Raw genomic sequence first — 68,446 nt, 5'->3', positions numbered from 1 at the left:
GCGGATATCGATCCTGAGGGCGTGTACCGCAACGATGATGGAGTCCTCAGACACCCCGCAGATGCGGCTCAATGGAGGACTCTGGACGACAAATTCCCCGAGTTTGGCGCAGAGCCCAGGAACATCAGGTTCAGGACGAGTACGGACGGGATCAATCCGTTCGGAAACTTGAGCAGCAAACAAAGCACATGGCCGGTGATCCTGTTCATATACAACCTCCCCCCGTGGCTTGTCATGAAGAGGAAGTATATCCACCTATCAATGCTCATACAGGGCCCTAAGCAGCCTGGAGCTGATCTGAACGTGTATCTGGAACTGCTGAAGGATGAGCTTAAGGAGCTTTGGGAGAAGGGTCGCAAGGTTTGGGACGCTCATAAGAAGGAGGAGTTCACCCTTCGAGCAGCTCTCCTGACATGTGTGCATGACTACCCGGCGAACGGGAACTCATCATGCCAGTCAACACATGGGTACAAAGCGTGCACAAAGTGCGGGGACGAGATAAACGGGTTGTTCCTACCAGAATAAAAAAAGATTGTGTACATGGGACACCGTAAGTGGCTGCAGATGAAAGACCCGTGGAGGGATGATAAGAAAAACTCCATTTTATAGATGAATTTAGAACCCATCAATAACGGATTTAGCTATAAAACCCGACACTAATGCTGATCTGAGACCTTGGGCCCAACCAATTTCAGCCCAACTTATAACATTCATATATATATATATATATATATATATATATATATATATATATATATATATGGCCAAATCCTACCTAACTTCTTCCCCATTCTCCTCCTATTTCCCCAGCCGCCGCCCTCCTCTTCTGCCCCTCACGCGAGTCCCGCCCTCCTCCCTTCTCCCTCGTGCTGCCCTTCTTTCTCCGTCGCGCAACTCCCGCATCCCTTCCGTTCTCCATCCCTGCTCCCTCTCCCTCGCGCGCGGTGTCCCCGCTCCCTCTCCCTCGCACGTGCGGAGACCGGATCGCCAGGCAGCGGCCGCGCGGCAAGCTACCCTACAGTGCATTCGTTGACCAACAAAAAAAAAGTTGCTCGTCATGTCATGTAGCGTAGGCATGGCCGTTTAAAATACACCATACACTGCATTGACCCTTGGAGAAGAAGCAGTTGACCATTTCTCATTGTCTCTTCCATTCACCAAATTAAACCGCGTGTTACCATCAAGATGCTTCATGGCCACTACGCATGCATCAGCCAGCTACAGCTAGCACATTTTCTTTCTTGAACCCTTGTTCAAGAAATGCTAGCTAGCAGTAGCTCGTAATGGAAACAGGTTCGAAGTTCACACAGTATAAATGTCCATCCATGGCGCCGTTTCAAGCTCACCCCACTCCATTGGCTACTACTGTACTCCTGTACTCTATTTCCAAATCTCACCGACAGCTCTGAAAGAAGAGGTTGTTCCATGGGCTGCTTCAGGCTGTTCCCATTCCTGCTCGGCACGGCCGTCGGCGTGTACGCGGCACAGAACTACAAGGTTCCCGACCTCCGCCGCCTCGCCTGCCATGGCGCCGACACCGCCAGGCGCTACGAGGAGGAGCACCGCAGGAAGCCCGACGATGTCGGTGCCAGGAAGGCGAAGGAGGCGCAGGTGAAAATTACTGACGACGACGACCAGGAGTAGCTAATTTTTGGTCCATCCGTGTCCAGATCAAGATTCAGGAGTACTTTCAGTAGTAAAGCTGGTGCGGGTCGTGTGATTTGTACTGTGAGTGTGTTTACTGAACAGAAATAAATGGAAATGTATTCTCGAGTTGCAGTTATTTGTTTCAGAGCAAGGCATGAAGTTAATACACCAAAAAAGTGCAGCTTAACTGACCAGAACAAAACTTGCATGCATGACTGGACATGTTTACAAGTTGCAAAGACTAGAAATTTCATCTGTGCTTTGATAAAGTTGCACACTTCTAATGTTTAAGTTGTGCAATTTTTGGTCTCTGAGATCTACAGAAAATCGGACAGCAGAGAATGAGAAAAACTATACTAAAAAAACAAGCAACCCATTTAGTAGTTAGTACCATCATAGGCAGCAACACACTCAACTTCATTCTATCTTATTGCATCTCCTTTCCACTTCCGTAAGTAACCAAATAAAAAATATAAAAAATGACAACGGATCAGTTCTACGGCACACGAGCAGCATCATAGTGTGGAGAGGAGTGGGCTCTGACAAGATCAAGATCTGGCGAGGAATCTGCTGATCATGCTTTAGCGCTGTTGGCCAGGCCTCCGATTTTGTCAGCGTGAGGCAGGTTAATCAACCTGCCTGCCGGGAAGTAACCATGTCCAGTCTTTTTTTTTTAAGTAGTCACCATGTCCAGTCATACAGGCATGCAACCAAACAGACCCTCCCTACATGCAAGTGCAATATGGCTTTGCTCGCTGCATGTTGATCCATGAGGGCTATGGGCTTAGTCCTAATACTGGGCTTAAGTGTTTCTTTAGTTTGTTGGCTCTATTTTTTTTACTTCGGTTAGGGAGCGATATCTGATAAACCTATATGTGCCGAATATTATAATTATTCTAAAAAATGCCGACTATAAATTCGTTTTTACATACGCCAACCAAATTCATCGCCACACGAACAACTAAGGCCAACGATTTGGAACATTTTTTACGGTCAACAAAAGTTATGCGCCCTTAGCACCAAATAGACCAAAAAATAAAAAACTAAGGAGCCAGAAGAAAAGAGAGAGGGAAAACTGGGTCTACGTTCATCTGAAAAAAACATCAAGAGCAAGTTGCTTTCTTGACTATCTTTCGAAATCTCCAAACACGATATGCGTTGTACGCGTTACCATAAGAAGTGGATGAAATATTATCACCAGGTTGACCAAAGCGGGTACGTACGTAATTACTAGTACAGTAATAAACTAAAGTGGTCATGTGCCATAACCTTGACCCTTGGAGAAGAAGTTGATATATATGCGAGCTCTTCTTCAGTACCGCAAAATTAATATGGACCGTCCATTTTTCTAATCTAAGGGATCAGATTAGCCGTTAGTCCTTAATACAATTGTGATGTATGGAGTATTGAGACGGAGTATCTCACCCGGCCAAATTCGAAGCCGCGCGTCTTTCTTTTCATCTCCGGCGAGTTGTGCCGCTGCCTCTCCGCTGTTCATGGCGACTGCCCCTCGGCCGTTCTTCCATTCCCCGTGCCTGGAGATATCCTGAAACTCTTCTCTGCTGCATCTCCAGAACTCTCACCGAGTTTGCGCCCTGCAGCTCGCCATAGACTTTGCCGTCGGTGGCCTATTAAAGCCATCCCCTCACATGGCTGAGCCCGCTGCAACACTGGTAATCCACAAAATCTGCTGCTAATCCACAAAATCGCCAAGCGAGTTGTTCTTCCCCGTCTCCGGGGAGGTGCGCCACCTCGGCCGCACCATCGATGCTGACGAACTCCTTCTTTGTCTTTTCAATTCCTTTGAGATAAAGCATCACCAACACCTAACTCTACTTTCCCCTCTGTCTATTTTAGGATTCGAGCCCTCTGGCAAACTCACGACGAGCGCCGCCGCCGGTCGCTGCCGTCCCCCGTCACCAACCTCCTTTTGGCGTCTCCCTTGACCAAGAGCCTCACCAGGAGGACTGAGATGACACCCTGAAGCCTTCTGCTGACCAGTGCTGACCAATCTTCGCAGATGAGCCCATCCGCCACTTCACCTGTCCTATCTGACCGACAGCGGCGAGGAGGCCGCAGCGGTGCGCTAGAGGAGGGAGTCAGCGGAGCCCTGTGAGGAGAACTGCGGCGCTCTGGAGGACGATTAAGGGCGGAGCGTGACGCGGAGGCCGGCGGCGCGAGGAGCCCCCCACCCCCCCGGCGCGAACGACAAGATCGTAAAAACTGAGTATTTTGTTTTAATTTTTTAACTAAAATGTGAAAAGTCCATTATGTCATTTCCTAATACTCCGTTTAATCTGTCTGGAATATTAGGTACGGTAGAAAACACCATATATGCGGCCACAAGCCCACAACTTGCAGACCAACAACTGATGGATGGAGCTAAGAAAAGAAGAGATTCCTGTCCCAATATTCCAAGCTAAGCCAAGCTAGTGCTGAGATGCGATGGCTGCACGATCGATCGGGCGCGCACTAGCTAGCAATTTTATTTCTTTCTGGCTTTCGTGAACCCTCCTGCAAGAAACTTTTCATTTGACATGTATAAATTCGACGATGGCGCTCTGCTTCTCATTCTCAAGCTCACTCACTCAGTCCATCGTGAGCTAATCCATATATCTAGCTCTAATTTCCCATTCCTAATTAAGCAACCAATTAAGTACTTCGTATCTCTGCCATGGTTTGCTTGGGCCGGCTGTTCCCGTTCCTGGTGGGCACGGCCGTGGGCGTCTACGCCGCGCAGAACTACAAGGTCCCCAACCTCCGCAGCCTCGCCAGGCGCTACGAGGAGGAGTACCGCAAGAAGAAGCCCGACGCCGACGCCGGAGCCGGCGAGAGGAAGAAGACGACGAAGAAGAAGGTGAATGTGGATTTCGACGGCGACGAGGAGTAGTACGTACTAGACCGTACGTACTCTTGGATCGAAAAAGTACAGGTATAATTCGCACTATATATGGAGGAATAATTAGTTAATGTATGTGATGTCGTTGTATATTTGTGTGGGGTGATAAATCAAGGTCCCGAGAGATAGCACACTGTGTGCTGCGATGAACCGATGATCGATCGATTGATCGGTCAGTGTATGTCATGAGTCGTCGTTGTGTATATATATAATTAACAATAAGGAAAATACTTGAATTTCGATTCCAGTCATAAGAAACGGGTTTTTTTAGATTCAAAAAAGAAGAAGGTTGAATGCTGAGCGGGTGAAATTGTGTTTGCTGTTTTGTTATTTGACACTTCTCTCTCTCTCTAACTGGCTGGGCCGAATTGTGGTCTTGCTTGAGATCGGCGGAAAGGCCGGCCGCGACGTACGGGCGCCAATGAAGCCCGCTGGCCAGGAGGCCCAGTCACGGCTGGGCCGTAGTTTCTCAGAGCAAGAGATAGGGAATAGAAGCTGCACTGTTGTTGCCCCTCGCACGTCGTCTCCCAAGCTCATCCCAGCCCATTAGCCCAGTCTTGGAAACAGCCCAAACCGGAGCTTAACGGAAACGGCCGGCGACATGCAGACGTAATTAGACTGCAGCCCGTCCAGGTCCAACAGCAGCTGCTCTAAAAAAAAAAAGTTCCAACAGCAGCATACATGGTGTCGACCAACGGAAACCGATCCCCAACCATTGCTGACACGAGAGCCACCGGCCGCCGCTTCTTTCGGTTTCCATCGGTGTCTGACACTGACAGAGGCAGCCAAATTCAGCTGGCCGGCAATTAAGCAGTGCCAGTACGTGCAGTAGCGTACCAGATCGTTTCTCAAAAAAAAAAAGTAGCGTACCAGATCGACCGCAACGTGGGTACGTACGCACAAATTAAAAGCGGCCGGCTGCAGGCGGCGACTGGTGTAGGTGACGAGCCACATCATCGACAGTCTTTTTCTACCTTGTCCGTCCGGCTAGAATAACTTCCTGCGCTGGCTGGCACGTCGATCGCAGGTACTTTTTCCGGCCGGAATTATTTTTCCTTAATTTAGTACAAAATGTTTTCTCAACAGCCGTTTCTGCCTTTCTTTTATTTTGTCAGTTCGATCTCCAGCCAGGCCATACCAGTACACTAGCTATAGCTTTACAAGAAGCTGCGTAGCGCAGCAAACGCGGCAAAACGCAGCCAAATCAAGCTGGTCGGCAAGCAGCGCAATTGAGTACCGGCGATCGGTCAGTAGCAGCGCGCCTAGCAGGTGCCGGCTGCCGAGAGCCACAAGCGAATGCATGTAAATTATGCGGCGCAAGTCTAATTGTGTAAATCTCCACCCAGAAAAGAAAAAGGCAGGCAGCGTCACATCGACAACCTTTTTCCTTGGCCGTCGGCTGCCCGGATAGCGTATCCACAGCCCACTTGGGTTGGCTGGCTCGCAGGTTTCAGTGGCCGTTTCGATCTCTTTTCCGGCCCTTTTCTGGTGCTTCCGGCAGCCGGCCGGAATAGTGCGTGTGCACTAATCAACGGGTATATATATATGCATGTATGCACATATAGCGCAGCAAACGGCCGAGACGTACGGACGATGTGTTAGAGACCAAAGCGTATATGTGCGTGGGCAGGCGGCAAACCAGCCAAGGAAACGGCAGCCACTCATCGCGAAACCACCGGCCGCTTTGCTCTGCTCTGCTCGTGTCCAAGAACCAAAAGGGGATCGCTATATATATCGGCTTTTCGGGTCATTATCAGTCGCGCACCAAATCCAACATATCCGTCGCTCGTCGTCACCGGTCACCGCTGCAACACATGCGCCGCACACTACCATATAGGAGTATTTATTTATTTACTTGTGTATGCGAAAGATCAGTGCCAGAAGCAAGCTGTATATATATGTGTTTCCTGTTTCTGCACTCCAGAGTGGACTCTTGCGATTGTCTCCTTCACACGTAAACCGTCCAAGATAAGCTAAGCTAAGTGTTTCTTGCAAGCGGCAACAACAACCGTGCACGTGCGCATGAACATGCATGCCACGTAAAGAAGTTAAAAGAATGAGGGAAAAGGAAGTTTGGAACATTGTCATATATGGCGGCTATCCACAAAAAAACGATCGACCTCTATGATGAAGCTCCATGGAATAAAAAGTTCATAGAATATAGAAAATACATATATTAGAAAAGTGGTGTTTGTATATGTATAAAATGCACATCCGAACGTAAAAATAGATTCAAAATGAATAGTGGTTCTTCACTATATTGCACTATTTATTTGTATATTTGTCTTTTAAATTTCTTTTGAACACAATTAAGTTTTAACTTGATTTTCTACATGTTTTCAGAGGATCACACACGAAGTGCAAGTAAGGATGATTCCCACGTGACATAGCAGTACATGATACGGGAAGACTTTTTTGTTTGCGTGGTCGAACGCGCGGTGCTCCGTGATTTAGGCTCCCCCAGTTATTAACTCTTTTTTTTTTAGAGGACCCCAGTTATTAACTGTACGTGCCATTTCGCATCAGACATGACTGATCTTGGGCCGGGCCTGTGTCTGTGTGTGTATTCCTTCGAGGAAGCTTCGTCCTGGGCCCGCAGGACAGTAATCTTTTTGCAGGGAGAGCCGTCGCCCCGTCGGCAGCATATTTGACGATAGTCATGAGCGCCATCGTGCGTGCGTGTAAGAAGGGCTCTCGGTCGAGCAACTTGACGACAGCTTAGCCATATGAGCCATAATGGCCGTATGTACACCATGCAGCGTGACTGGATAACCCAACGAACCAAATTACCCAACGGAAATTTGCTCCATAAAACAGGAGGGCGAAGGTGACGTGACGGGGGCGGGCAGCCACTGGTACTGGCCTGGTCGCTGTGCAAAAAAAGCCAAAAGCAAAACCAGCGGCTGCCCAAGAACGAAAAGCTCAGTCTGGGCTGGATGATATGGTGCATACATGGATTGATCGTATCCAAGAACCAAAAGCCAGCAGCGGTTCGTTCCGAGCCCTTTGGCCGACCGCACGTACGTACGCGTTCCAACTGCACCTGTCGGCTGTCGTATCGATGGTACGCCGTTGCCATATATACTTGTTGGTCTGAGCCTTCTGTTTTACCAGTACACACGGCTTCTCTTCTTGTGTACGTATAGACTGATGCTTACGAACTTTCGTATACGCACATCCTACTCCGAGAAACTGAACCGATAAATCTTTTAAGTTGACCGAGTCCCCGAAACAGCCTCGGTGCATTCCTGTATCGATCGTCTGCGTTTTGCACGCTAATGAGCTACACCCTCTCCGGCGCTGACTTTTTAAAAAAAAATCCGTAAATTTGCCAAATAAACATGCAGTCCACGTTCTATGAATTTTTGCGAAAATCCATGTAAATTTTTGAAATTAACGTGCAGTTCAAATTTAATTTAAGTTGTGAACTGCAGGTTTGTTTCGGAAATTTACAGACGTTTTTTGCAAAAAGACTGGCACCAATTAATTAGGGACAGAGGAATACATATAGCTCCATTGTATGTACATACATGTATCTATCAGATGAGGCGATAATATTGTTAAAGTAAATTGTCTACCTCCTTACATCCGCTCGGATTTTTGTTCAGATGGCGCACATGCCATTCAATAAATATCTCGATCGATCGGCCGATGGACATGTTAGATCGACAACGACCTTACTATTATCGGCGTGCCGACGTGTCCAGAGATCACCATGCGATTTTGGCAGGCCCCAAACAGATGTGTACGTTCCGCGTACGATTTTCAAGCCCTCGACGTATTACATGTGTCGACGTGTCCAGTTAAGTCAAGTTGCCCGGCCGGCCGGTCACTTAAACTCGGCCGGGCCCACGTGCATACCATCCCAATTAAGCAACCATCGCTGTTTGATTTAATCTACTCGTCGTTGCTTCTAGCTAGTAGTAGTAGCAGCAATACGTGTACAATGCATTCGTGCCCTGATTCCAGCGACCTCTGCTTAATTAAGGTATGGCCTTGCCCAGTTGCGACCTACTGTATGATTAAAGTCTTAAAGACATGTAGTACTCCGTTTTTTTTCTTCAAGTTTTATAAATTAGATTAAAGCTTTGCTACATCGATCGGTCGCTTCTGGTGATCAATCACACTTCGCTTTCGATCGGCCCTGTTGATTATCACGAAATCCGACTGCGCCATGTATATATCTCATGTACAGTAGTATAACGACGCGTGTGCAAAATAAAAATAGAAATTTTTTAAAGTATATTGTGAGCATCATGATTTAAACTCTGATGATTAGAGTCATGCATTCACAATTCCACCACCACAACTGGAGATTTTTCTCCGTGCAATATTGATGATAAAACGCCGGGCCCCCTCGGACGAGGAATTAATTTCTCCAGTTGAGGTAATTAATTAACCAAGGCCTGAGCTCGATCGATACTCCGGATAATTTCTTTCAAGATGGTACTCAGCTCACGGCGCATCCATGCATGCCCATCCGTGACAGACACACTTGGCCCACATGGTTTGTTTCAGCCTGGCAGTACTATATGCTAATATGCGCGGTACACGATCCGGGACAGGGCACTGGGCCCACACATGCTGTGATGCACTGTTAGGAGCGGAGCGGTGAAGTGGGGCTTAATTCACTGGCCGACGTGTAACCGGGCTGGTTAATTTCAATTAGGTGCACTCTGCGAGCTCACTGAACAAGTGTAGCATACGCAAGTAATTTTGATTTTAGTCCACAAAAGTTACATAGTACTACAAATTATTGATCAAAAGTTCAGTCAAAAGAAACGAAATACGTTTTACACTTTAGTTGGAGTATAGAAGAGAAATAGTCGCTTTTTATGCCTGATCATACAAGTATAATAATTGTACACAAGGAAACAATTATACAAAACAGAGAGTGCAATTGTGACAAATGCAACACTAAATAAAGTTCAATTGCACCCACATAGGTAAACAATGAAAATAAAATAAGAATGACTAAAACTTCGCAAAAGTGGCTACAACACCATTGAACAAAAAAGTGACTAGAATTCCAAACAAGATATATACCAAGGCGTTGAGTACAAAAGGTACTTGGAACATTTTATAACTACCAGGAGCTGAGTATTTCAGATGCCTTGTGTATATAATATTGTTTTTGAAAACCATCATTTAGCTATTCTAAGCACATCCTATTATTTACCATATCTAGTTCGTATCAGTCGACGCATTGACCGTTATCCAAAACTATTTTCAATTCAATTTGATCAGGATTTCGACGATCCACAAAGCATGCTTTTGAGAGCCTAGATGATTATTTCCCACCTATACCGGACACCTGAACTGAAATAGTTCGAGGATCTTTCATCGCATTTACTTTTTTTTTAAAACACTACGACTCTCACTGTCCCTATATTGGGAAGGAAAGCCATGTTTGGACAATCGCCGGTTCACAAGAGAGGAAACAAAATAGGTACGCATTTATCTTATCTTGGCTAAAAATAATAATAATATTTTATTATTATTTTCCATTCCTCGGATTTCACTTTGGTTTCACGAACTCACTAGTTATAATTTTACTCTGGCCCCACTAATTTTCTGCAATGTAGGGCACCACAGAATATACTGCTCCAGCTTTTTTTTTCCTGGACGAGGCCGGCTGCGTCCCCGTGTGCGGCCGAAACGGGCCGTTGGGCATGCGTGACGCGGCGCAAATGCAAGGGAGGATTCCTCTCAAGAAAAAAAAAAGCAAGGGAGGATCTGCACGGCACGCGTGGAATAATTCCCTTGGCGGGAATGGAATATTCCGAAAGCTACAACCCCCTCTCGCCGCTTGCCTACAGAGAGGTAGGACTCGCTGTTACACCATTATTCCGATTCTGCCCCTCCGGCCCTGCCGCATATAATTGGCGCTCTCTCCCTTTTTTTTTTATACAAAAAATCGAACGGAGCCTACGATTTCTTTTCTCGCCTAATATTATTTCCCCTTTCCCAGCCATGGACGCGCCAGTGAGTGGTGCTATAAAAATTCGGCAAAGACTTGCACATGTTCTTTCTCATGACACGATTACATTGATTACAGAACGCGTGTGCCACATGCATGCATATACCCCCGTACCTTATAATTATGTACACGGGAACGTGCCTAGCTTCCGGATTCATTATTCCTTTCAAATGAACTTTTCTTTTTCTAATGGTACCAAGTCAGAAGTGGGCTTACATTTATTTGCAAGCGCCTTTGTGTGCATCTGAAAGAGAAAAAATAAAAACGACACATGAGATATTTGCAACAATCCCAGCTTCCTCGATCGGGTGTGTACATTGGAAGCAAAGTTTTATATTGGAAGCATGTAGTCCAAGCAAAGTTTGGCACTAAACAAGAGTGCCGGAGTTTGGGGGAAACGAGGACAAGCTTTTCCCATCCTTCCTCCTAACATATTTCCTTCCATTCGGAAATAGGTGACTTGGATGTGTATAGGAATTTCCGATCGGAGAGAGAGTAGTAAATTACAATATAGTCGGAATTTCACATTAACGAGATTCACATGTGTACGTAATGGCACAAAATTTCAATTTCGAAGTTGACCCACAATTACTGAAAAATAATACTAAAAGACTATGAAGCTATTTTCTCTAGTTTATCCCCCCGGTTTTAAGATCCTGTGTCTGTGTTAGGGTCAACGGTCGGGTCCATTTCCTCTTGGAGCCTTCTGGTTTCAAATTGCTCAACACAGTCGTACAAAATACCAATCATACCACGGTAAGTAGGAACTAATCCCATCGGTACAGTTGAATGAACGTGCGCTAATTATTTGTCGGGGGGATGACCCAGGTAGGGTCATGACGACACAACTTTAGCCGAGATAACGGATGCAAAGCCAGCATGGTTATGTATGCCGGCATCGTAAAGTCAAACTAACACTAAGCCGGCATCCTGGACGTATGCCGGCATGACCATATTGTCTTATGAGTTTGCAGGATAAGGACGAGCACCTTAATCTCGGCCCACGCCGAGATCTCTCAACGGTCTTATCCTGACCACGCGGCAGAGGGTAAAGCAGCGTCACCATTATTATGAAAAATGCAGTCGCCACTTAGGTACCGGTGCCAGACGACTGCACAAGAGAAGCACCGAAAGAGAATCTTTGACGGAAGCCGGCAAAGGATAGCGGTATTTTCTACAGTGTGCCGGGAAAAAATAAAATTGTCTTGTCCCCTATGGTGCCACCGGGAGGGAACCAAGCCGCGTGCCCGGTGAGGTCCAAGGAAGGTGACGTTAGGACTCGACCCACATGTCAGTGTGACATGGGCGGCCTATAAATAGAACATCGCCCCTCTATAGGAAGGGACGGAGCACTTAGGCATCTAGGGTTTCCCTTCTTCTTCTTCCTCCTCAAGAATACAGTTCAAGGAGCGCCATTGTAAAGCTTGTCTATCTCGGCTAATACAACAAAGCAGGAGTAAGAGTCTTACCTCGACAAGAGGGCTCCGAATCTGAGTAAATCTGTGCGTGTTTGTGTAACTTGTGCGTGTTTTCCTTCACGTCCTCCCTCCTCCGGTTCCTCCATCGTTCATCGGCACCAAGTTAAGCCATCCTATGGCATCTGTCGTGACACCACCACGACATTATTCCAAACGAGACTTATAGCATATTGGGTTGGTGATTCAGATCTACTCTGCATTTTAGAATTGTAGGAAATCTAGTACGAGAAGAGATGCATCGTACGAAGGAAGATGGATCATATCGTCACGTTGGGTGTAGCCCATTACAAATCCGGATCTCAACAGATTGTAATCACCTTGTTGGCTCGAAAAGCAAGGATATCTTCTTTCCTCAAAATAAGAAAGGGGAAAAGAAAAAGAAAAAGGAAAGAAAATGCAAAGGGCATTACGGTCCAAGGACACCATCGTAAATAGCCCGGAAAACTTTGGCGTGCCATCTGAATAAAATGCGGGTGAGCTTTGCTCGAAGTCCTCGAACCACCCGCTCAAGGGAAAACAGCCACCAAGAAACGCATCCTTCCTTCCTTCCTTCCATATCCCTGCCTGCGCGTGCGCATTTGTTCATACTAAACCCCAATCCAACCCGCGCCGCGCTAACCCCTCTCTCGGATCGGCGGAGGACTCTCGCCAACCCCCAACGGAGGTGCGTGCTTGTCCCGAATCCCGGCCCCTCTTGGCTTCATCGTTCTTGCTGGTACTTTTAGGCCAATCCGTAGCTTGTTTCTTTTTCCTTCATTTTGTGTGTGGGTTCTTGGTTTGGCGGTGGGAGATGATGGATTTCTTTTTTTCTTTTTTGCGGATTGGGAGATGATGGATTTCTAGGGGAGCTAGGTTTGGATTGGGCGCAGGACGGAGGGAGTTGGGAAGGATTTTGTCTGAGGATTCATGGGAAGACACGCTAGTCTCTCATGTTGCTTCCCTGAATCATCAGGGCCCTTGTTCTGCTCCGTAGCCGTGGATTTAGCATTCGAACAGCAATTGCTGGGTTGGGAATTGAATAGTTTATAGTGTACCTTGATGCAGACTGGGAATTTTGGAAAGAAGCTGATGTCAGATCAGCTTTTTACCTGCATCCACTAAGGGTAATACTATTTTATTTTAACCTGCCCAGGTTAATAATGAGTACTTAAGAAGTCAAGTCTAAGTTGATTGGCTGGTAGGAATTGCGTTAGCACTGATGGCTGGATTTATTGGTGGTGTTGGAGATAGAAAGAGTGTACTCTGTTCATGATCATTCACCGTCATAGTTGGCATGGTCTTGGTTATTGTGGGGAACAAGAGCATGAAAGATTTATGCTTTTAGTGCTCTGATCTAGTCAATGGGTTGCACTTTTGATCATTGGACTGGACCAGTGAACAGAAGGATTAATTTGCTTCCTGAAATGCTTGGGATCATAGGATGCATCAATTTCCCCCCATGTTTGTGTGGCAAAAATTGTACAGTAGACAAAGTTGCATTTTGATCAGTGTCTTCGAGTTAAAAGAAAACCATGATCTCTTATGGATGTTTCTAAATTATTATGTATATATAGCTTCAGCTACCAATCACATCACAGAATTGATTAAGTCCGTTTGTCCATTTTCTTACTTGCATCCTCCCTTACTGCTTTCAGGTGGTGATCATTCTTGTATCAAGAAGCGTGTGTCTGCTCTGTCCTCTGGGTTTTGAACTTAATAAGCAGCCGTGTGTACTATCATGGCTCAGTCTCATGAGACAACGAGTAGGAAACCTCCTGGCCTTTGGTTATTTAAAGGTGCCAAAGCACTAAGAAATTACCAGACACTTGTCTTGGTCCTTACATTCTTGGCATACACTTGCTTCCATATGACTCGGAAGATAACAAGCATCGTCAAGAGTGAGCTTGATCCCCAGACAAAGATGGGGTTCTCTCGATGGGGACGATTGCACACAAACAACGGTCTCAATGTTGGTTGGTATCCATTTAACACCACTGATGGTTCTGCTTTGCTTGGTGAGATAGACGTCGCATTCCTTGCAATGTATTCCCTTGGGATGTTCTTCGCTGGGCATCTTGGTGACCGCCTTGACCTAAGGGTCTTTTTGGCAATTGGCATGATTGGAACTGCAGTATTCACTGCCCTCTTCGGTGCTGGATACTGGCTAAATATTCACAACTTTTACTACTACCTGACCTTTCAGATGATTGCTGGCTTATTTCAATCATCCGGGTGGCCTTCAGTTGTTGCAGTTGTCGGAAACTGGTTTGGGAAGAGCAAGAGGGGATTGATTATGGGTATATGGAATGCACATACTTCTATCGGAAACATATCCGGTTCACTGCTTGCGGCATTTCTACTGAAGTTCGGATGGGGTTGGTCATTTGCCATCCCCAGCCTTATCATGGCTCTTGTTGGGTTGGTGGTGCTTTTCTTCTTGCCTGTTAGTCCTCAAGTGATGGAGATAGACATTGATGATGGGGAGAGGAACTCGGACAAGGATACTGAAAAGGAGCCCCTTTTGGAACCAGGCCAAGAAGTGATACATAAGCCAATAGGATTCCTAGAGGCATGGAGGATTCCTGGAGTTGCACCGTTTGCTCTCTGCCTTTTCTTCTCCAAATTGGTTGCATACACCTTCCTGTATTGGCTACCATTCTACATCAGCCATACACGTAAGTTTTGTTATTCATCCTTCAAATCTGTGTGCCATTATTGATCCATATCTTTGATGATTTGGTAGCAATTGAAATCCCTCTCTTTTTCTGTTATAACTGGAACCATGCTCCAAATTATGCATTACTGATAGACCTTCTCTTGTTCCAGCTATTGGCAATGAGTACCTCTCTGACACGATGGCTGGCAGCTTATCAACAATCTTTGATGTTGGAGGTGTGTTGGGAGGAGTCCTTGCTGGTCACATCTCCGATCGCTTAAATGCGCGAGCAATCACGGCTGCCAGCTTCATGTACTGTGCGATACCTGCCCTCTTCTTGTATCGTACATACGGAAGTATGTCGATGATGTGGAACATTTGCCTCATGTTCATCACTGGCATGTTTGTAAATGGCCCTTATGCCCTGATTACAACCGCCGTGTCAGCTGACCTTGGCACTCACAGCTCATTGAACGGCAACTCCCGGGCACTGGCCACTGTGACAGCGATCATTGACGGGACAGGGTCGGTTGGTGCCGCCATTGGGCCATTGCTGACAGGATACATCTCAACGGAGAGCTGGAGCGCCGTGTTCACAATGTTAATGGCAGCGGCTCTCTTAGCTGGGCTCCTCTTGACGCATCTTGTCTGTGCTGAGCTAAGAGGAAAGCTGTCCTCCAATGTGAGCAAGGAGTCTGCCAATGCGGAAGGTACCTGCTCAGATCTAGTGTAAGATTGTAAGCATGATCTGCTCGTTCTCGAGATACGTATGTGCATTGGATTCAGATTTTTGTAGTCCCATCACCTTCTTCATCACTCCGGCACGGGTCTGAAGGCTAAGGGATGTATGTATGTGGTTGCTGAGTGACTTACCCAGTACAACCCCAGGAATGAGTAGCAGAGGGTAGAAAATGTATGTTCAGATTATTTTTTCAGGTTTACAAGATAGAGATGAAAACAGCTCAAGATTTCTCAGCCCAAATATAGGAGCAATTTAGGTGCCTTGTAAATATATTGGGCAATAAGATTGGGGCTGTATTTGCATGTATAATGTATTACTGCACATTTAAGTTTGTACTGTGATTATTGTTTAGGGTAGACAAAAGGGAACATCCCTTAATGAGACCTGCATATCTGCTAGTTGAGAATATGGATAAATTTTTGAATTGAGGTTTCAGGAAATGGTGTACATTTATCTGTTCATCAGATTTTCAGGAAATGGTGTACACACCATATTTGTGGAGTAATTTGATGATTTGTCAAATACCATCACATTCAATTACTTCACCCATGAAGTGCACCCTCTTGTCCTATGTTTTTCTACTAGGAAAAGGACTACAGCCTGCTTAGTCATGGATTGTAATTGTATGTATTCTTGAATCCTGTGGGATTGGTAAACCACAAGAATCTACTTCAAGGAGTCTTTACATCACAGGATATGTTTGGGTGAATCAAAATTTATGGTTTGTTAAACAGTTAATCAAATAACACGTTAGTTATATTATATGATCTTGATACCGTTGGATTCATATTCAGAAGTGTTCCCTTGTGACTCTTAATTTGTACCTGCCAATGAAATAAAGTACAAGAAACTTACAATCAAAGCTTAAAATTCATAGGCAAAATACACTATATGTGTTTTTCAAGGAGTGGCAAAATACGCTACATTTTGCGACAAAGGGAGTAGTGCTATTGTTTCTAGATATAGTTTAGTCAAGTGAGAAAGGCAGTAACGTTTGTCATAAAAAAAACTGCGAGATACAATGTTAGTAATATCATCATAAGAATAACGGAATAATAATGGTCAAAGTTGAGTTGCATGTCGTAGACTACAAATATAAGAAACCTCATCTAATTAGAAACAAAGGAAAGAACACAAGTTCTTCCTAGATAAGAGAAAAAGCAATTGTCTACGACAAATCAATTGATCTTTCCAAATTAGACACACATTCAAACTGACAAATTCACAGGCATCAGGTGAAAAACTGTTAACAAAAGCAACTAATGCATTTTCCAATTTACGGCGTCAGCAAAGAGCATAACACACCCAATAAAATTAACAACAAAAGAAGCTTAAAAGGCAAAACACTTCTCATACATGACTTCCTATATTGACAAAACAGAAATGAGAACTTGAAGACATTTGATTTCGAATGGTCTTTTCAAGTTCCCAAACACGACTAGCATGAATCAAATCCAGTTCTCTTCGGTATAGCCAAGGTGATAAGGACTGAAAGAATTATGACTTCATCATATAGCCCAGGAAGATCCCGATCAAAGCTACAATTAAGACAATTACAAAGGAAAACCCTCCACCGCGCCTCTTGCTGACTTCCCGTCTCATCATATCCTGCCACATGAAACAAATGATAAAACTGAAATCACAGATTCTTTTAAAGAAAAGTAAGGTTCTTAGATAAGAATTGTTTCGTGGTGATTTGGTGAAGATATGTATTCTTTTATAAGCCTGAACACAAAGGCACAGCATATGCAGTCTATATTTTAGGGGGACACAAAACATCACTACAATAAACAATTTGCTCATTGGACGAAGCAATTTCTTACCACCAAGAGATTACAGACACCACAAGATCACGAATTCATTTTCACTTTTTAAGAGGACCATCAAAACCCATGCATCTCTCAGCCTCCTTAGGCAGTGCTTAAATTCAATTCCATTAGTTCAGTTACCTTTTTCTAGCAAGTGTTTTAGCAAAGAGAACATTACAACAATGTATGGGGAGTGCTCTAGATTTGTTTCTAAAAGATGTTATGTTTTTTGGTTAGTATAGAAGGTAAACACCATATTACCAGCTTTAACCTAGCAGTGATTTTTTTTAGAAGAAGAATAGGGTTGTCCCCCACCCCATTTTATGAATGAGACCAAACATCAGTCACAAGGTTCCCTAGCAGTGATTTGTTTGTTTACAGTTTAAACTTTAGAACTTTTGTTCAGCATTTTGAATATAAACCCATTACTGCAGGTGGTTTTTAATGTTGGAAGCACAACAGTTCTGTGCCTTTTGAGATTCATGACAGTGCCATAATACTGCTTTCTTAACTCTGTTAGTTTGGTCATCAAGTAAAAATGCCTAATAAGTAATAAAAAAAAGCAAAAAAGGGAGAAGTTCCAACTACTGAAAATAACAAGAAAGAAGAAAATAAAAAAAGATTTCACTTTTTATATTTCTCATAGCACCAATTCAAATTAGATATATATATTTCATGCATAGATATTTCCTTTTTAGTGTGTGGATTTGATGCAGAAAAATTGTAGAGTTTAGTAGGTACACCCTCTGTGCCTTAAAAGTGCTCATATAGATTTGTGCACTTAGACCAAGACAGCTCTAGTTTATAGTGCCTGGTTTAAGAGTAAATGGGTTTGAGCAGTTATTGGCCGGGTGCGGGAGCCAAGAGAAAAAAATGAGCTATATTTGGGAATAAATGAGAGAAAAATATGAGCTCTTTTACGGAGCAAAGGGAGTAGTAGTTACTTGTAGATAATATATTTTAAAACTTTAAAACCTACTGCGTCCACTATGGCACAATAGAGTAGACAAGAAAGAAACAGGTAATACTGCACTCACAAGTTCCTGTCTAATCTTTTGGTTCTGTTGAATTGCAGAATTTTTTTCTTCGGTCAACTTGGAGATCAAAGCTCCAGCCTGCAAGACAGCAAATGAGAACATAAGAAAATTTATAAAAGGTACTAAATGACAGAGTTAGCATATCCATTATTCAATAAATAAAGGAATCCAAGTTAAAACACACGAAAAAACAATTAAGTAGCATGTCACTGTGATATGATACAAGTTATGGAAAACAACAACAAAATTATGACTCAACAGAATCACCAGTGAACTAATAATAAAAGTCACGTCCTAAGGAGAATACTAACAACTGACCTCTAAAGATTTTTCTTGAGGCTCAATGCGTTCTCGCAGTGCCTGCAGTGATTTAAGAACCAATTAAATTTCCCTCAGTGAGGATAAAATGTTAACTGGCGGATGTAAATTTGAACATGGCAACTCACTCTGGTGAATCCCCCAGCAGGACCATCTCCATTTTCTGATTCACCCCTAGATGGGGAACCTTCTTCTGATTCTTCAGGAACTGGAGATGGTGGCTGTGGAGGAGCAACATAGGTGACTCGCAATTTCACCTCTTCAATCTTATTTCCGGACTCCTTGGCAAACTGCCAAACCATCAAACAACACAATCGATTCAATAAAGGTGCACCTTGAAAGTCAACTGAGAAATGCTACTGAAATAGTTAATTTCCAGCTCCAGAAATAATCCATTGGCTGATGCCTCGATAATCATACAATGTGTCATACTCTTATGTCATTCTTCAAAAAATATAAGGAGAAAAACATTACCATTTCTCCCGTGACATCCTTCACATTTATACCAGATGGTGCAACAACACTCTGGACTAGGAACTTATCTTTGCACTGCATGTCAGGTGGAGCCTCTCGCTGTGTTTGCATTGTCACTGTAACAATACATATACACAAAATTCAGCAAAACAGAGGATGGGTTAATCTCATAGAGAACAATGGAGAAGGGGGTGGGTCGAATATGACAAACCAACAACATCGCAAGTAGATCGTGGCAAGACAACCCCGGTGTTAGGCCGCACAGAGTACTTCTTTGGGCTCGTAGTTTTCACCTGAAATAACAAAGTGAACATGAAATATATAAAAACACAGTAAAGCGTCCTCCATTGTAACTTGTTCTAACGATTCTGCTATCTTTAGGCAGTTATACACCGGAAGGTTTCAGCTCTCTGACCATTGAATACCAAGGAAACAATGAAATAATCTAGTTCAAAAAATGCAATCAAGTGAGAAAACTTATCCCACTGGATTGCACCAAAGGCCATACTTTTACGCAGAAGGTTTCGCCTCTCGAACCACTGAATGCCAGGGCAACAAATAATCTAGTTCCAAAAAAGCAATCAAGTGAGAAAATCTATCCAACTTGGTTGCACCACTGGTCATATTTTACGCACCAGAAGGTTTCACCTCTCTAACCATCAACTGTCAAGGAAACAATGATATAACCTAGTTTATAAAATGCAATCAAGAGAAAAGCTAACCCACTGGGCTGCACCAATGACCATATTTTTACAAACAAGAATGTCTCAACTCTCTAACCATTAAATGTTGAGGAAACAATGAAGTGACCTAGTTAAAAAATACAATCAAGAGAAAACCTGTCCCACCGAGTTGAACTGATGGCCATATTATTACACCGATTATAAAATATGATGATTAGCATGTATTGGTCTGCAGCACATGCCAACAGCACAACAAACCCAAGAGTTATGCAGGAAACCATGAGAAACGCAGCCGGATTTGTTTCGAGAGGAACAGCTCTAGGCTGTTCAGCATACACAATGAGCGAACAAAAAAATGAGTTTCTTATCCCCAAAGCGCACCCAAACATCCGGCTCCTCGCATCATACAGCTATCCGTACGAATAGTAGATCATACCCATCGACCACTAATCAGGTCAAACCTACCCGACGATATGATCCATGGGAAACAAAAATCCCCAAGGATACCGCGTCGAATCGTACAACAAGGCAACCCCCAGAATTCCTCCCGGACGATCCGTACGGAATAAGGAAAAAAATCAGGCAGAGATTCCTGGAGAGGATGGACCAAACGGACCTTGAAGGCGACGTAGTCGTCGCTGAGATTCGACAGCTGCATGGAGCACGAGATCTGCTTCTTCAACTCAACTGCGCACCCAGAAAAAAAAGCATCAGACGAGAATCGCGGACCAATCGATCCACGCCGGTCGAAGAGAAAGAGAAATAGAGAGAGAGAGAAAAACGTTTGTTGCATGAGGGGAAAGGATAGGGGGCGTACAGGGGAAGCGGAGCTCGATGGGGTCGATGCGGAGGAGTTCGCCGGCGGGGGCTGGTCCGGGAGAGGCCATTGCCGGAGGCGGGCGGGGGGGGAGATCTCGGGCGGTGGGTGCGAAGGAGAGGAAGAGGGGCGAGGAGGAAATAAAAGAAGAAGACAAGTGCCGATTTGATTTGGCTCTTGTTTTCCCCCAAACGCTTGGTGTTTTGCAGGCTGCCCTGCCCTGCCGCCGACTGGCCAGAAATTCCTCCTCTCCTCTCCTATGGATGAAAATGATATACTCTCACAAGAAATGTGACATCGGTTTTATGCCTTGAACTTGCTCCAGGTTAAAAACAAGAAGCTTATTTTATTCAGAGAATATTCATGCGATTTTCTCCAGGGTTAGTGGGTTAAGAAAAAAGGGAACGCCTACCACTGAGTCGACGGCCACTTGCAGCCTGTGATTAGCGTGATTAGCAAAACACCCACCTATCTCCGTCCCCTTGCATCCCTCCGTCTGTGTGTGTGTGGGTGTATTTTGTGTTTTTTTTTCTTTGACCAGGGCCTTGGATAGATTCCACAAAAAATAGTCTCAACTCTATTCACAAAAAAAGTGAAATTAATGACAGCAGGTATCAGAGTACACAATTATGAACATTGCACCTGAAACTATATGGCGATTTTAAAAATTTCATGCGTTATTCTAAAAATTGCACGTGAAATTTTATGCGCGATTCTAATTGCACGTTAAATTTTGTGCACAGTTCTAAAAATTGCACGCGAAATTTTATACGCGATTCTAATTACCAGTGAAATTTTGTACCTGATTCTAAAAATTGCAGTGAAATTTTGTGCACCATTCTAACTAAGTGAAGAAAGAAGAAAGAAAAAAGAAAAAACTGAAGAATTAGAAACTTCATTAAATCTGACGAGATGAGGATTCGAATCTAGAGAACCCGAGCACAAGACCACCAGAACAAGATGATTATACTGTCCGTAAATGGATGTTGCCTTATTTATTCGTACAACTATGCGATTTCTTCTTGCTCCACGAATCTTGATGTTTGATCCAACGTCTCACAAGCGTCGACCGAGAAAAATTGATTCTCAGGCGACTGCTCCCTAGCCAATTCGGAAAAAAAATGTGGATCCAGGATTTTTAGCAAATATCCTTCTTTTAGACCTCGTTTGGTTTCGATCATTGAAACTTTAAATCGTAGGACTCATTTTGGATTTTATGAACTGTGGTGATCCAGACCCGTAATGGTCCGAATCTCTGTGTAAGCTGTAATAGTTCCTGGATCAATAGCTAGTACACACAGCTCCAAGATGAATATCATAACTCACATCTTTCTTACAACATTTGAAACAAATAATAATCCAGAGAACATCTTTATTACAAGCGGAAGTTTCAATTAACAAATAAAATGAAGAGTCCACCAATGCTACAGGCTTATTGTGTGTAGACTCGCGACCCCGCGTCTAACTCATCTTCAAGCTTCGTCCTCTGCACATGATAGGGACAGATAATTAAGTACATTGAATGTACTCGCAAGTCACGCCCAAAATGGTTTAACAGAGTGCAAGTACATGCTTAAGGATAGCTCCTAAATTGGCTTCTAAGGTTTCTTTTGCAAAACAGTTGGTTTTGGCTTTTGAAATACTCATACTACATTTTCCTTTGAAAACTCTATTTCTACCTTTTATAGAAAATAGTTTGGAAATGTAATTATGGTCATGCTGCTGACCTAGCTATGCACTTTGGGTCATGCTGTTGACACTCACATAGCATCCCTTCCCATAGACCCATTCTGTGGATATTGCTCCATCAGGTCAAAACATTTTTGGGGTTTTTGAAAACAAAACTAGAAGATCTCATCTTAACCAGACTTAGTAGCTCAAAGTTAGCCCATAACCAGGTGCATGGCTAATCGATTAGATTGACACTATGCAGATGATATGGACATGATGACAATGGATACGACCTTCGGCACCCTCAATTCTATAGTATTCGATAACATTTATAATCAGGTGTAGTCAAGTACTATTTGTTTTCAATGTCATATGCATGAAGAGGCAGAGCTACTATCTTGTATCATTTTATTACGTAGGTATTTGGTCGAGCTTTTCAAGTCCAAGGTCAAGATGAGATACAATGGAGGCCAGCGGAAGGTGCAACAAGAATCAAACATCCATGCAGCTGAAGAGAAGGATTTCAAGTCTACTTTCCAACAAATCAAACGGCACATGATTCGGAACTTGCTAGAGAAAGATATCACGAATTAAAGTTGAATCCGATTCGGATCCGAGCTGTCAGGAGACCCGAATTTGTTTTATCACCCAGGCCGCGTACGGAGTCCAAATCAAGCAAACAAGTACTTGTTGGAAAGGTAATTTTAATAACTTTCCAACAGATCCAGCCCCACCGGAATATTTGGCGCGTGCTGACCGTGACGGACAAAACAAGCTGACGACTCTATTTTTATCTTTCCAAAAGAGTTGTAGTTTGTTACGAAAGTTAGAGATAGACATGGATTTCAGCCTCCTCCTCAAGGTGGACGAAAATACCTCTCCCTACTCCTTTATATACTCCATGAGTTCCCCTATGGAGCCTTGGGTTTTTGTTTAGTTAAAAGTTAGCCATTGCTACTACTGCGTGTAATCGCGTGTGTCGGTTAGACCACCTGTTTTACCGCTTTTGGAACCCCAACTTATCGTCTCGTTGAGACATTGGTTTGATATAGTATATTCGCAATTTTAGATTGCATCTGCTATTTATCTTGTTGTTGTTTGTTCTTCAATTGCTTGCAGGAATAAAGACCTTCGTGGTCAGGTTGATCGTGCCCCCGCGTGATCAATAACCCTCTGGAGTTGGTGTATCGATTACTAAGACGTTGTCTCCTAGGCCGTAGTCGGATCGTCAACGTCACCTCCTACCCAAATCGAGAGTTATCAATCTCATCGAAAGATCGGGCCACCCCCGACCCATATCAGCAGAGGCTTTTACACTTTACCCACTCGACACAACCAGTCCTATGTGTTGCCTAACGACAAGCATGCGCAACAGGTAAAGGTGTGACGAAGTTTTTCACTCCGACCACCGCCCAAGAGCACATTGGCTCCTTTCCGAATGACAATAACAAAGCAAGGGTTTTCCGCTAGTTACTCAACTAAGCGAGAGCCCATATTAGCAAGTGGTTATACATGTAAGCTTTTGGATTCCATAGGAAAAGACTTGAGCTTTTTGCTGCTGGGCGGCAATCCCCATCAAATTCCTGAGTCTGCACCCATTACGGGGATACAACCCTTGTCGACGACCACGTGTGGTCATAGTCATACCACTCCGCTCAGTTGAAAACATTTTTTGTTTTATTTCGAAAAACTTTTTCCAACCGGCACTTTGATCACTGGCACTAATATTTGGGTCAATGTAGTTATCCAGTCCATACTTTGATCACCGGCACTAATGTTTTTTCACAACCTAATCATCCAGGCGACAAGAAAAGAAGTGACAACTAGCCTGGTGGAAAAAAAATGCTATGAACATATCGACCCCATTCCAAAATTTAAGACGTATTTCATTTTTTTTTACCAAGGGTTGAACAAGAATTACTCCATTGACATGTGACATATGTTATAAAAGAACATAGCCATATATACTTTGAGTACGAATATAGGATGCCATTTTTCCAATCCATAACAGTTACATATTAATAGACTGACTATTGTTCAAAGGAAAGGAAATTCACATCATATTTTAAAACAGAGTGAGTACCACTGAAGCACATTCACAACAAATTAGAATTTACGTTTTCCACTATTAACAAATATATTCATTGGCTACATTGCTACTAACAAAGAGATATTTAATTCGTACAAAATTAATATCCACATTACTGGAGTTATATTTTGCCATCCTATTGTCCAATTGACGGGCACAACGACATCATGATCTTGCTGCTACTCCTTCAGTTCCAAATTAACTGAGATAGATTTGTATAATTTAAATTAAGTGAGGTGAATTTGTATAAATTATAAAATCCACCTCAGTTAATTAACGGATGGAAGCACTTATATATTGTCAGAACCTAAATTAATCCGAGACAGCGAACTCCAACCGTCGGAACGGATCAATCGATAAATCGTTTTTCCACCGTCAGATCTAGGTTACCTGACCAACGACGCACCTATAAATTCTCTCCCCTCTCCCCATCCCTCAGTTCCATTCTCCGCCGCCTCGCCACAGAAAGAGGGAGAAGACCAGAGAGCGAGCTCTCGCAGCGGGAGTACTCCGGGAGATCCAGGGCGGCGAGATGGTGCAGCGGCTGACCTACCGGAAACGGCACAGCTACGCCACCAAGTCCAACCAGACCCGCGTCGTCAAGACCCCAGGTGAGCCAGATCGGTGGGCGGTGGCTACAGCTTCTGCTCTCAATCTCGCAATTGCCTGGGTGGGATGGCCGCTGCTCGTGCTTGGCTTACACTTAGTTGGGTTTAACACGCATGATTCTTACATCCGATTGATGGTCACCGCACTTCGGCAGTTTAATTTCGAGTAGGAATTTTTTTCTGGGGATTCCCCTCCGGATGTTGACTAAATAGTTCTTCGTTCGTGTTGTTGATTACTAGGTGGGAAGCTTGTGTACCAGTACACCAAGAAGCGGGCGAGTGGGCCGAAATGCCCTGTCACCGGGAAGAAGATCCAAGGAGTGCGTGTTTCGATTCTACTATATTTATCTGCTATTCCGTTAGATTTTAATCAAACCGTTATTGATGGAAATATACACAAATTATCGATAAAAATAACAATGCTTGGATTATGTCCTCTGAACCTGGCATTTTAGTATCCTGCATAATTATTTTCGTTTATGTTGGCATGAACTCTGATTGCAAATGGTGGAGACCTGATGCTGACTCTTGCTGAATCATGCATTGTGCGATGGGTTATGCTTAATTTGTCTGCTCGGTTCATATCATTTGGGTATATTTATCTGTTTATGTTAGTATAATGGTCTGATCTTAGTAAGGAGACTGCAATTGTTAGTAACTCACTTACTGTTGGGCTGTAGTAAGAAGCTTTTGTTTGCTGTATTTGAGCCCATATATCACGTGCAATATGTTAATAGGTGGCATGAAGTTATGTTTTCTGTTCACACTTAGAATTGCTGCTGAATAACCTCCTTATACTTTTCCATAACTGTAGTATATATATACAGTGCGTGCCGATTGGGGGGAAACACTATATACAGCTGGTTAAAATGACTTGTTTACGTCGACCAGAAGTCTTATGTCTTGTTTACTAGGTATATAAGCTCTTGGTAACACTACAATGTGCTTGTATACTCATGGAAATTTCCTATGCTAAACTGCAGATTCCTCACCTGAGACCTACTGAGTACAAGAGGTCCAGGTTGTCACGGAACCGGAGGACCGTGAACCGTCCGTATGGTGGTGTTCTGTCTGGTCCTGCAGTCCGGGAGAGGTAACCATCATTCATAAAACATACCGGAATAACTCACAACACACTTCTTACTTACCTGATGTGCCTTTCAGCTAAGGTATTATATTTGTGGCTTGCAGGATCATCAGGGCATTTTTGGTGGAGGAGCAGAAGATCGTTAAGAAGGTGCTGAAGATCCAGAAGACCAAGGATAAGACCAAGAGCTAAACAATATGGCGAGATAGGCAGCGCCGTGTTGTGTTTCTTCTGTATTTGTTTAAGCAATCTTGAAATTTTCTCTTTGGAGTTGGGAGAGATCCTGGAGTAACTTGTGAGACTAATGTGGTTCTTTATATTTTGCGCGCTAGTTATGGATATGCAAAATCTTTTGGACTAACAATTGGTGACAGTGCTGTTTAGTCGAAATGTGTTTATCTTGTTGCTATGCCTCATTATAGTGTTTTGGTTCCAGTACGGCCACATTTTGTTGTGACTTCTGAAGCGAATCCGGGAATGACGTTTTTGGCCCTTCACAGTGTTGCACATTGTAATCTTCAAGGTTCTAGGTCACTTATTTTGCTGAAAGTTCTTATACGGTTAGCCTCATAAAAAAAGGTTCAAATAAGCATAAATAAGTATTGCATCGCAAACTCTCTAGAGTTGGAATTCATTGGTCAGTCGCTTGAATTGGTCTAGTGGCCTACAGTGAAACAGTACTGAGTGAACCTCTTCTTTCTTCGTGATCCATATTGTCATTTGGAGAAAAAAGAAAATCATATTTCTTTTAAAAACATGATTCTTCAGTGTAACCATACATGACAGCTATACACTTCGTGAAGAAATACATTAATCTGTGATTTGTACGAAAATCACAAATTTGCATGCTGCAATTAGTTCTACATTTTCCTATGAAGCAAGAATCAAGGTATCTCTTAACGACATTTACATGTAAGGGTGGCACGAGGCCGTATTTTACAAACTACAGTATTTTGTACTTTGGCTGTGGAGACACTTCCTCACTTTGTTTGTGGCTCACTCTTTGTGTATGATCACTCTCTCCCTGCCTTTTCTTTTTAAGTCGTCAAGATAAATCTCCTCGGGTGTCATAGACAGCCATGTATACTTTTCTCTTCCATGAATAAAGCACAAACGATTTGCACGCCCACTGATTTGCACATCACGGTCATGCAACCAAGGGCGTCCCAGCAGCAAGTGACAATCATGCATTGGAACCACATCGCATTCCACTTCATCTACATATGCTCCTACTGAAAATGGTATGCGCACGCTGCTGCACGCTTTTATGGATCCACAATCATTCAACCATTGCATCCGGTACGGGTGTGGGTGACTCTTGGTTGCAATTGTAATTTTTCTACCATCTCCGTACTTGCAATATTGTTGCAGCTGCCTATCTACAATTACTCGACATAGCTTGGAATTGACAAGGCGACGGGTATGAAAGAGATTATGCCGCTGCCCCTTTTCTTCCTCCACAACTTGGGCATTAAGCGAACGACATACAACCAACGCTTCTCCCTCAAGTTTTTCATGTGACAAAATATTTCCTTCAACCTCCCACTCATGTCCATCCTCTACTTCATGGTTACCATTTTCAGTATCACTTTCGGATTCCCATTCACCTCGGGCATTGATGATCATGGTTCTTCGACTTGGACATTCAGAGGAAATGTGGCCTCTCCCTTTGCACTTGTGGCATTGTATACTGCTGCTGTGCGTGAAACTCTTTGCTGGTGATGGTGTGGAGGATGCTCTAGCTGAAACAACGGGTCTTTTATCTTGATTTCGAACAGCGGGTGAAGAGGCCGTTGAGGCTGAAGGTTGCCTCAGTGGTGCACCCTCGGTTTGAGAGTTGTAGGGCTGATGTGGTCGCTGCCATGATGATGAAGTGGAGGGGTGTTGGGAGACACGAGACTTCCCATTTCGCATGTTCTTCTTGTCCACTCGAATAGCTTGATGCACAACATCTTGCAGCGTATCATAGGGAAACATCTCCACAAAATCTGATATCTCATCATTCAGCCCATGTAAAAACCATGCCGTCTTTGCTTCGTTACTCTCTCATGTTCTAGTTCGGATCAGCAATACCTCCATCTCCTTATAGTACTCCTCCACAGTGCGGGAACCTTGTGTAAGCCCCTGCAATCTCTTATGTAACTGTCTCTCATAATAGGATGGAACAAAACGGTGCCTCATGATTCTTTTCATCATAGTCCAGCTACGAACATATTCATTACCCGATGCAAATCTATCTTCTTGCAACTGATTCCACCAAGTAAGTGCATAGCCGGAGAACTCCATGAAAAGCAAGATCAACTCTCTTTGCCTCAGAAAATCTATGAACGCGGAAGATGTGATCACACCTCTCTTCCCACTCGATATAAGCATCCGGATCCTCCTTCCCCGTGAATGATGGTATGTTTAACTTCACCTTTGCTAGGCTGTCACGTTCTTCTCTCTCACGATGGTCATAATGTCGACCATTGTGACCAAGATCAGCACCACGATAAGCTGGTGAGTGTGGTTCATAATCTCCCACACCTTCAAACTCTTCACCAAAATCTGAGAGCTCATCATTGAACATGTCATCACCATCATGTGCAGCTCGCCGACGGTGACCAGCGGCAAACCCACGGGGCCCATGGCCTCGCCCGTGAGCTCCTCCTCCATGCTGTACACCCACATGAGGTGCAGCAACGTCACCATGCTTTCTATCAGCACCAACACCAGGGGTGCCGTTGATACGGACAAAGGCAGCTCATTCACGGCCACCATAGCGGCCGTCGTTGTCGGGGTTTCTTCCATTGTCGGCGACCAGCGAGGCAGCGGGGCAAGGTTGGTGTTGAGCCCCATTACCCGCTGTAGGTAGACGTTCACCGAGCAACCTTTCAAGGGATGCAAAGCGTGTGTCCATCTCTGCGTTGAGAACTTCTCGAATCTTAGCATCAAGCACCGCAAGAGTCACCGGAACGTCGCCTTCCACGTTATTTTCACCATGCACACTCGAATTGGAACCTGCCATATTAAATCTCACAAGAAGTGGGCAAGTGATATATACGTGGAAAACACTCAACTCACCTCTTGCTTACCCAAATTCTAATGATCCTCGGCGGTGTGTGGCAGCAGCAAACGGACAGTGGACAAGCGATTGAAAAGGAAGAAACTAACGGGTTTTTTTTTGGAGTTTGGTGGGATGTAAAACAAGGATAGGTTAGTGCTGAAATCCAACCGATGCAAACCAAGGTAAAACAAAACAAATCTGAACCTTTGCACCAAGTTTGGGCTGCAACACTTTCATCTAAAACTTCTGGAATTTTTCTTTTTCACCAATCTGAAACTGAATGCAAACTTTTCAGCACTTCTCTTCCTTTTTTTTTCTTTTCTTTTTCTTTTTTTCTTCTTCTAAACAACAGATCTAACATACAAACTCAAAAACACAGCAGCAACTGAGGATTTACTTGGTGCAAACACAAAAGACAAGAACACAAAGGAATGCAAAAGGCTAGATCTCAGCACAACAAAGGCTAGGATGTGGTTTTTGTTGGGATTTGGATCATGGACAGGGAAGAACTAACTACAAGTGGCAGCTTTAAACTGCTAGGGTTCAGATCTGAAGATTTGATGAATAAACACGAGGGGAAAACAAATCCTACCATGTCAACAAAAACTCTGATACCACATGATATGCATCCGCTTCGGGAAAGAGGTGCTTAGGGGGGATTGGCCCGATCTTCACGGCATAGGATCAAAGGTACTAGGGAAAAACTTGCTGCAAGGAACCAAAACGAAAATAAGAGATTATGACCGGGCGAAGAGGATGCAAACCGCAGCCTGCAATCCGAATCAATCGCCTATCCACAATTCGCGAACTAGCCCACACAGCCACGCTCGAGTCGTGGAGCACGAACTAGGTGCAATCCGCGGGGGAATCACAAACTCTAACCCGCAGAACCACACTCAAGTCGTGGAGCACAAATTAGGTGCAAATCCGCGAGGAATCACGAGAATAAGGGTAGCAAGGACTCTCTCCAATCTCAGGATGAGCCTATGAGTTTCTCAAGATGTCAAATGGCCAAAAGTCCCTCAATGGTTGCAGGTCCTAGCTACTTATACTACGGAAAAACCCCATACATAGGTGTAAACACACACACAAAACATGCCAGCAGCTTCTGGGGCGTTGGGGAGGTGGTGGTTCAGCCAACCAACTCATTAATTAGGAACCTTCTCGAATTCTTGCGCAGGGGGTTGACAGACTGGACACCCTTGACTAAAACGGTGATATCTTTTGTTACACACGTCCAAATGATTCACGGTTTGTTGCGTTGGAAAGAATACTCGATTATCTTTCCAACGGTGTGTCGCATGACCATATATTTTACTCGTGGCAGAAATGAGAGAGTAAAAGATTGGTGTCAGATGTGGATGCCATGTGAAAGAGGCCGATACTTGGCTTGCTCCACTCTCCATTCCTGTTCTGTTTGGTGCTTTTTGTCCCTAATGACCAGATTATTTGATCCTAAATGCCATGTGTTTTACCACTATTTAATTGTCATATTTCTTGTCCCTAGTGACCACGTTATTTGATTCTAGTTGCCATATTGTTTAGCACTACTTAGTTGCACACTTTTAACCCCTAGCGATCAGGTTATTTGATCAGAATTGCCATGGTATTTATACCACTACTTAATTGCCATATTTTATTTCCCTAGTAAACATGTTGTTTGATCCTAATTGCGGTATTATTTAACGACCCTTTACCCAAACGTTAGTTAACATGTAAAGGTGAGATCAGGCTAAAGCTGGTTGATATGAAAAACAATCAAGGCAAAAAGAGAAAAAAACAAAAGGAAAACTAGATATTCATTTTCATCAAAGGACAGCCAACGGGCACGTGCAGCTGTGAGGGGGGCAGCGAAACTGATTGCTCACTCCCGGCCTGGAGCGGACTTGCGCTGCTTGGTCCTTGTCTGGCCCAGTTTTTTCCCGCATTTTTTCCGCATTTGGCTGTGGCCGGGGGCATCGGCGCATCACATGAGAGTAGACCTGTGGGCGCACGCGGGACCAGGCAAGCGGCAGGTGTACCTGTGCTGGACGCTGGCGCCGCTGCGGACGGTTAGGTGGGAGACGCCGTTGGGTAGTTCGGTCCAACAAAAAAAAACAGGGTTAATCTAACCTAGCTTAGGTTAGCAGGGTTGAGGTTAGTACTCCCTCAGTCCGTTAATTCAGAACGGAAAAAAAAAACCTGATTGATAACCAAAAGGCAAATGAGGCGAATGAGTTATGGTTGAATCAGCCATGGATGTTTGAAAAGTCGATGACATTGACTGAATCTCCCTAGCATCTTACAATTTAGTAACCATTACTCCCTCCGGTCCATAATAAATATGTACGGAGTACTTATACTTATTATGGACCGGAGGGAGCAACATAATCAGGACATCTATTTATTTTCTTAACCCTGCGTGAAGCAGCTATCCATTTTCTTTGAAAATGACGAATGAGGTGTCAAACGAGCTGCCATTCAACCCCAGCAACAGCAAGGCACGAAAGCACACATCTTCACACATAGAAATAAACTCGAAAAAATACTGGCTATCACTTGGTATCTAATTAAACCATGTTTTTGTGTCAAGCTCTAGAGCCTGAGTATCCAGCACAAGAATTTCAAAACTTAACCTGGAGGGAACGTTCAGTGTTTTGATGGGGATTAACTTCTCTATATAACTTCAGAGCCAACTCCATGATCTCAGTTTCGGATAAAAGCTGTGATCTTTTCTTATTCGAAGGATGAGTACAGAGGAATCCTCTATTACTATCTCCTAGCTTCTCAATGGCCAGTGGTGCTATGCGAGGATCAAAACCAGCTGAACCAAGTAGCATCATTCCAATGAGATCTGCCTCCATCTCCGCCCTACAGAGTAAACATCATCAGAAGAGCTTATAACACACTGTCAAAAAAGAGCACTTATCAAAAGGCTTAGATAGATTTGTAATGTAAAACAACCAAGAGAACCACAGAAAACACGTATTAGTTGAGGGACCACTTTCATGGAGGGGGTACTTCGCCATTCTACAATAATAACTTCACCGTTTGACTTTTTTGGGGGGGGGGGGGGGGACAAACCAGCCAATTTCATCTGGAGAACAATACTGGATTATATTCTTGTTTTAAGGCAGAAAAGGGCACAAGCTCTTTTATTCAATTATAGACAAATAAAAGTTTATGGACAAATAGAGAGGCCAAAAAGGTCATGTTACTACGATTTTCCTTTCTTCTTGTTGGGGTTGGCGGTGGGGGCTGCAATCGGGACTGGCGTATGATCTAAACGGTAGTGATTTGCCAAGAAGATATATCACGGGCGGAGGACCCAGTAGGGCAAGGTAGGGCGCCCGCCCTACCTTGATTTTGCCTCAGTTACGAATTGGGGAAGATTATGAAACGGGGATCTAAAGGGCGGAATACGTTCGTGGTGTGATGGAGGAGACAACGGTCGGGAGCGAGAGAATCGAAGGGGAGATCAACCTGCGGTGGAGGCGCTCGAGCGAGGAGGAAGACGAAGGGGGCTCGGGCGCTCGGCAGCGGGATGAGTGGCGGCGCTCGCGCGAGGAGGAAGAAGATGCTTGGAGCGAGGGGGCTCTGGGGCTCGGCAAGGAGATGGGGAGAGGGGCTGTGGATGAATTGGAACAATCACAGAGAGGAGATTCTCAGATTTTTTAAGAGTAATACTGGTGCTTCGAGTTCGGTAAACCTAAATAATTGATGAGCATAAATAGTCTGGCAGCATTATGCATTGAGAAGAAATTGTTGGATGAGATCGACATCGGCCCCATCATAACTAACTTTGCATCAAGAAATGTTGAAAAAAAAGGTAGTATGCATAAATTATTTAATACGTATACTACTTTAGATGCATTCGAGTGTTAGTGATAACATATCTTCTATGCGTATATTCATTATTATTGTTATGATGTCTACGTAAAAGGCCCCGCGTATAAGTTTCATCCCGGGCCCCCAAAATCTCAGGGCCGGCCCTGCATGTCTAGATACATCCAAATTTTGACAAACTTGAGACATCTTTTGTTGGACGAAGTGAGTAATTTAATATAGGGCCGGCCGTTGCGAGTGGTGCCCCGTCCCCGAATGCCCGAACAAATACCTCTATCAACCCTCTCGCTACACAGCCACCCGCGCTCTGCCTCGCCGTTGCTCTGTCCCCCAACGGCGACACCTGCCTGGCCTGGCAGGTGGGCGAAGAGCACGCCCGGTCATGCGCCCAGAGGTCCAGCGCCGTAGGATCAGCGGCCCGGACTTCCGGAAGAGGAGTCAAGGCGGAGGAGAAGCTCGGTGGCGCGGCCCGCCTACAGGAGTGTATCAATGGTTGCGGCGGCAAGGATTGGTGGCGTTGTCCCTCCTCCCTGTGGTGCGGCCTCTCCACGAGCTTTCTCCAGCCGCGGACCACCGTTCCCCAAGATGCAGCGTCCGGCTGCCGCTCCCCCATACAGTTTGACTCATCGGACAGTGCCACCGTTCCCCGCGGTCCCGCCGCTCCCCGAGATTTTGTATGGTTGTTTCTTGTTGTTCTTCTTGGTGGCCGCTTTTTGGTTGTGGTTAGTAACGGCATCCAATCTCCAAAAAGTCCAATTGTTTCTATTTTTGGAATGTCATATTTACGGAATCCTCATGAATAGGATCAAACCTTATTCCATTTCCATAAGATTCTTCTTTCTTATTCTTAAGCAAGCCCTCCAGAGGGCTTGGTTGGTCATGATTTTTGTTTTCTCTTTCTTTTCCTTTTTGTTTGTTTCGAGAAAGATATCGCCCGTTTCTCCTGGGGTACCGGGCGCTCGCTCTCGTTGTTGTGGAAGGATCTCGGTGCTCTTGGTGGCTGCGCATTTTTATTCTTGTGCCTATCTTGCAATTTCTCTTGTTGCGGTTGCTAATCTTGCAATTTCTCTTGTCCCTTTGTATTTGGCGCCCAGACTATTCGTCCCTGTCCGGTGAGATGCGACTGGCGATCACCACGCAGCGACTCCGGCTGGAAGCTTGGGTGGAGCAACAATTCCTGTGACACCTCCATGGGCCACACGGTGCGGCTCCAATACCACATGCGCGCTGACTCCAGGGCCACGTGCGCGGTGACCAGTATTCTTTTATCCATCTCATCTTGACTTCGGATACATTTGTTTCACGGGCGAGCTAAGATGGATAGGGTATCCATGGATGGCATGGATAGGGATATCCATTTTCGTTGTTTGTTTGCCTAAGTTGGATCAGTCGGGTTTCCGTTTGTTTGAATGGACAAGAAATGAGTGGATATGGTATTGTTATTGCAATTTTCAGCTTAATTTAACATCAATCGACATATTATGATAGCTTCATGCAATTAACATCAATTTTCAGCTTAAATGCAATCCATTCGTGTCCCCGCGCATGGCGGCGGCGCTCATCCGCCCCCAGCGCCTCTCCACTCCGGCGTCGGAGCACTCACGCACAAGGACATGGCCCTCGACCTCCGGCAGGAGGAGGAGGCGCAGGCCGGCAATAGGGGCAGAGCCGCCGGTGAGGCGCAGGGCGGAGAGGGGTTGGGCCGAAAGCCAGAGCCATGGCGGGCGAGGCGGACGGAAACCGCAGGGCGGCCATGGCCGGCGGGCCGGACGACAGGCGCTGGAGCAGAGGAGGAGGCGCAGGGTGCTGGACTTGCGACGAGAGGAGAACCGGAGGGCGGCACCGGCAGGAGGAGAGAGCAGCGGCGGCGGGGAGAGATTAGCAGGCGGCACGGAGGAGCAGCGGGCGGCGGGGAGAGATTAGTGGCGACCGTGCAGAGGAGAGTGCAGCAGCGGCGGGGAGAGATTAGCGGGCGGCGGCAGCGCGGAGGAGCAGCGGGCGGCGGGGAGATATCAGTGGCGGCCGCGCAGAGGAGAGATTAGCGGGCGGCGGCGGCACGGAGGAGCAGCGGGCGGCGGCGGGACAGCAGAGCAGCACGGGGAGAGAGTAGTGGGGCAGCGCGGGGGAGCAGGGGGCAGCGGAGGATCAGTGGGGGCGACATGGAGGAGGAGCCGCGGCGGTCGACAATGGCGGGAGGAGAACCGGAGGAGCAATGGGGCGAAGAGATTAGCGAGAGAAAGAGAGAGGGGCGTTGCGGGAGAGGAGGGTGGATGGCCGTATCCGGCCAAATTTTCCGGATGGGCTGAGCCAGCATATTGGTGGTATATTCTCTTTTGCTGGCTATCTCATCCACCCCTGTCCACCCAACCAAACGCACCCCTCTCGGTTTGTGTCTGCTCGCCTTAACCCTGCAGGATTTCCTTCGTTCCTCTGCAGGATTAGCAATGTTGGACGGTAGTAAAAAGGGGACAACTAACTATTTGTGAGTCCTCAGAACTATATGCATTTGCTGGTATCTATACCAATATATTAAATTGGAGTTGGTGGTGATGGTACGGTCGCAGCCGTACGTCACTTCACCAAAATTACGAATTTACCACCGCTGTCATCACTTTTAATCCCGAAGCGTTTTTTTATCCGATTGATTCTAACCACCGCCGTAGGTCCTCGATACTTTCCGCACGACCCTCTCACGCGGGCACGCGGCCCGACCCCTGTCCCCTCTCCCTCTCGCACATATCCCCTCGATCCATCCTCCTCGAACTCTTCTTCCTCGCACCGCTCGATCCGCCTCCTCCACGAAGTCCAACTCCTCCCTTCATCGCCATCCTCGCTCGTTCTCCATGCCGCCGCCGCCACTGCTCTCCCCCGTCGCGCCGCCCTCTCTCCAGTCCTTCTCCGGTCTCTCTACTACCGATCTGGCTCGCGCGACCACTCCCGTCTCCTCATCCCCTGCCTCGTCTCCTCCTCCCGAGTACCGAGGAGACTCGATCTGGGCATCTGGCGGCCCAGCGCCCCCTGCCGTCTTCGCTCCTTCGGTGCTCCCAATCTGGACCAAGGACGCCAAGCCCCTGCCCCCTTCTCTCTTCATCTATCTGGACGGCTGGCTGTAGTCTGTGGAGGAGATCGACGGTGTGTTTTGGCAAAGGCGGGGCTAGCCGCGAGCAAGGTAGGTGGAGCTCGGCGGCGGCGCTGCAGTCTGAAGACGGAGGCGCGACGGCAGTGCTGCAGAAGATCGGGAGAGGCCGTGTGGCGTTCGACGACTAGGTGGATGCGTAGGACGACACGCTGCCAGTGACGAGGATCCGCATGTGGAAGACAACAGAGCCGCTCCTTCGTCCGGCCTCCGTCCGGCCTGCGTCGTCAAGATCCTCAGCGGCGCCCGCTACTCGGTTGGTCGGTCAGGCGCCTCCTTAGCTGGTCGTCGGCATCCGATGCACAGTGGCGGAGATGGGCATGGCGGTAGCGCGGGCGCCTTCCTCCAGCGACGTCGCAGCAGCAGCTGCTCCCGAGCGGGCGTTCTGGCGCTACAACTACCGACGTTTTTTTCTATTTTTTCTTTATTTTTGCTGAAATCTTGGCCTAATTGATGGTACATGTAGACCATGCTTTCTAAATTTAATTAGGACATGGATCTGCTCTGAAAATTCCATTGATTTAATTTCCCTCCGTATATGATTTTAGTTTTACCATTTTCCTGGATCTATTTTTTGACCCGATTGGACTTAATCATATGACTAATCGATGATGTGCTGGATCCTTGATTTTCCTTAAAGATCATGGTTGAAACTGGTCCAATATATGTGCCATGGCATCGCAGAGATGCGTGATGGAGCGAAGGGAGAGCAGCATCTCGTCGGGGCTAACAGAATTTTCATATGGGCTAAAAATTATAAAATATGAAATTATATCGGAAAAGGCGTTTTCGGTAGACTGAATTAACGTTTTTTCGATCAGAAATTTCGGTAACGGCTAAAGTTCTCTCAATACGTGGCTATGTGCAAAAGGCACCATTTTTGAAAACTTAAGCCAACATGTTTTTCAATTTTTTTTCTTTGGTAGCAACGCATGACTTTTTGCTAGTATATATACAATTAGTGCTTGATATATATGCTCACAGCATATATGCAGTTCATGGTTGATTTTGACATCACACATATGCACCTCGTGATTGATTTTGACAGCACATATGCACGTCATCTCTGTTTTTGACATCACAATATGCATTTCATCTCTGATTTTGACAGCACATATCGACCTCGTCTCTGATTTTGACGGCATATGTACACCTCATCTATATACACTTCATATAATTTGAAGGATGCTGGATTCAGATGACATAAAATAGGATTCAGAGATTACGTAGGTGATTTTCAGTCCATATCTCCAAAATAAAATGGATGATTCTGAGTTCATATCTCAGAAGTTATCACAAGGCATCACACAAAAAATAGGATTCAGCCTACACTTCTTGTTAATTTCTGTAATGGTAGCTGGCAGTACCCTTGAAGCTTTTCCCCGGCCCTTCTCCTCCTATCATCAAACATCATGATTTTTTTTGCGAGGAACAAACATCATGATTTTATCCCTTACTAGCCGAAATACCCGTGCGCTGCCACGGTCCGCTCCAAATATTTGAAAAAGATTTTGAATTTAGCTATGAGAATACTTTATTGGCTCAAAATATTCAGTCTTTGTCATTTTTTTGTTTATTTTCTGGGTGCATTTGATTTTGAATTTGCTTTATTTTTTTAATTAGAAGGAAAACAATTTCATTGCTTTGGGCCAACACCCATCCAGTCCAGCTTCTATCCCCCTCCTCTAGTTCCAGCCCATCCCAGCCACCACGCATCGTCTTCTTCGGTCGAGAGACACAGAAGAACACGCGGACGCGCCTGCAGTTCAAGTGCACGCCACCGCCTCGAATTGTCCTTCGATTCTCTCGCTCCTGACCATTTCTTTCAAAATCGAAACCGCCAAATTCATTCTCATCACCTCATGGATCGATTCAGGTTTTCAATCGTAACTTTCGTACCTTTAATCTCTCCGTGCCGCACCCTTGCTCTACTCTCCTCCTCATTCTCTCTCTGCATCGTGTTAACCCCATGATGGGTTCGTTGCATGGAAAACAAAAAATTTCCTACGAGATGTGCGTAAGAAACCCAATAACATATCTACTAGATGTAAGTAACGAGAGGGATTATGATCATCATATCCTCGTAGACCACAAAGCGTTACAATCACGGGATCATTGTTGGCATACTGGAACTTTCGATGAGATCAATCTCAGTGCAGAACCGACGGCACCTCCTTGGTATCCACACGTTTAGCTTCACGTTGTCTCCTCCTTCTTGATCCAGCAAGCGAGGGGAAGAGGTCGATGAGATTCCAGAAGCACGACGGCGTGGTGCTGGCTATGGTGGAGAGCTCCGCGGGCAGGGCTTTACTGCGCACGAGAGAGGAGGAGGAGAGGGGCTCAGGGGAAAGAGATCCAGCTGAGGGCTTGGTGTGTCCTCTCCCCCTGCCCCTCACCTCTATTTATATAGGAGGTGGTGACCAGGGTTTGCCCCTCCCTCAAGAAAGAGCTAGCGCTGGCCAGGGGAGGGAAAGGAGTCCCGGGAGGACTGCCTCCCCATGAACTCCCCCACGTACGGTTCTCCACCGTACGGTGGAGTTGTTCCTTCCCTTTGCCCCCTAGGCCCATTAGGGGATAAGTAATTAGATTGCTCCAATTAATTACTATAAAGCCCAATTAAATTCTCAGGAATATTCTGGAACATTCCAGAACCTTTTAGAACATTTCCGGTCGATACCGGAAAATATCCCAAACTTTTCCGAAACCCTGAAACAGCTTTCCCATATATAATTCTTTATCTCCGGACCATTCCGAAGCTCCTCGTGATGTCTTGGATCCCATCCGAGACTCCGAATCAATATTCGATTTCACCATCTATTATCTCATCGAACCCTAGCGACATTAACTGTGTGACCCTACGGGTTCGATAACATGTGGACATGACCAAGACACCTATCCGATCAATAACCAATAGCGGGACCTGGATGTCCATAATGGTTCCCACATATTCCACGAAAATCTCATCGGTTGAACCACGATGTCGAGGATTCAATTAATCCGGTATTCAATTCCCTTTGTCTCGCGATATATTACTTGCCCGAGATTTGATCGTCGGTATCACCATACCTAGTTCAATCTCGTTACTGGCAAGTTCTCTTTACTCGTACTGCAATATAATATCCTGTGACTAAACACATTAGTCATATGCTTGCAAGCTCATTAGGATGTTATATTACCGAGAGGGCCCAGAGATATCTCTCCGTCACATGGAGTGACAAATCCCAGTCTTGATCCATACAACCCCACAAGCACCTTCCGAGATATCTGAAGAATACCTTTATGATCACCCAGTTACGAGATGACGGTTGATGTCCACAAAGTATTCTTCTGGTACTAGGGAGTGACATGATCTCATGGTCTAAGGAAATGATACTTGACATAATAAAAGCATAAGCAATTCAAACTTAAGTGACATGATCAAAAGTTATGGTTAGGTTTGGGTCTGTGCATCACATCATTCTCCTAATGATATGACCTCGTTATTAAATGACAACACATATCTATGGTTATGAAACCTTAACCATCTTTTAATCAACGAGCTAATCTAGTAGAGGCGTATTAGGGACACGGTATTTGTTTATTTATCCACACATGTATTTAGTTTCCTGTTAATACAATAGTATGGATAATCAACATTTATCAAGAACAAGGAAATATGATAATAACATATTTATTATTGCCTCTAGGGCATATTTCCAACACCCCAAGCTCTGAGATCCCAATCGCGGCCCTAAGCCCAGCGCCTCCAGCCCAAGTCCAACCACAAACCATATCTGAGGAGGAGTCATGGTGGTAGCGGTGAATGAGGAGCCGGCGGTGGCACGGGAGGGACGGGGATGCGGCGGCGTGGGAGGTACGGTGCCTCCGCCACGGTCCGTATCTCGCCGCCGCGGCACCTGGAAGAGGTTTTAGGTGCGTGTTAGAAGGGCGAGAGGCGCGCCACGGTGTGTTGGATCGGGATTGCCCGCGGTTTGATGAACGACGAAACCGCGTGGTGAAAGGAACGGTTCGTATTTTTTTGACAGGTATAGATTGTGTCGGATAGATCATCTGCACGGAGGTTCTTCATTTCTCTGATTAAAGTGTTGAAGCCCCCGGGTAGAGGTTGTTGAAGCTATTGCAACTTTTCTGAAGCTCCCGAATCTGGTTATGGTTTCTGCAGCTCGAAAAACAGCCAATAAGGACCGAATAGGGGGTAAGAGAGGAATTGGTTATCCGGTGGCCGGAATTGCTGCCCATGGTGTCCGGAGAAGAGGCACCGACCGGCCGCCGCGTTGCTCCCACCCCTCCTCTGCTCCAGGATGAAACACTGCTCCCTCCTGGACGAACAGGCGAGCCAATCGATTTGATTGAGGCTTGGTTGGATCAAGCCAGGTTGAAAGAAGAGGCAAGAGAAATTGCAAGATTGCCACAAGGGCATACGTGTCCTTTCACGTAGCTTTTTTGGGTTCAGAAAATAAAAAATATAGTTAGAAGTAGAAAAGGGCAAATCACCGAGATGTTCAAGTACCGTCTGCACTTACCTTCTCCTTGAGAGCAGCAAAATACGACTTTTTCCGCTACACTCTGCACTTACCTTCTCCTTGAGCTGTCTGTAGCTTTAGTTTGTACCTTCCACTATTTATTTCTGTTCCAAGCAAAGAAGGAAACTTGCACTCTGCTGTAGCATTAAAACAGAGCTTTGAGACACAATTTTTCAAGTTACCCTTGAGAAGTTGATGTACTGTTATAACCATGGGTTATAGTTGCTTTGAACCTGCGACCTCTTGTGTGATATTTGAATGTCATTTCTTCTAATAATTTGTAGGTGTAACTACACTTAGTATTATTTTTTTCTATGCATGTATTCTTCCTTCAGACGATGTATGGGGATGGTTTGTTCGTCGCTATTGTTGGGTGCTTAGCTTCGAGGTATGGTTGGCTTCATTTTCTTTTTGTCGCTATATTGGCTTGCGCGCAGAAAGAATTATCGTCTAATGGCTTCATTGTTTTTAACGGCACGGCGAAGCGCGCATACCTAGCTAGTTAACATTAGATGTGACTATAAATTATATTAGATGTAACTATGTATCTACTGGATGTAGTATTGTATTGGAATAGAGGTAACTGTAATGTTTTGTAATATTGGTCACCATCACTATTGGACTATATACATAAAAAAAATTGGATGTAACTTTTTATCATTTTAAATTATTTGCCTATGCTTATTTTTTCTGATGCACGTCTTTTTATCAAATCTCGACAGCATACATGTTTCTCAGTCAAAATAACTTAGCAGGGATAATTTATTAGATTTTACACTCTCAATCGGACTTCATTAATTTGGCACTCCAGTTTTTTTTTCTTCTGTCCAGCGTGGCCTAGTTGATCCAAAAATGATATGCGGAGAAATTCAAAAGACAAAGAACCCAGTGGAATTGCTTTCTTTATAGATTATGGCTCTTATACTTTTGCCATTGAAGTATGTTACCGCTTTTGCCATTGAAATATGTTATCCGTGCTCTTAATATTTTTCTAGTAATTGCTGAATCCCTAACGTACATTTCCTCCCAAAACCTGTTCCTTTATAGATTATGCATTTTTAGATCTGATGATGAATTACGCCATATGTGTCAGAGATGGTTATCACTACTTGTGAAATTAACTTATTTCCTCTTGGGTGTCTGATCCGGGTCTTTGGGCGCCAGATCCGGTGCGCAACCGCCCTAGCCGGTGGCTATTTGGGCCGTGTGGCGCCGACGGTCCTACGTCGGTGCGCACGGTGGCTCGGTGGCCCCTATTCAGTCCTCAGGTTCGCTGCAAAGCTGCTGCTCTTGTCCGTGCTGGGTGCGTGGGGATGCGGGTGAAAACCCTGTACCATCTTTGGTGCCGGCGATGACGGCGTCCTTGGACGTTGCTTCCTTCTTGAAGGCGTCGTCGTGCAGTCCTACTACATCCCACCATTTGCGGACGACGTGCCTCAGAGCGAAAGCTCAAATGCGTTGGGTAACGGCGGCGTCTTCGGACGTCGTGCCCTTCTTGGAGGAGTTGCCTTTGGAGCCCTTGTCTGGTGGCGAAGTTTTGCTTGTTGCGGTGAGCCTGGCTGGGGATTTGGCCAGGGATGGCGACTCTGTGCTACGTGGGCTTGCCGATGCACGAGCCGTTCCTGTCGGGGCAACCTTCTTGGCTCCGGTCGTCGAAGAAACCCAATTCTGCCTACCTTCTCCTGGCGATAGGAGCTGTTCTCTGTTCGGCGTCGTTGGTTCCGGGTGGGGTTCGTCTTCGCGGTAGCGGCTTGTTTATTCAATTTTGTCATGTGTATGCACTTTGTTAGGCGTTTTCACATGACTTTTTTTGAATAATCCGTGCATTGTATCGATTTTTCGGCCCGGTTTTTCTTATAAACGGTCAAACTTTTTTTTCTAATCGAACCATGTGAAACTACGGTTGCGTCCTAAATTTTAGAAAAGAAGGAGTTACTAGTTGATCTGGCACCTGTGTACACGACGACACGATTGCGAGCTATTGCGATTCTAGGCTGTCACAGCCTAACATACCGAGTTCACGAATGCGAACTCGAGCCGTCAGATCAATCGATTAAAGCCGTCGGATCTAGGTTACTCGAATCCCCACCTACCATATATAAAAGCTCTCCCCTCTCCCGAACCCTCGCTTCCCTTTGCCGCCGCCTCGCCACAGTAAGAGAGAGAGAGAGATCGCACGGGGCGAGAGGACTCCCGGAGCACGACGTCGGCGAGATGGTGCAGCGGCTGACCTACCGGAAGCGGCACAGCTACGCCACCAAGTCCAACCAGACCCGCGTCGTCAAGACCCCGGGTTAGTGACGAGATCGGTGGCTCCCCCTCCTGCTCCCAATCTCGTTTTTTTCTTCTTCTTATCGATCCGCTGTTGCTGTTAGTCTTAGACGGATTTAGTACTCGTGATTTTTACACATAAGTTTTGTTCCCGGTATACCAGACTTTGGTACTCCCTCCGTCCAACAAAGGATGACTCAACTTTGACTAAATTTGAATGCATCTATACACCAAGTCATGTCTAGATACATCCAAATTTTGACAAACTTGAGACATCTTTTGTTGGACGGAGGAATAGTTTAATCTCGAGTAGAAATAATTTTGGGGCTTTCTTGCCGGATGTTGACTAAATAGTGTTTTTTTTCTTCATCTGTGTTGTTGATTGCTAGGTGGGAAGCTTGTGTACCAGTACACCAAGAAGCGGGCGAGTGGGCCGAAATGCCCGGTCACCGGCAAGAAGATCCAAGGAGTATGTGCTCCCATTCTACCATTTTGACCTGTCATCCCATTAGTTTGTTATATATTACACGATTACCACCTGCCCATTTTAACCAAGCAGCTACCGTTGGAAATTTACAGAATTATAGATAAAACCTTTGGATTCTGTCCTATGGTTTTGGCATTACAACCATGCATAAATTTTTCGATTATGTTGATATGAAGTGGTGACTGGAAATGTTGGAGACTTTTGTTAATTCATATTCTCGCTTGAAGTGCTGTTTGGTTCATATAATCCTGGTATATTTACCATTCCTAATCCGGCTTGGTTAGTTGTTTTGGGATTTTGGCTGTGTCACTGTGTGATTTCTCCTTGTACTACTCATGTCTTCCAGCTGGCCTTTACCACTGGCACCTGGGTTCTCCTACACCTTTTTTTTTGTCGAACATGTTGCCTGGCCAATGATTAATAAGATAAATGACAAGCATATGTCTGAATTTTTCATGTCGATTAAATCTAATCTTCTCTATGAGGCCTTGTGCAGCACCTCTCACTTTCATCTTGTTGTTAATTGAGATTGAGTAGTTGGCTCATTTTTCTGTCTAGTATCTTGGTCTGATGTTATGAATTATAATCCTAGTTCTCACCTTACGGTTGTGGTGAATTTTTTTGAAAATGCCATTTTACAGGGTTTGTTGCACTAATGGTTTCTGAGTAGAGGTGCAACATGGTGACCCACAGGGGGTACCCTTTGAACTAGTTCAAATAAATGAACTAGTTTTTCAAAAAGTTGTGTCATTTTAAAACTTTAGTTCATTTGGTTGAACTAAGGAGGGTCAATGGGTACCCTGAGGGTCACAAATTTGCAGCTCTATTTCTGAGTCATACCATGGTATGCTTGATTGGTCTTCTATCTGGTTCATTTATCTATTTATTGTGGCACACACTTTATACTCCCTCCGTCCCATAATTCTTGCTTGCTTGCCTGATCTTAATTATGGGACGGAGGGAGTAACATTTTTATCTTTGTTTGCTTGCCTGATCTTAACCTATATCTTTTGAGTCTGTTTCTGGTAACGCATTGTCGCTGTGGTGGTATTTATGTGGTAATTTTGGCTGTTGGCCTTGCAGTCCAAAGGGTTCATTAATATTTTACCTTACTTATCTTTGGAATGAACTGTGTGTTATGTTCATAGAAAGAATAATTGTTCTCTATATTTGAGCCAATACAGCAGCTGCATCATATTGGTCCTAATAGGTAGCATTGACAGATTAGTGTGTTAAGCTCGCCGTTCCTATCTTCATGAAGTCATGTTCGATTAATATTTTTGTGTATTGCTGCTGGATGTTTTCTTATGTTTTGTATTCAGCAGTACAGTAGGTATATCCTATGAATTAGTGGAAACATGATATACAACCGGGTTGAATGATAAGTTCATGTTGACCAGAAGTTTATGCCTTGTTTACTGGTATTCCGTTCCCATGAAAATGAAAATGCGTTATACTGGAAACATGATATACAGCTGGGTAGAAATACATGTACACGTTGTTTCGAAGTTTATGCCCCTTTTACTTTGTATATTGCATTCTCATGAAAGTTTCATGTACGCAGATTCCCCACCTGAGACCTACTGAGTACAAGAGGTCCAGATTGTCAAGGAACCGGAGGACTGTGAACCGTCCTTATGGTGGCGTTCTGTCTGGTCCTGCAGTCAGGGAGAGGTAACCATCAGTCATAACACACAGCATACTAAATTCTTATCCAATGTGCCATTGAGCTAAGCTTATGCCTTCTGCTCTTTGCAGGATCATCCGGGCGTTTTTGGTGGAGGAGCAGAAGATCGTGAAGAAGGTGCTTAAGATCCAAAAGACCAAGGATAAGACAACCAAGGCCTAAACAATACCTTCTGAGTTTCTTCCGAATTTGTTTAAGCATTCAAGAAATTTTCTCTCTGGATTTAGGGAATCCTGGTTCAGTATGTGATGTTGATGCGATTCTCTAGATTTTGCGTGCTAGTTCTCTATGGATGCTTGACCTTGATGATCAAAAGCTATTGGAATTCCCATCTGTTGCGGTGCTTTTTCCCTTCATGCGAATGATCTATATTTTCTGGATTGCTCAGCTCGCTCCCAGGAGCTGATCTGTTGGCCAAAAAGCTCTATCGAGGGATTTACACTCACTACACCTTGAATATAGACTATTTCTCCATTCTTTCACCGGTAGTCAAATTCCAGAAGGAGCATTAGAATGTTGATACTCTCCTGCGGCAAAATGTGAGGCGCATCTTGACTATCTAAATTCAGGAATTTGGAACGGAGGGAGTCCTGAATTTAGAACGGAGGGAGTAGTGATAAAATCACCTCCAGAAGGAATTTCTTGTGATTCTAAGTCACTGTCACGTCATACAATCATATACTCCGTATATTACCTTGAACCTGGACATGTTTTTTGTTTGACCAGAAGTTAAATTCCTGAAGGAGATTAGAAGCACCAATCTACTCCCTCTGCAAATGTGGTGGATTCATAGCTGAAACTAATTTCCTATGATTGTGATTCTGTAGCAAAGTTACCGTTAACAAATACCGTAAAGAAATTTCTGATTGAATCTCATATTTAGGTACTAGACTAGAAATTGCCCTATATATTGCCAGAGGTCTCACGAATGTGGGTTTAGACGGCAACACCTGGACAAAAGTTGAAATGACGTAAAACCTGACATTAAGGCTGAGTTTGGCATTTAGCTGGATTATGATAATTCAGTTTTTTCAACGAGTTTTTGTCTATTTTTTCGTTTGACTAATCAACTTTTGTTTATTTTTTGTGTGTATTTTCTTACCGCAGATTATGAAATAACCTCAACTATAATATAGTTCAAACAACTGAATCTAAGAAGAGACAAAAAAAAATTAAATGTGAAAAGTGAAATTACTCTTTTTCTCCCGGGTCTGCTTCGAAGTTTGGGCCGCTCAGATTCCATTCGGCTCCATCCCCAACTAAGCCGGAATGACGGCCAGGTTCATCCAGCAATTTTCCTTGCTCTGTACCAGAGGGTTAGGAAGAACATGGAACAAAACGATTCTAGTCCAGCTTATAAATACACGAGCTACCTCTTCGCTCCGCCAGCCATGAAAATATCAGAAGCAGGTGAGCTCCTGGACGAACGGTTGGTTGTTTCCTGGGGTTCCCTCCAAACACTTCAGCAGGTCGGCTTTCCTATACTAGCTCACAGGCTGAAGGGTGAAGTGTTTGGGGAACTCTAGGTGACAACCGCCATTTTATCAAGGTCAAACTGCTGAGAGTTTCTTGTGACAGCTTCACACCGGTTGCTTCATGGGAATTCCATTGTAGCTAGCATTTCACGATTAGCTTTCAATCGCTCCAGGTATTGCTTTAGAACCTTGTGAGTGTTGGGGAACTTTCGTTGCGAAATATGGTCTTTCGAGCCGTGAAGTGAAGTGGTCGTATTTCTGATTTGGTTCGGGAGTTTCTGGCGCTTTGATTCGACTTCGAGAAGCCGCGGTGAAGTTTTTGTGGGAACTCTTCAACTAATGTTAATTTTTTTTAGGACGCAACGGTCGATCCCGATTTGATTAGAAGAATAGAATTGGACCTGTTTATGAGGGAAACCGAACCTGAAAACCGATACAAATGCACGGCTTATTCAAGGAAAGCCGTGCGAAACACACTGACAAAGTGCATATACAAGAACCGAATAAACAAGCCGTCACCGTAAAGACGAAGACCTCCTCCGCTCCAACGACGCCGAACAGGGAACGGCTCCTTGCGCCAGAGAAAGTAGGCAGAGCGGGGCTTCTTCGACGACTGGAGACAAAAGAGGTTGTCCGTTACCGTTACCCGACCCGGCCACCGAGTCAGAGCTTTCGCTCGGGGACACCTCGCTTGCGAAGATTGGGATGTGGTGGAGCTGCACAACGCCTTCAAGAAGGAAAATGACGTCCACGGACGCCACCGTCGCTTGCACCGACAACGTCGATGCAGAGTTTTCACCCGCAGCCGCCAAACCCACCACGGCAAGGAGCGGATAGAGGCCCGAACCAGGGGCCACCGTAACATTGCGAGCTCCGGTGAAGTTCGCCGAAAGCCACGCGCCAATACCACCACGGGCACCGGCCAAGGCACCGCAACCGCCCCACGCACCGGATCTGGCCACCCCCACCCCTGATCTAGGCTCAGCAGAAAAAGGGCGGCATGGCCGTGGCCCGCCAGGCCCCAAACGGGCCCGCAACACCACCGACGGCGGCCAAAACCGCACCGCCGGTGGCCTCCTCGCCTTAGCGACCTAGCAGCAGCGTACTGCCACCCACCGAGGCCCGCAGGCCCAGAAGGGCCCGCCACACCGCGGACGGCGGTGGCGCGCCAAGATCCCACCGGATCTGGCGCCACCATACCCGGATCCGGCACCTCCGTTGCCGGATTCGGCGTCTCCATGCTGCGCCCACCCGCTACGCGCCACACCGCCTAGAAGCGCGCCGGCCCGCGGACCCGCCCGCCACGCGCGCCTGCCGCCGCTCCAAGCTCCACCGCAGCCGGCCGGCCGCCTCGCGCCCCCGACGCAGAACCAGGCGGAAAGGGGGGGGAAACAGCCCCGCCGCCGCGATCCATGGGCTTGCCTGGCTTCGCCGGCAACCCCTCCGGCGGCGGCGAGGTGGGGGAGGAAGGGAGGGGAGGGAAGCAAAGGCCGGCGGCTAGGGTTTCCCCCGTGTCGCCAGAGGCGGGCGACGCGGGGGAGTTTGGTTGCTGGGGACTTTCAAAAAATATTGGTTCAGTTCTTTCTGGTTCCTAGATTTGACCTGGCTTTTAGATCCCCAACAAATGTTAATTCAAAGAGCTGCTGTTTCCGTAATTCTCAAGATAGTTCAAAACCGAAATTTAGTCGTACAATCATCTAATTCTACGGTTCTATGCACGAGTGCGCAGTATGGGGAAATAATATTTACAGAAAGGTCACAAGTCCATCAGGATCAAACTTGTACAGCAGCTGCAAAAAACTTCAACTGTAGCAATTCCGACAAAAGCAAAAACTGGAGGCTTTAGTACATTTCAAAATACAAACCACATACCAGCAAAAAGAGGGAGTAAACATGATCAGTACTTGGTTGTAACCTTTAGCACTAACATTTTCCCTTCAGTACTACAAGCAAGTGAATTTGATGATTCATCACTACAAGAGTGGCCTCTCGATATCACATTCACCTTCATCACACGGTGCCATGAGCTCGGCGAACATCTTGTCCTCCCTGTTCTTCGCCCATAGCACCACGTAAAGGCCAGCGAACATGAGCACAATTCCCACAAGGCTGCAACAAGGATTTGGTGTGAACATGTCAGATGCCAATAATGCCCAATCTACACTTTTATTCAGTTAAAAAATGTAAGACCTGCAATGACATTTTTTTGAAAGTTAGGTGCCTGGAATGTCTGGTAATAAGACCTACCATCCTATGCCGATCCACTGACCAAAAAGAACGAAGGAGATGAACGCCGAGAAGACGGTCTGGAACGGGCTGAACATCGACACGAGGACGGGGCCCTTGCGTCCAATGCTCGACACCTGGAACGTTGTGCACAGGCCGACCACCACACCTCCCTACAGAAGCATCGACAGCGGTTTTCAGTCTCGGACCAATGCAGGTATCATATACTGAATTCATGAGATGCTGTAGTATAGTATATAAATGTACCACAAGCACAATTTCACCGATGATTCTGGGGACGTTCTTCGCAGTGCCCGCGCTGAGGTTTCCCTCCATGATGACCTGGATGATAGCGCTGAAGATCGACCCCATCATGGCGGTGATCACGCAGATCGACAGCGGCGCAGGGAATCTCTTCAGGGCTGCAGTCTGCACTTTCACATCCGAATTCAGTTAAATCCTTTCCACAAAAGAATCAGATTCAGTCCACAGATCAGACGTACCAGCTATTCAAACAGAATTACAGACAAGTCAAAAGTGTTTTATCTGTGTGTGAGGAGTTTGTACCTGCAGGACGGTGTTGCAGGCGAAGATGGTGACTCCGGTGAGCAGGTATAGGCAGCCAAGGACCCAACCTCTGTCGATGCTTACACCGGAGAGCTCTTCGTCATCCCCTGGCCCGGAAACGGACTTCGGCGGTGTGCCGGGAGTGGGATTCTTTAGGAAGCTCACACACATTGCTCCACTGAGGCACACCAATGTGCCCAGGATCTTTGCTCTAGTGTACTTGCACCTCCACTCAAACCTCTCAAACCTGAATATGAACAGTAGTACCAAATGAAAGTTCAGTAATTTTTCAGTCTGAAAGTTAACAACGTGGCTCTGTTCGGTTGATATTTGGTTTAATTAGTACCCGAGGCAGGCGGAGATAACGAAGATGAAGCCGGGGCCAAGATTGGGCATGGCGGATGCAATTGCCGGCGAGGTCCGCTCGACACCGAGCATCATAAACACTTGGTACAGGGACACCCTAAGCAAGAGCAGGAAAAAAATTGTTCAGTGAATTGCTTGAAAGCATTCGGTATCTAAACCTTTGTCACTGTAACTAATGAACTGTCAACAATCACCAAATTTAACCCATCAACTGAATTTTGGAGAAATTTAGTCAGAGTAACTGGTTATGCGATGCATAAATACTCTGAATCATTGATCTCATTTGGCTAATTAAAAAGGATTACAGATAACTTCAGAACACAGTAACAATACTACTACTACTACTACATATGCACTCAAGAAGTTAAAAACTGGAGACCTTTTAGAAATATTAAATTTGGCAAAATAAACCATGAAGAGCAGACTATCTGGTGTAAATAAATACTAAATGAAAGACTATGTAGCAAATAGCAATCCGAGGGAGATTATGAGGAGCTTATTGGTTTATTTTATTTTATGATCTGACCCTCCGAGGGAGATGATGAGGAGCTGGAGGATCAGCACGGGGATCCATTGCTTGGGCCAGTTGTTCCTCTCGAGCGCGACGGCGAAAGGGAGCACGACGGCGGAGGAGGCGGCGCAGGCGACGACGATGATGAAGAGCGACGGCACGCCGGCGGCCAGCAGCCCGTCCAGGAACATCATGTACACCCCGAACATGAACTGCACCGCCAGCAGCCCGCACGCCGTCGCCACATCGCCGCTCGACCACGATGACTTCACATCGCCGCCGCCTCCTAGCTTCGTCATCGTCTCCGGCGACGGTGATCGTCGAAGTTCAGATGATAATTCAGCTAAGGGAAGAAGGTACTGTAGCTGTTTGTGTATATGTGTGTGCAGACGTACAGGGGACTGTGGGGCTTATATACTGTTCTTGGTAATATGCGTTCATGGGGATGCGAATAGGAGGAACAAGAAGGTCTCTGGAGGAGGGTATGTCAGCGTGTAGCTAGTGAGCAGTGTGAGCTAAGCTGAATGATGTGCTCATCGTTAATTTGTTTCTACTCCTCACGTGTCGTAGCACTGTCCTCTTTTGCACGGTTGCACATGACACTACTCGGGGGAAAAATTGCATTTGGAATCAGAGGATGAGTCTTCGAGCCCGAATATTTTACTTCCTCCGTCTAATAAAATAAAATAGTCCCTTCAAGATCCTAACAAAATATTACATGTATTCAAACGTTTTTTACGAATAGATACATCCATATTTAGACAAATTTGAATTAAAAAATTTAGTATCAGAGGAATTATATCTCAATTTTCACTAAATTTGAATGCATTTATACATTACAACAAAATTTTGACAAACTTAATTTTCTTTTTTCCGACAGAAGCAGTACTCAGAACTTCTTGCTGGCTAAATGAAAACTAGACTCGGGGCGGAAGGATCTCCGGACATCGCCGCATTGGATTGGACCTTCGCGTTTGGACGGGCTGTCGGCGGCCGGTCCTCGGAAATGGCGCTCGTGCGGGCGTGGCGACACGTGCGAGGGTCGTGTGCGCGTGCCGCCTAGACGCTGCATGGATGGCAGTGACCAACTGCGAGCGAGCTGCCGCTCTAGCCACAGCAGTACAGCACCCGGCAGCCCAAACTGACACAGACGTATGGGTCCGAGTCTGCGCATGTGGGCGGGGACAAACGTGTCACTGCCTGACAAGTTGGGATTACAGCACCCTCAGATCAATGTTATTTGCCATTATTGGGGTCTGATTCAAATTTGTGTAAATATGGATATATTCATGTCTAAAAATCGTCTGGATATATATATATATGTAATAAAATGTCACTTAACATGGTAAAACCTAATCTAAGACTTATATTAAATTCGTGACAAATAATATGCGTCGGAGAAAGTACTGTACTTCTGATTTTCCGGAATGGATAATAAGTTGTGCGTTGTGAGCTATACGAGTATGCCAGCCGGTGTAGGCTTCTCCTTCGAGGCTCATTTGGTTGCATAGCGGAAAAACCTAGGGTAAGAACATCTCCACTCGTCCCCCCTATATTTCATACGGCGCATGGCCATATGGGGAGACGTCGGCGCAACAATTCGTTTGGGATGGAACTGGCACCCAGCCGCATCCCCAAACATCGCTCCCCCAAATTTGGTTTCTCTCACTAGTGGGGCCCCGCGCTGCTTTTCAGCTTCAGCCGGCGCCTCCGATAGCCCCCCCTGTGAGTAGGGAGTAGATTGGGGGCGCCGGTTAAATTCTTGGCCATGCCGGCTACCTTTTCAATTTAGTGGAGTGAACTAGGTGAGTTTTTCAGTGCCGGCGCCCCCATTTAACGTTTGGGGGGACCTTTAGGAGGGGCAGGTGGAGATGCTCTAAGAAGCCCTTTCGGCTCTTTTGGTTTCTCTCGTGACCCCCTCGATCCATGGAGAACGGTTGGGGTTGAGGGGGATTTTGGTTTGTTTGCTTTTTGCTCAACCAAAGCTGGATCCAACTAGATTTTAATACAAAGTCAGAACAACTTTGTAGTAGATACATGGCACTTATTATGGATCGGAGGGAGTAATACTTTTAATAAAGTTAGTCAAACTTCAAAACTATTGACTTAGTACAAGAGCTAAAAATACATTAAGAGCTAAAAATACATTTATTTGAGAACGGACAGTGTAAAGTATAATTGAGATCTGGGATATCACGTGCATTCAATGTATTCAACCTCTGGTGTTAGTTTATGTGCTTAGATGCATCTAATACATATCTGATCACGTTGCATTTTCAAATGAGATTCGTGTATTTTTCTAAAAAACTCTACCATAACACAAGGAAGTGTCTATTTCTTAGTCGCTTAAGAAGTAGTTATTTCTTAGTTAACAATCGTAGCCATCTAATGAAGATTTTCTTATCCATCGGATCTACATTAGTCTTGCATGAATCTCAATGATTAAATCAAAAGGTTGTTATCATCGACTAAGAAATACTCCCTCCGATCCTAAGTTGTTGTCGAAATATTACATGTATCTAGACGTTTTTTAAGAATAGATACATCCATATTTGGACAAATTTGAGTCAAAAAATTAGGATCAGAGGAAGTAGTTAGCAAAACCAATAATACAAAGGGTGTGGCTATTTCTAAATCTCCTGTTTTTTAAGAAATGAGCCTTAAATATCACTCGACGTTTCAAATTCATTGGACTAAGATCTGAGAATCATCCCCATTTGCTTATATCTCACTTGCTATCGTTGGATCAACATCCGATGGCTAACATGTCGACTCATCTCTAACTAGAAAACGGACGGCTTATCAATAGCAAAACCGTGATACTAATTCCACTCTAACTGCTTCATTAATGGGCAACACCCATATTCATTCTGGATTGAGAACTCTAATCGAGAAGTCTGTAATTAGTCAGATCAACTAGACCATCGATAAGGATTAGAGTCAACTGCCTCTGGATCTAGGATCCCATGTGCGCTAGCGGTACGACCACGTTACTTGCTTCCCTTCTTCACTGCCACAGTTACTTGCGTGCCTCACATCACACTCGCCCCTTTGTTTTGTGCATACATCCATCCATTGAGCAAATCGGTTCTCAATCAAAAGCAGGAAGAAATCAATCAATTGATGGAGCTCTCATCCAGGATCTTCCTGGCTGCCGTTCTCATCCTGCTCCTACCAGCGGCGATAGGTACCTGTTCGGTCGAATTCACTTGTCCTTTATAACCATATGATGATGGAGTATTATCAGCAAAGTACTAGTACTTACTAGTTTTCACCACAAATCTGTTGTTTTCATGTGTGCAGAGGTTGGGCCATTGATGGTGGCGGAGGCGCAGGAGGAGCTCTTGTGCGAGGAGTGCCAGGACTGGTGCCAATGGCATGGCTTCCCCTTCCTGGACTGCGCAGAAGGCAACTGCCAATGTGGTTGGGAACCGCTTGATTAGCTGCCATTCTTATTGCTAGATTATTATTGATCATGCCGATCCGCTGTCATCTTTTTCTCATCACCTCAAGGGTGCTCATGTAATCGGTAATTTTCCCTTGCTTTAATGCCCTTTCTCTGACAGCAAATTACAGTTTCCTTCTGAACAGCTATCATTTATTTTCCCATTACCAGACGCCATGCCAACACAGCTCGAGTTGGATTACCCTGAACATCTATCATTTATTTTCTTGCGTGTCAAAGTTCAGGCCTCACTAGGCAGTTGTCTGTTCATAGTCTCACCTTCCAATTAACACAGCCAAGAACATTACTGCACTTTGAAGAAAAACTGGACAGAACCATGAAACCAGAGAGAAAAATGAAACAAACAACCAGGAATGCACTTCTATCTGTCAGATGTAGTCACCCTGCACAATCTTCCTGGCGATGTACTTCCCCAGGAAATCGAATCCATGGCAGTACAGAGCTTCGATCTCAGCACGCTTACCCATCTCAACCATCAGTGCCAGCTCCGCCCTGTGCTTGTCCTTAAGGCAAAAAACACCAGCTTAATTTAAACTGCGTTATCATATAAAAGTTTACTGGCATTGAGTTCGAAGGGCTAAATGATCTCCTTGGTGATGTACTATGATTCAGGCAGACAGTAGTGATAATTTAACAATCTTGAGTGTTCCCCACGTCATAAAGTTTTGGTCTAGTTGCAACGAGCACATATCTTTAGATTCGGAGTTATCAGTACATTGAACATGGCTGTAAAATGCGGGAACTTAAATCTTTATTTAAAATTTCAAACCGAAACTTTCGCTGGGAAGTTTGATGCTATAGATGATGCATGGACAGCATTGACCATACTCGACCTTGGCATTCATAATCAGGCAGTCACTCTCACCCAGGTATTAGGTGGCTTCGAATAAAAATGCCAGAAAAATAATAATTTACTTGCAGTCAAATGGCTTCATTTCAGTACATATTATCAGGCTTTGTAAACAGATTCTTGTGCAGTTGTATCTGAACTGGAATTTACTGTTTAGAACACCACTACATACTCTGGAAGTCGAGGGATAGCATACGCACCTGGAGGAACTTGGATGACATCAAGCCTTTGGCAATCTGCAAATCACGAGGCTTCAGCTCCTGGAATGCACTCTGAGGGATAAGCTCCAGATCATCTCCTCTTATGCCAAGCCATTTTACGTTGCAAGCTGAAAATGAAGAACATTAACATTGTTTGAAAATATGGGCTTGATCAAGCTTTAATCACCCGAAGAAATACCATATCTGTATGATTCCAGACCCATTGATATGCTTCCATATTTGTAAGTGCATAGTATAGCAAGCCCTGCTGGGTTCCTGAAAGAAAACGAAATATACTGTAGCTAAAATATAGAAGATCAGTGATGTGTACATATCTGCAATAGTAAGGGCTTAACCAGTCCACCAATGCGAAAATGGGCATATTTGGAAAAGTCTGGCTCAGTCGATGCAAGATAAACCTGTTTGAGAACAATGAAAGATAAATGGGATAAGTACTAGGAGTGACCTAATAATGTTGACAACAACGTAGAGAGTAAATTGGGATAAGATCAATGAATCATGCAAATGTTCTCCTACATAAGTAAAACAAAACGACTTGCATTGCCGGGTACAGAACCTAGTGGCGATATCAGGATATCCTTTTGCAGTGATCACGATACATGGAAGCTGATTATATAAGCGGTCTTCAGCCAGCCTCTGAAATACAGCATCCTAATCCAAACAAGAGGACTATCACTATCAGCTTGAAGTAAATAACAGAGACTATACTAATAGACTGCAAAAGGTTAGTACCTTCTCCACTAGAATGAGGTACCGGGCATCCGAATACAAATTTAATTTGCTCAATTGGTTCAGATCTCCAGTAATGGCATGCCCAGAAGGTCCAAGAATGGAGCAGTCAATGTGTTCTCCCTCTGGCTCCTAAGATAGTTTGAACACAAAGTTTAGGCTACTGTGATTTCACGAAGACATAAACAAGATTTCTTTATTGACCCCATTAACAGACAACCGACATTTATATCAGGGCAAACATTTTTTCAGCATACACACACATGCAACAGAAGCCGTCCAATCAGTGCCCCTCTACTCGATGCCATGATTCCTAAGCTCTGCCTCGTGCAACGGAGCAATGAAACAACATCTGCTCAAGAACAAAGTGCAAAATCTGAGCACCGATATAATACATGACACAAGTACAGAAGGGGGGGGGGGGGGGGGGGTTCTCAAGACCTTGAATTGTCTGGTTGACATGACGCTGACAAGTGAAGTACTTGGGAGAGTCCGAAAGTAGCTTGTAGAACAACTCCCTCTGAGTGACTAGCTTCCCCTCACCCAAGATCTTGTAGCACATCTCCATGACCTTCCATACTGTCAAGAAATGCACGACCACTTTATGAACAAGAGTCGCTCAGCAAGCCTAAGACATTGCAAATAAAAATAATAACCTCTCACGAATGACTTGGCATCATTTTCTCTCGTCAGAGACCTCTTGCAGAAGGCATAGGACAGATAAACCGACGAAACATCGCTCAGCAAGCCGCTGCGCAGGCTGCAGTTGCTGGACTTGCGGGCAATCTGCAGTGCCGAGAACACTTGCTTCAGAAGCAAATACAGCATTTCCAGTAACTTGCGTTAAGCTTGGATGAGATCGATGCTGCCGCGCTTTAGCCACATCGATTGATTACCCAGCCAGCACTGCAAGTAAGAAAGAAAAATTGGAGGGTTGGGGGTTCGCCGTACCAGCGGGAGAACGGAGATGGCCGGAGAGGAAGGGGACGAGAGCGCGGCGAGGAAGTTGAGCACGGCCACCTCGATCCTTGCCCTGACCTATCGAGTACACCACACACAGAGACTCGATCAGAGAGTAGCCGACGACGGAAGCCGGAAGCGGGAGGCGGGGAGGGCAAGCAAGAGAGAAGTGGAAAGTAGCCGGCGACCTCCGGAGGCGAGAGGACGTCGGCGGAGCAGAGCCGGCGGTCGGCGCCGAACAGCGAGGCGGCCGCCACGTCCGCCATCTTCCGCGCCGGGTTCTTCTTCCTCGGGCGGAGAGACGATGGCAAGTGGGCCTGCTAGAGCCACTGGACCAGGCCGGGCCAGGACGAAGTGATTATGAAATATTCCTAGTGTGCCTCCGGCCCAGCCTATATAACATAGCCCACCACGGCACCACCGTTTTTTGCAAAAAACTAAAAAAATGAAAGTCCCATAAAAAATTAAAAAAATGAAACTGTTCTCAAAACAAAAATGAGAAACTTGGTGAATAATTTAAGTGCTCTGGTGAGAAATTTTTCTAATACTCCCTCCGACCGGAATTAATTGTCGAAATATTACATGTATCTAGACATTTTTATACATAGATACATCCGTATTTGGGCAAATTTGAGACAAGTAATACCGGTCGGACCGTTGGAGGGAGTACCAAATTTATCCCTTTTGTTTTACGTAGGGCACAAAACTTATCATTTCTTCATGAATTTTTCATAAACTTGGAAGATTTGAACATTGACATGTTTGATATTTTTTGACTTAAAAAAATGTGCTGAGTTTCCTCAGTCCTTTTTCACACCTAGTTTCCTTAGCCTTGACTTATGAGGCAACAAGCAAGTTCCGCACTTGTATTTGTTCTTTGCAAGAAAGCACATGTAAGTCACAGGACTCATAGCCTTACCCCAAAAGCTACAAACGTCAAACACTTCACCCCCTGCAAAAGGGCGAAACCAAATTCTCCAGGAATCGAGGGGGCGGGACTGAAAGAAGCCATGGTTTCTCACCGGAAGGCAACTCCCGGAAGGGGGCTAAAATTCAAGGTCAAGTTACGGGGCAGCCGCAGTGCGGGAAGCGGCGGAGACGACGACCGCGAACCCTCGCCGCCACCGCCGTTCTTATATCCTGACCTTACGACGCTGTCCACCTCACCGCTTCCGCCTCAGCCGCCGCGGGGAAGCAGCGGAGACGACGACGACGACCGCGAACCCTCGCCGCCACCGCCGTTCTTCTATCCTGACCCGTCGGCGGTTTCCACCTCAGCGGTTCCGCCTCAGCCGCGGCGGGTAAGCAGCGGAGACGACGACGGCGAACCCGCACCGCCACCGCCGGTCTATTTTGACCCTTCGGCGGTTTCCATCAAGTATACGGTGAGTTAATAGCTTCTTGTAGCATCTTGGCCTCTTGGGTGGTGCTTTCTAGCTTCCCTTTCCGCCAAAATCTCATTCGTTCATCACAATTTTGTGCGTTGGGATGATCTCAGGTTTGTTCTTTGTCCCCCTTTTAGCCTTTCCCGCGCCCACTTCGTGGAGGGTGCTTTCTTGGCGTACGATCTGATGTGGTCGTAGTTTAATTATTATTTCTTGCTAAGTTCGACGAATTGGTGTAACTCTTGCATAGATAAAATTATCTAGAGAAGTGCAGCATACACATTTGGCGGTAAAATCTGATGCGTCCTTCAGTTTCGTGATACGCGTACACTATGTAGTTTCTAGTTAATTGTTTTCTTTGTAAAGGGTAAGAAGGTGGTTTGATTCGTTGTTGTTTTTTTTCAAAAATTATGTTCATATGATATCAGAAGGATGTTTCCTGTTCCTCACAGTATCGGGTGTTGTGGTTTTCACTGCACATTTTTTTATTTCGTTTCACTGTTTACTGCACATGGGGAATGACTTAGAATAGGATGTTTCCACATTATCTCCGGATCGGGTTTCTGGTTCTCACTGCAAGAAATGTTTCTAGATTGAAGAAGACGATGATGATGATTGGGATAACGTGGACCCTGTGGAGGTGAATATTTTTTTTGTTCCTTCTGATGTTTTTCTGCTAGTTCTTCTATTCCGTGACTTGATTTGAGTTCTTGGCCCAATTACGTTCGTTTGGAGGACATAGACAAGGATGTTTCATCACAGTGCTGATTTCCCTTTGTATTTGCGGATTGTATTCCTTGCAGTTCAGATAAGTTGTTCTGATTGTTACTGCAATTAAATCCAAGACACTTGTTATGGATCGGAGGGAGTAGCATACTATTCACCGATCGGGTGTTCTGGTTCTCACTGCAAAAAAATGTTTCTAGGATGAAGGAGAAGATGATTGGGATGACGTGGAATATGTTGATGTGAATATTTTTTGTTACTTTCAATGTTTTGCTGCTAGTTCTTGGTCCAATTCCATGACTTCATTTGAGTCCTTGGCCCAATTATGTTCGCTTAAAGGACATAGAGAAGGATGTTTCATCACAGTGTTGGATTTTCCTTTGTATTTGTTAACTGTGTTCGTTGCAGTCCTATTGTTAGTGCATTTTTTTTCTCGTAATAACGTGCCATAGTATTCACCACATTTGTGATGGAAAGTGTTCTTTACAAGGACGAATATTCAATTATTTAGGATGAATTGCTGGATGATGAGGATTGGAAGAAAGAGAAGCCGACAGGATCATCTGATGAGAAATTCTACTTTGCACTCTTCATGAGCATTCAAAAAAGCCTCCCACGTGATATTTTTCGGCAAGACTCTGTGCCGCTCAACAAAGATGTATATTTTTCTCTGTGGAAAAACTGGGACCGGCTGCTGGATGGCAAGAGAACATACCTCCGACCACCAAAGGACCACTGTGCTACCAGTGGTATTTTCCGGTGTCCGGATGCTCGAACAAGGACATTAGGAGGCCCGGTGGGTGTCGTAGCTCCTCTGTTTTCTTTATCTTTAAGCTCCTCAATCATGATTGCATATTCTCCACAATACAGTGAATTATTTTTCCTGTGCAGTTTTGCTCATTCAATTTCACAACATCTTGACCTCGTGAATGTGCTATCATAAACATTTTACTTTTGAGAAACCAGCAGGAGCTCTTATCATAAACTTTCACTAGATATTCAAGACTAAAGATTTCTACTGAGCTTGTCCAGTGTCCCAGTCATTCCTTATCTAAGACTAAAATGGTTTATCTTGAAATTTGTGAACTTATGCTGCTAATATATTATCATTGTCCTTTGAGTGTTACATGTAAACTTAGAATGTTCCAACTGTAGTTACTCCCCAAGATAACTATGTACTATCTGGGGAAGGCATTGGCTTATCAAAATCCTTTGGCTGCTTCTTCTGAAAAAAAAAATGTTTTCCTAGACGTTATTCTGAGCAGATGTGGGATAAGGTCATTATGAACCGATAAAGCGACAATGAGAGTTCAGGTATAGGAGGAGTTCTTTTGGACTTCAATAAGTTTTACTCCTCAAGCGAATTTCATCCAGCTAGTGTTTTCACACCTTATGATCGATGATGAAACATAGGTCTTACCCATGAAGGCCTCAAATCATTTTTCTGCCAAATAAATGGATGGTTCATGTGTGGAAACCAGAAACGATTTGTTAGGCTTACCAGTTTTGTGCCTCGTGCTTCAACAATCAGCATTACTTATTTTAATCCATTTTTATTTGATGAATCTTATAAATCAGTAGTTATTCCCTTTTTTGTGATACTGATTCTTGGTATGGTAGGAACCACTCTTGGATTTGGTTAAGGAATATCCGAATAAGTACAGGATCCGGGAAATGATCAAGGTTTGTTGGCATGGCACTAACTTCACTCTAGAAGCATTGTCATTATTAAATCTTTTGTGCAAACCTGAAAAACATATTTTGTACAGATTCTTAGTCAGCACTATGTGCTCTTCAGACGAACACGCCGAGATGGCAACTGTTTCTACAGAGCTTTCCTTTTCTCCTACTTGGTAACTCTCTCGGTTGCTTGTTTTTTACGATGCCACTTTTTTTGTTTTTCATGGAAATTTGATACCACTAGGTTTGCGAACAGGAAAACCTTGGGCAAATGCAGGATAGTCAAGCTGAAGCTACTCGTCTAATGGAACGTGTGGCAATGTACAGAGAGAATTTCTGTCGTCTGAAATGGGATATGGCTTACTTTTTAAATCCTGAAGAATACTTCTCAAGTGTTGTTTCTGTATGTAATTTCGCATTTTGCAGAAGCTCAATTTATTTATTTGATCTCATTATCCTTAAATGCTAGTTCAGCCATTTACAGACAAGCAAACCATGTATGCCAAACTACAATGAAGTTATCTAACTGCATGCTGCATCAACAGAAAATATCTTTGATGAGAACAATACCCCACAATGTATATGTAACAGTTCTTACATCACGTAACAACAAACAGAGGGAACTACTCCTGTAAATATGTAGAGGCAAGGATTTTAATCGCGGTTCATGGTCTATAGGGAGACTATTGCAAAACCTATTGCTGAATGGTAGGAAGAAAATCTATCATGACTATTGTCTATAGGGAGACTATTGTAAAACCAATTGCTGCACTCGCTTTTTACTATAAATATACATCTTTGGTTACTGTTCCAAATATGAAATGTAAGCAGTAAGACATAATCAATTTTGATTTCGCATTTGGCCATATGTGTTTATTTTTTGACTTAACTGTGGTAGGCCGTTGGCCAGGCCAAACCAGTCTATTACTTTAAGAACTGTACAAAGTTCTGAGAGGTACAAAAATTATGGACAGGAGAGGAAAACAACCATTTTAGGGGGCTGCCATGCATATTATACAAATATATTAACATGTAAGCTCAAGGAGGGCTTTGGAGTTATCTTGATATTTAATTATTTATTATCTAGGATCCAAATTGTTTTTTAGAGTTGCAATGTGAACTAATTAAACTAGAGGATATATGATATCTAAAAAGATTATAGAGAGCAAAATGTTTATGAATTTTGAAGGGTTTTGGCACATGTACCACAGTGGAGTTATCACTGCTACAAGAATAGCAGATTTAGCTGTGATCACGGAATTTATTCAATAGCGGAGTGTTTCTTTCTGTAAAAGCTATAGCAGGCTATTTAAATGTTGGAATGAGTATATGGCATGGTGGAGAATACTGGACCAAACCAACTTAGGAGCTCCTCAATAATAACTGCATTGGCATGATCCACATCATTATGACGGGATTTTTTTTACAGGATCCGTCATCATTATCAATTTGAGTAAACACTCCACTCTCCCAAGTGTTTTATCCTTGAGATTTGTGTTGTTTTCATTCTTGCTTCAGCATGGACACTGTCTAGCAGCTCAATGAATGGTTTCTAAAGTAACATCCACTACAAAATAGTGGAGCATTAGGATCAGTCAGCATGATCTTTCATTGAAATTTTTTGCTATTGCCAGCCCTGTGCTAAAGGAATATTGTTCTCTTAATAATATATCTTAAATTACATACATAACCCATTGTCTTCATGTTCTTTCAGGAGTTTAATGATTTGGTCAACTCAGTTGCAAATGGGTATGAGTTTTCAAGTTAATGTTTATAGTGATATGTTTTGACGGACATGACAAAAAGTTTCAAGATCCCATTGTTTCTTTGTTATATTTGGGTTTAAAAGTAGTGCTTTTATCTTTTGTAGTGGGAGTTCTGACAAGCTCTACAAGAGAAGTCTACAGGAGATAATTTCACTCAGGAGTGAGGATATGTGATTGCTGAGATGTCTTGTTTGTCTGCTTGTTCTCTATATAACACCTTTTTTTTGTCAGTTCTTTCTTTGCTAAGATTGCTGACAGAGACAGAGATCCGTACACGAGAAGAGGATTATAGAGCATTTTGCCCTGCAGGAGTTAGTGTCTTTCAGGTTAGAGTTTTTTGCCCCTTGTACTATTCTCCATAGTCTAACATTATCTGTCCTTTATGCCTTTGTTGTAAGATTTTAATTTTATTATCAGCGTTGACAATTTTTTCTGCATAAGCGTGTAAACCCAGAAATAAGCTATGCAACTACGGACAAATTTCTGTGACTAATTCATGAAAAAATAAGTTGACCAATACTAAATTCACCGTTTACAGATAATCTTTTTCTCACTATTGCACATTTGTGTTTTTGGTAACAGTATTGCTGGACGAATGTGCGTCCCATGGATGTTGAAGTCTTGACATTACCAATGAGGGCTCTAACGTATGCACTCGGCATCCCATTGCGTGTTGAAGCTGTTGGTGGAGGCAAGACGGATGGAATTATACAAGTTAAGCGCCTTGATTTCTTCCCTCGGTCAGAATCAGGGAAGGGTCTTCTTCATTTAGTTGAAAGCTACTGGTCGTCGATGACAGCCCCAGAACCACTGGAGATGGGAAGTGGCAACTTGTTTTCATCTGATGGCACACCTTTGCTGACCTTGCTGTGTAGGTATAACCAGTGCGGCATTCTTTATCGCAAGTGAACAAACTATACAAGCACTGTTCTCTAGCCTAGTTTTTGCGGGAACTCTAGCCTACTTGACAAAAAAAAAATCCTGGATGATGACATAGAATGGCTGTGTGTTTTCCTTTGGGGGCATCTGCCTTCGTACTACTGGTGAAGCTGTGGTAACTGTTCTGAGCGAAAGCCACAGGCTGCTTCAGTAGCTTGGTTTCTTTAGGGAACAAATACTAGGAACTGGATACATGTTGTCATTATGTCCTTGCATAGGGAATACATATATGTTGTGCTTGTTCAGACTGTCGATGTGCTCAGTCACTTATGTTACTGGGGGGTGCAAGTAGTTGTCTGAACAAATCGAGATGAATAATCTTCAGGAAGATCAATTCTAGTGATGGTGCGTACCATGAGGATATCCATACTGGTGATGTGGGTTTTGTGATGCAGAAACTTTGCTGTGGTTCCGTGTCTGGAAACAAAATCAAGCATTTTAATATTTTGCTCTACATGTATAAATAGTTTCTTCAGGTTTCGTTCTGTGTTCCAGATGGTATTGACCCAGTTAAGGTACTAAATCAGAAAAGAGATTATGAGATGCTTGTAATTAGACCATGTGAAGTTTGGATAATTAATTTTGTACAACAAGTTTACCACGGTGTGACTGTTCTCATATCAGTCATGTCATGTTGTAATCATGTGCTACATTTGGCTGTGTGCGGCCCAGAGGTCAGAGGCATGTTATTTTTTGTTGTATTGCTCGATGTACAATTGAGATCAATAAGAACTTTCATTTACGAAAATAAAATCAAGTGTTGCATGCTAATTTAGCATGTTCCTTCACACTAATTGAGAAGCATGGTCATTGTGCCAAGGAGAAGTGTTTTAGAATGATAATTTGTTAGGCTCCTTGATATGTACTACCTTTGATCCAAAATAAGTGTTGCGGTTTTGAACTAGGGTTGAACTAAAAAACTTGGTTCCAAACTGAGACACTTATTTTGGATTGGAGGAGGGAGTACTAAATAGAAAAAGATAGATCATAAAGTTTCAACCCGTAGGAGTGTACTATGAACTTGAACATTTCGTGATTTGATTTTTTTTCCAACCATGGAGCTAAACTTTCATTGTATTCATTGTTGCATTAAAAAACAACAACTGAGGAGTTCAAAAATCTCGCCACCACATAACAAGATGCATATAACCAAAATGCAAGGCAAAATGACAAACATGCGTAAAGATGTTGGCTACGGCGACGGGGCATCTATGCGTAGATCAGAACGCCACCCGTGCAGGATCTGTCACACGGTGTCTACTGTAGGCGATGTTATAAACTCAGAACCTGCCTAATTCTACCAGTTAACAGAAATTCAAAATATTCAACACAAACCCAAATTCTGCCGGTCGATTTTGGCAAGAAACGGGCTAGGTGTTGCAAAAGTATTGTGTTAACTAGGAAGTCACTCTTTCCACCTATTTGACACAAATTAAATCATCAAATCAAATTTATCACATGTTTGGTCTCTATTAGTAAATCCCAACTAGGTGTCCAAAACTTCCACCTCCCCTCCCAAATTGTGTCGGTAACCAATGGGTGTCTAAGAGTTATCATATCAACTAGAAGTTCCAAACATTCCATTTTTAACTTAAATTCTTCAACACAAACAAAATTTCACCCGTCAGTTTCTGTTGGTGGCAGAAGACTGACCATGCGTGAGGAATTTGAAAATTCACTAAATTAACTTAAATTCAAAATCCTGAACACAATTTAGAATTCCATCGGGTGGATTTTGTCAGGATACAAAGACCGAATAAGTGTCAAAATACCCATCAAAGATTTAAAATTTTGAACACAAACTGAATTTCAAGCGGTCGGTTTCTAGCGGTAACCGGAGAGCATCCACGTGTCTAAGAAATAGCACATCAACTAGGAATTAATTCACTTTGTTCCATCTATTTAACCAAATTCAAAATCTTCAACATAAATTCAAATTTCTAGGACATAAAATTCCATCTGTTAATCATAAATGTATTTTCTTTACACAAGAATCGCACATCTCATTATTTTGTCAGTAATAAAAGGAGACCGGCCAAGTGTCAAAGAAATAACATTCCCTCCGTCCGGTATTAAGTGTCACAACATTGTTTAAATATCATGTACATACACATTAAAATGTGTTTAAATTGCAACACTTAATACCGGACGAAATGAGTAATAAATAAATAAATAAATAAATAAAAGTAGGAGCACAAGTAAAAGAGGACGAGGACAGCGACCACAAATGGGAGCGGAGAACAAAAAAAAAAAACAAGTAGAGAAGCAAAGCATAGCCATCACCAGCTTTGTGCATAGCCAGCTCCAGGCAGCAGCAGCAGGGAAGGGAAGAAGAGAGGATAGAAAAAGGAGCATGGCGGGAATGGTGTGGAGCAGCAACCAACCAACTCCTCCGCCGGATCACGGGCATTTTCCCTCCAAAAAGCTCCCCCTTTTCTCCTTTCCCCCAACGCTCCTTATCTCCTCCCTCCTCCATCCATCCAAGCTAGCAATCCCTCTCTCTTCCTCCACGCGCGCTTCCTTTCTTTCTTGCCTAGCTAACAGCTTAGCTCGAGGCTCCACCGATGCGCATGGAAGGCGGCGGCGCCGGGCCGGCGGCAGCAGCAGCAGCAGGAGGAGCCCATGGCCTCGGCGAGGCGCAGATCAAGGGCACGCTCACCCACGGCGGCAGGTACGTGCAGTACAACGTCTACGGCAACCTCTTCGAGGTCTCCGCCAAGTACGTCCCGCCCATCCGTCCCGTCGGCCGCGGCGCCTGCGGCATCATCTGGTACGTGCCGATACCATCATGCCCTGCAGCTGCTTGCTTATATTCCCACACCAATTTATCAATTAGTACCTCTGAATTTCGATCGCTTCTGTCCTCGATCAACTAGCTAGCTGTCATCCTTTTGCAAATTTCGCTGTGTGCAACATATGTAACTGGAGTTTGAGTATATGTTGGCTTGATCTTGATCAAAGATAAAATTCATCGTAGCCAAAAGTATGTACATGTTAAACCATAAGGCCGGCTTGCTCCAAAGAACTACTAGTAAATTGTTATGACATAGCTGTATATATAGCAGCGATGAAAAGAAGTGTGCATGTTCCCTACTTCCCTGTTCAGCAATTTGTACATACTTTGATTTTTTAACCGTGTGGTGACAAAGTATTTTCTGTGTTCTCCTTCTCCAGTGCTGCTATCAACGTGCAGACTCGCGAGGAGGTCGCCATCAAGAAGATCGGCAACGCGTTCGACAACCAGATCGACGCCAAGCGCACTTTGCGAGAAGTGAAGCTGCTTCGACACATGAATCATGAGAATGTGAGAAATCTCGATCTCTTCTTCTCTATTACGTATGGCTCTTTTTTTTTTGATAAATCTCTGTCGTTCACATGCTCACCTATGGATTATCTTGTGGTTTCTATTTGACCATGGTTAACTCTCTAGTTTATAGCAAAGGTAAGCCGTCCTGAGGAGATCTGCCGGAAATTCTGGTGATTTTCTTTCAGAGCCAGAATTGCCTATAATTCTTTAGTTACTCATTTAAATGACATGGTTGCAAAAAGTTGAATCTATGCAACTTTGTTTGAGCTATCTTGCATCATAAGTCCGTGAGATGTTGATTAATTCCACTTATGATATGAAATATATGTCGCGGCCCTGAATTTTGGTGGTATTATCATGACAAAAATCTGATCTTTGGCAGGTGATTTCAATCAAGGACATCATACGCCCGCCAAGGCGGGAGAATTTTAACGATGTTTACATCGTTTACGAGCTGATGGACACTGATCTTCACCACCTTCTTAGATCAAACCAGCCACTCACAGATGATCACTGTCAGGTACATTGTTCTTTCCATCATCTGGTCAGTATCAGTTCAAACACGTCACAATTGGTCAGATTTCCTCTCACCTTAACATTTCCATGATGCAGTATTTTCTCTACCAAGTGCTCAGAGGATTAAAGTATGTGCACTCAGCGAATGTCTTGCACCGAGACCTTAGGCCGAGCAATCTGTTACTGAATGCCAAATGTGACCTCAAGATTGGGGACTTTGGGCTGGCGAGGACCACCACTGAGACTGACTTCATGATGGAGTATGTTGTTACCCGGTGGTATCGGGCGCCAGAGCTCCTTCTTAACTGCTCGGAGTACACCGGAGCTATTGATATGTGGTCAGTCGGCTGCATCCTTGGTGAGATTGCAACAAGAGAGCCTCTGTTTCCTGGAAAAGATTACGTTCATCAGCTGAGGCTAATTACCGAGGTATGGCACTACTATATAACTGAAGATTTGTTGTTTCCTTCTATTTGTTTTTATGTTCTTCTGTTCTCCCTTTTTCTGAAGAGTCTGGAATTATTATGATTATTTCAGTTTTGATTTAGCATGCGCGCCAACTGCCATACTATTTGCTTGCTTATATTTATTTGATCATTAGCTCAATTAGCACAAATAGTTTGATATGTTTAAGCTTACATTTGTATTGTTTATTAGTAATAGCATGATACTTCGTGCATATGTTTTCAATCAGACTAATATTCAAGAATGTGATTATTTTAGGTATCTCCGACTAACATGAGCTCTTGTTCTACAAAATGGTAGTGTCTAACAAATCTTACTTAATTCTGTTTGTAACCCTGCTTCATATATGATCCAAAAGCTGCTAGGCTCACCAGACGACACCAGCCTAGGGTTTCTTCGGAGCGATAATGCCCGCAGATATGTCAGGTCTCTTCCTCAATACCCCAAGCAACAATTTCGTTCACGGTTCCCAAATATGTCCAGTGGCGCCATGGATTTGCTTGAGAGGATGCTTGTATTTGATCCAAACAAGAGGATTACTGGTAATTTTGCAGCCTTGCATGATCTTTGCATTGCAAAATGACAACGTGAACTGCCATTTCAGAATCACCTGCATAATTGTTAAAAGCTAAGATAGTGACATTTCTTACAGTAACTGAGTGATTCATTCTCTTGAAAGATGTTAACCTTCATCTTTATTTGGTGGCATTGCAGTTGACGAGGCTCTGTGCCATCCCTACTTGGCATCCCTTCATGAGATAAACGATGAACCTGTCTGCCCAGCGCCTTTCAGCTTTGATTTCGAGCAGCCATCATTTACCGAGGAAGATATCAAAGAACTCATTTGGAGGGAATCTGTCAAGTTCAACCCTGAACCGATTCACTGAACAGTTTCCCATTGTAGAAAAAGAAGCAATTCCAACGGAAAATCTATCAGCTGTGGGAATTGGGGGAATACATGAGCTGACAAACGCTATGTACAGAGTGATCACTGATCACCTCTCAGCATCTCATCCTGCAGCTTGTCAATGACACCATGATCATGACGATCGAAAAAACCCGGACATTTTATGAAAGACGAATGCTTGATCAATAATTTGTTAGCCAAGAAAAAGGTGGAGCTTTATCTGTATCTCTTAATAGGTTGTATGTATCCCCTTTGTTTGTATGCTTAACTAAACCGGAACTATGGACTATGGTTACTACAGTCTCTGGACACCCTTCTTGAGTCATCAGTTCTGTGCACCATCGAGCAGCTGCTACATATTGCTATTATGTTCTAACTCTAGATGAAGATAAAGTTGCTTGGCACTAGCTACCACTACCCACAGCCTCGATCATTA

The 68,446-nt window shown here is 44.5% G+C and overlaps 8 protein-coding genes, 2 long non-coding RNA genes and 2 other non-coding genes across 15 annotated transcripts; 8 read left to right on the top strand and 4 right to left on the bottom strand.

Annotated features, from left to right (window-relative positions):
* The first annotated feature begins 12,479 nt into the window (after positions 1–12,479).
* On the top strand, positions 12,480–15,845 carry LOC100840645 (putative glycerol-3-phosphate transporter 1). 2 transcript variants are annotated; one of them, XM_024462063.1, is made up of 3 exons: positions 12,480–12,719; positions 13,639–14,658; positions 14,810–15,372. In XM_024462063.1, the coding sequence occupies exons 2-3, from the start codon at positions 13,722–13,724 to the stop codon at positions 15,370–15,372; spliced, it is 1,500 nt and encodes a 499-aa protein (XP_024317831.1). In that variant the 5' UTR covers positions 12,480–12,719; positions 13,639–13,721. The 2 variants fall into 2 exon arrangements, with proteins under 2 accessions (XP_024317831.1, XP_003573477.1); XM_003573429.4 differs by having other exon boundaries at positions 12,481–12,668; positions 14,810–15,845.
* A 718-nt stretch (positions 15,846–16,563) lies between these two features.
* LOC100840333 (vesicle-associated protein 1-2) lies at positions 16,564–20,749 on the bottom strand. The gene is made up of 8 exons (XM_003573428.4): positions 20,519–20,749; positions 20,318–20,388; positions 19,230–19,311; positions 19,019–19,134; positions 18,673–18,834; positions 18,545–18,586; positions 18,227–18,304; positions 16,564–16,989 (listed from the first exon to the last, which is right to left on the bottom strand). The coding sequence occupies exons 1-8, from the start codon at positions 20,586–20,588 to the stop codon at positions 16,879–16,881; spliced, it is 732 nt and encodes a 243-aa protein (XP_003573476.1). The 5' UTR covers positions 20,589–20,749; the 3' UTR covers positions 16,564–16,878.
* A 3,960-nt stretch (positions 20,750–24,709) lies between these two features.
* Positions 24,710–26,375, top strand: LOC100840028 (60S ribosomal protein L34). Its single transcript, XM_003573427.4, has 4 exons — positions 24,710–24,889; positions 25,127–25,206; positions 25,870–25,979; positions 26,078–26,375. The coding sequence occupies exons 1-4, from the start codon at positions 24,811–24,813 to the stop codon at positions 26,163–26,165; spliced, it is 357 nt and encodes a 118-aa protein (XP_003573475.1). The 5' UTR covers positions 24,710–24,810; the 3' UTR covers positions 26,166–26,375.
* Positions 26,376–31,317: 4,942 nt separating this feature from the next.
* On the top strand, positions 31,318–31,384 carry MIR5181D (microRNA MIR5181d). The gene has a single exon (NR_126954.1). It is a non-coding gene; the product is annotated as a microRNA MIR5181d (primary transcript).
* Positions 31,385–31,581: 197 nt separating this feature from the next.
* On the bottom strand, positions 31,582–46,445 carry LOC112271860. The gene is made up of 3 exons (XR_002965354.1): positions 46,322–46,445; positions 46,144–46,252; positions 31,582–31,869 (listed from the first exon to the last, which is right to left on the bottom strand). It is a non-coding gene; the product is annotated as an uncharacterized LOC112271860 (long non-coding RNA).
* On the top strand, positions 42,622–45,304 carry LOC100839722 (60S ribosomal protein L34). Its single transcript, XM_003573426.4, has 4 exons — positions 42,622–42,796; positions 43,164–43,243; positions 44,826–44,935; positions 45,020–45,304. The coding sequence occupies exons 1-4, from the start codon at positions 42,718–42,720 to the stop codon at positions 45,108–45,110; spliced, it is 360 nt and encodes a 119-aa protein (XP_003573474.1). The 5' UTR covers positions 42,622–42,717; the 3' UTR covers positions 45,111–45,304.
* On the top strand, positions 46,362–46,509 carry MIR395D (microRNA MIR395d). Its single transcript, NR_126922.1, has one exon. It is a non-coding gene; the product is annotated as a microRNA MIR395d (primary transcript).
* Positions 46,510–48,154: 1,645 nt separating this feature from the next.
* On the bottom strand, positions 48,155–50,776 carry LOC100824503 (WAT1-related protein At5g47470). The gene is made up of 6 exons (XM_003571412.3): positions 50,109–50,776; positions 49,563–49,679; positions 49,217–49,463; positions 48,917–49,078; positions 48,671–48,822; positions 48,155–48,532 (listed from the first exon to the last, which is right to left on the bottom strand). Exons 1-6 carry the CDS (start codon positions 50,390–50,392, stop codon positions 48,397–48,399), a joined length of 1,098 nt encoding a protein of 365 aa, XP_003571460.1. The 5' UTR covers positions 50,393–50,776; the 3' UTR covers positions 48,155–48,396.
* On the top strand, positions 48,728–49,543 carry LOC112271489. The gene is made up of 2 exons (XR_002964562.1): positions 48,728–48,866; positions 48,961–49,543. It is a non-coding gene; the product is annotated as an uncharacterized LOC112271489 (long non-coding RNA).
* Positions 50,777–52,856: 2,080 nt separating the features above from the next.
* On the bottom strand, positions 52,857–56,661 carry LOC100823888 (meiotic recombination protein SPO11-2). Of its 2 annotated transcripts, none has more exons than XM_003571410.4 (12): positions 56,508–56,661; positions 56,311–56,397; positions 56,016–56,145; positions 55,801–55,938; positions 55,623–55,711; positions 55,363–55,491; positions 55,187–55,281; positions 54,966–55,028; positions 54,809–54,885; positions 54,610–54,737; positions 53,359–54,062; positions 52,857–53,284 (listed from the first exon to the last, which is right to left on the bottom strand). In XM_003571410.4, the coding sequence occupies exons 1-11, from the start codon at positions 56,583–56,585 to the stop codon at positions 53,928–53,930; spliced, it is 1,149 nt and encodes a 382-aa protein (XP_003571458.1). In that variant the 5' UTR covers positions 56,586–56,661; the 3' UTR covers positions 52,857–53,284; positions 53,359–53,927. The 2 variants fall into 2 exon arrangements, with proteins under 2 accessions (XP_003571458.1, XP_014756293.1); XM_014900807.2 differs by having other exon boundaries at positions 53,359–54,051.
* Positions 56,662–57,314: 653 nt separating this feature from the next.
* LOC100823583 lies at positions 57,315–63,413 on the top strand. 2 transcript variants are annotated; one of them, XM_014900806.2, is made up of 10 exons: positions 57,315–57,704; positions 58,297–58,344; positions 58,942–59,226; positions 60,051–60,113; positions 60,200–60,283; positions 60,367–60,513; positions 61,825–61,859; positions 61,981–62,036; positions 62,108–62,202; positions 62,459–63,413. In XM_014900806.2, exons 1-10 carry the CDS (start codon positions 57,330–57,332, stop codon positions 62,783–62,785), a joined length of 1,515 nt encoding a protein of 504 aa, XP_014756292.1. In that variant the 5' UTR covers positions 57,315–57,329; the 3' UTR covers positions 62,786–63,413. The 2 variants fall into 2 exon arrangements, with proteins under 2 accessions (XP_014756292.1, XP_010234386.1); XM_010236084.3 differs by lacking the exon at positions 58,297–58,344 and having other exon boundaries at positions 62,459–62,785.
* A 1,966-nt stretch (positions 63,414–65,379) lies between these two features.
* Positions 65,380–67,990, top strand: MPK11 (mitogen-activated protein kinase 2-like). The gene is given in 6 exon segments (NM_001279901.1): positions 65,380–65,585; positions 65,990–66,119; positions 66,505–66,642; positions 66,735–67,067; positions 67,462–67,645; positions 67,818–67,990. Coding segments are annotated over 6 exon segments (1,164 nt in total).
* The last annotated feature ends 456 nt before the right edge of the window (positions 67,991–68,446 follow it).

This window comes from Brachypodium distachyon, chromosome 3 (assembly GCF_000005505.3).
Source record: "Brachypodium distachyon strain Bd21 chromosome 3, Brachypodium_distachyon_v3.0, whole genome shotgun sequence".
Classification (NCBI taxonomy): Eukaryota; Viridiplantae; Streptophyta; class Magnoliopsida; order Poales; family Poaceae; genus Brachypodium; species Brachypodium distachyon.
This window is presented reverse-complemented; position numbering and strand designations above follow the sequence as displayed.

Bases quoted from the DNA above. Each gene is read 5' to 3' on its own strand.
- LOC100823888 (XM_003571410.4), bottom strand. From the start codon at position 56,585: ATGGCGGACGTGGCGGCCGCCTCGCTGTTCGGCGCCGACCGCCGGCTC. The intron at 55,282-55,362 runs GTACTAACCTTT...TGTTTGGATTAG, and splicing joins ACCTCATTCTAGTGGAGAAG to GATGCTGTATTTCAGAGGCT. The intron at 54,886-54,965 runs GTTAAGCCCTTA...GTTTTCTTTCAG, and splicing joins ATTTTCGCATTGGTGGACTG to GAACCCAGCAGGGCTTGCTA.
- LOC100840028 (XM_003573427.4), top strand. From the start codon at position 24,811: ATGGTGCAGCGGCTGACCTACCGGAAACGGCACAGCTACGCCACCAAG. The intron at 24,890-25,126 runs GTGAGCCAGATC...GTTGATTACTAG, and splicing joins CCGCGTCGTCAAGACCCCAG to GTGGGAAGCTTGTGTACCAG. The intron at 25,980-26,077 runs GTAACCATCATT...TGTGGCTTGCAG, and splicing joins GGTCCTGCAGTCCGGGAGAG to GATCATCAGGGCATTTTTGG.
- LOC100823583 (XM_014900806.2), top strand. From the start codon at position 57,330: ATGGTTTCTCACCGGAAGGCAACTCCCGGAAGGGGGCTAAAATTCAAG. The intron at 57,705-58,296 runs GTGAGTTAATAG...AAATGTTTCTAG, and splicing joins CGGTTTCCATCAAGTATACG to ATTGAAGAAGACGATGATGA. The intron at 60,114-60,199 runs GTTTGTTGGCAT...TATTTTGTACAG, and splicing joins GGATCCGGGAAATGATCAAG to ATTCTTAGTCAGCACTATGT.
- LOC100840333 (XM_003573428.4), bottom strand. From the start codon at position 20,588: ATGGCCTCTCCCGGACCAGCCCCCGCCGGCGAACTCCTCCGCATCGAC. The intron at 19,135-19,229 runs GTTTGTCATATT...GTATTGTTACAG, and splicing joins ATCTACTTGCGATGTTGTTG to TGACAATGCAAACACAGCGA. The intron at 16,990-18,226 runs GTGAGTGCAGTA...TTCATGTGGCAG, and splicing joins AAAAGATTAGACAGGAACTT to GATATGATGAGACGGGAAGT.
- LOC100840645 (XM_003573429.4), top strand. From the start codon at position 13,722: ATGGCTCAGTCTCATGAGACAACGAGTAGGAAACCTCCTGGCCTTTGG. The intron at 14,659-14,809 runs GTAAGTTTTGTT...CTCTTGTTCCAG, and splicing joins ATTCTACATCAGCCATACAC to CTATTGGCAATGAGTACCTC.
- LOC100824503 (XM_003571412.3), bottom strand. From the start codon at position 50,392: ATGACGAAGCTAGGAGGCGGCGGCGATGTGAAGTCATCGTGGTCGAGC. The intron at 49,079-49,216 runs GTACAAACTCCT...GTGAAAGTGCAG, and splicing joins CCTGCAACACCGTCCTGCAG to ACTGCAGCCCTGAAGAGATT. The intron at 48,823-48,916 runs GTACATTTATAT...ATGCTTCTGTAG, and splicing joins TCGGTGAAATTGTGCTTGTG to GGAGGTGTGGTGGTCGGCCT.
- LOC100839722 (XM_003573426.4), top strand. From the start codon at position 42,718: ATGGTGCAGCGGCTGACCTACCGGAAGCGGCACAGCTACGCCACCAAG. The intron at 43,244-44,825 runs GTATGTGCTCCC...TCATGTACGCAG, and splicing joins CCGGCAAGAAGATCCAAGGA to ATTCCCCACCTGAGACCTAC. The intron at 44,936-45,019 runs GTAACCATCAGT...TGCTCTTTGCAG, and splicing joins GGTCCTGCAGTCAGGGAGAG to GATCATCCGGGCGTTTTTGG.